Below are 72,089 nucleotides of genomic sequence, written 5' to 3' on the forward strand. Positions count from 1 at the left end.
TATCATATTGCATAATATGATAATAGAAGATGAAGGATTTGCGGCAGAGCGATGGGCGCCGGAAGAGGGTGCAAGTACAAGTCACGGTGTCGCCTCCGCGCCGATCCAGATGGGCGTACCACGGAGCAATGAATATTTGATCCAACGCTTCGCTGATATGCGCATGACCACATCACATAACACACTGCAGGCCGATTTGATTGAAGAAGTATGGGCACGTAGGGGAGGTAGTGGCGTTGTGTAAACTTGGTAGTGATTTGTACTAGATTTAATGTAGTGTGTGATTTTAATTTTAATTTAGTGTGTAATTCTAATTTTAATTTGTACTGTATTTGTATTTTTATTTTTATTTTTAATTCGTATAGTCGGCCTTTCTTAATCCACTAATTAGAGCCCGATAAATTTGTTAATAATTACTTGATATATTATAAAATGAAAGTTGATTATAAAATTTTGGGGCTATTGGAGTTGTCCACTATAGTGGCGGAAATAGAATTTTGGGGCTATGGATAAAAAATTGGGGCTATGGATAAAAAACTGGGGCGGGGCTATTGGGCGTGTCCACCTTATAGTGGACACCCTAATAAGGCCAAAATTGGTCCTGAACATATGTCCATTTTACGACTTTGGTCCTAGACATTATCTTTTGAATTTTTGCATCCCGAACTCGGATCACAATTGGTCATAAACTGACTGTTTCGTTAATTTTTAACAGTGAACATTTTTAATCCCGATTTTGACCATATTAAGCTGTTAATTGTGAATTTTTAAGCTGTTAATTTTCAACATAAGGTAAAGCAGAAGCTCCGGCGTTCGCTCTGTCGGTAGCCGGACGACGTAGATTGCTGGTGGAGGAGCCAGATTCGGTGGCAGCAGCCTCTTAATCTGGTCGGATTCAGCTTGTGGCGGTGCGGCGGTTGAAGGTGGAGGTGGAAAGTCTGCCGCGGCGGCCATTCTTCATAAATTAGCGGCGGAAAGATGGAAGAAAGTGGAATGGGAAGAGTGATGAAATAAAAGTGGGAAAAGGTGATCTGAAGATGAATAGTACTCTAGTCCAAGGATATTTGGCTTCGGCAAACGATTTCAGCCGAATTGCCGGCCGAGAGCAGTTTTCCCTGAAGAAAACCGTGTTTGGGGGATTAGGGTTGGTTCCCCATTCGACGAATCTCAGTTTGAATCGCAGAATGAAGGATCGTATTCATCATCACCGGAGGGTGAGATCTCCAAAGAAATGGATCACTCCGATGCAATTCTCAAGTACATAGGCATCATGCTCATGGAGGAGGAGGATTTGGAAAACAAACCCTGTATGTTGCACGACTGCTTGGCTCTCCAAGCCACTGAGAAATCTCTATACGATGTTCTCAACAACGACGATTCTTCTAATCAAACCGACACCACCGCCAGCGGAAGCTCATCCGATATCACCAGCTTCCTCGAGTCAAGTTGGACTGAAAATATATATTTCAATCTCAAAATAATTAAAAATTCACAATTAAGGTCAAAATCGAGATTAAAAACGTTGACTGTTAAAAATTAACGGAACAGTTAGTTTTGGACCGATTGTGATCCGAGTTGAAATGTCCATGATTCAAAAATTCAAAAGATAATGTTTATGATCAAAATCGTAAAATGAGCATATATTCAGGACTAATTTTGGCATTTACTCTTAAAAATATATATCTTCCAAGGTATTGAGGGTATTTTTTTCGGAAAAACTTTGAAATAGTAATAAAGTACTTCAATTGATATTAACTCATAGTTGACAGACTCAAATGATATTTTCAAAGTTCACGGATCTAAAATGAGAGTTTGACAAAGTTCATGGACCAAAAGAGATATTCTTTCTTTAAAATTTCGTGTCACTCAAGAACATGGACATTTTGAAAAAAAATGGAGGGAGCAGTTATTATTCTTAATCATATCAAAAGTACATGTCAAATCAAATTAACGTCGACAATTCATATTCTTCTTTAAAAAATTTTGGATGAGCCCATTAAACTAGGCCATAGCCATGCCCAACACAATGAATTTATTTGTCAATGATTATGAATTTAATATTAGAAAAGATGCAAGGTTACTAACAGAATATAATATAAAAATGATCGGTCATAGCTGAAAATATGCTACGTTAAAAGATTCTAAAATACAAGCTATGCTACGTTACTAAAAGATTCTAATATACAAAATGACCGATTTTAGTTTTACTGATTGGATGTATTTCAACGATGGGGGTTAGCTTATGGTTGAAGTTGTAAAGTATTTAGTTATGGAATGAACGATAGATGGCTGACTACAAGATATAGCATCGCAAATTCGGACTTTTTAAATTGGGGTTAAGAACTTTATGATATATAAAAATACAACATATTAAAAATAATATATTAAAATATAAATAAGATAAAATAAATTTTGTATATATATAAACTACCAAAAACAGTATACTAAAAAAAGGAAAGAACATAAAAAAGACTTCCTAAAATCTAACTATCTAATACTTCCTATGTTCCATAATAGTAGAAGCATTTCTTTCCGGCACGAAGATTAAGAAAATTTATGTTAGATGAGTTAAGTAAATGAAGAATAAAGTAGAAAAGAGTAATTAAGTGATAAGAAATATGTTGATTTTACTAAATAAAAATGACTCCACCATAGTGAATGCTCTTATAGATCACGCAAAACTTTTTATTGTAGGATTATTATTTACCATGCATCTATGAGCATTCACAATGAGTAGGGGGAGGAGCTGTCGTGCACCGTGGAAGGGAGTCGTTAGGCGGGCGATGGGAGAGGTCGATGGAGGGGTAGGGCAATCGTCGTCGATGGGGCACAGACGCTCCAGCGGAGCGTATTGTGAAGCACGGTGACACGACGTAAGACATTTTTTTTAATTTCAAAATCTATATAAATACCATATCTTCTTCATAGATTATTTTGAATTCCAAAATCTATATAAAGTTCTTTTGAATGGATTTCATCGACCACAATCCACGGAAGGAGATGGATGAGTTATTTAGAAGCCAAAATTGGCAAGCGTCGTCCAATGCAATATCTCCTAGTGGGGTCCACCGACAGTCACATCGATTCGTTGCCAGTGAACACTGATGATTATAATATCAGTGAGATAGAGACCACCGCCAGTCGTGGAAAGGGCAAGGGCAAGAAGATAGCAACAAATGTCACCCGGCCTCGAAAGTATAACCCTGAGGAGACGTTGATCTTGATGAAGGTCTTCATTGATGTCTCCGGGGACCCTGTCATCGGCAACACCCATAAATATCGAGTGTTCTTGATCGGGTCATCGAAAAGTACAATGCTGAACGACCAAATGGCACGGCCGAGCGTGTGTACGAAATGCTCCGAAAGCACTAGCGTCAAGTTCAGAAGGACGTGCAAAAGTGGAGCTGCCTCTACGCCAATGCCGAAAAGACGTACCCAGCCAGTTGGACATCTTCACTAAGGTGAATGGTGTCTTGTGGATTCGAGTGTTCTCTCCAGTTTTTAGGAATTAGGATTAGTTCAGTAAGGATCACCTATGACAATTCCTAATACATCACGTGATGCATTAGGAAGTGTCATAGGTGATCCTCAGAGGGATTAGTATGTCTTCATGTATTTAATAGTCCCCCCGTCCCCGAATAAGAGTCGCTAATTTCCATTTTGGGTCGTCCCCCATTAAGAGTCACTCTTCATTTTTACCATAAATGGTAGTAGGCCCCATATTCCACTAACTCACTCCACTCACATTTTATTATAAAACTAATATAAAAATGTGGATCCCACATTCCATTAACTTTTTCAACCAACTTTTCTCTACATTTCTTAAAACTCGTGTCCGGTCAAAGAGCAATTCCTATTAGGGGACGGAGGGAGTATTATTTTTGTTATATTATACAATTGTAATAATAATAATATTATTATTATACTATTAATACTAACAACTTAAAATAATTTTAATATAAATTTATGAATCATATTCAAAATAATAGGGGTAATAAATAGTTCTATTTATAGTAAATAATTTAATATTATTATTATTATTAATTAGTAATAAATTATTAAGACAATCTTAATGTAATTATAAAAATTATGAATTATAATAATGAATATAATATTTGTTTATTATAAGTTACTATTAATTAATAAAATCTTAAAATAATTTTAAAATTATGAATTACAGTACTTAACTACAATAATAAAAATAAGTAACTATAATCATAATAATAATATTTATTATTATAGTAGTCAACGGCGGATTCAAGTGGAGTCGGCCGACCTCCAAAGAATCGCCGGATATTACCCTTCCTCAACTGCTAAATCTCCTGCCCCAATCGCTTACTCGCTGCCGTGTGCTAATTCTCGGAGATGATGATAGAAACAATTGAGTTCTCATATAGTAATTGGGCTTCACAAAATAGGGCTTAGTTCCAACTAATTTTACCCTATTGTAATACACAAGGACACAAAATATTTCTGTAGCATAATGCCCTATTGTTTAATGCCTAATAAGCATTTAGTCTTTTGACTATTGATTTAATTGTTTTTGTTTATCCTATCCTTAACGAGCCTAGATTCAAAATGTAATAGCATATGATAAATTATTAAAGATTTAATATGAATTTAAATTTTCTAGAGGCTTGATAATTTTCATATGGCTAATTAATATTTTTCATTGGTTTATCAATTAGTTGAATTGGTCTTACTTATTATAAGTAGCGAAAACACATCGGTTAAACATGTATTTTCGACAATAAAATTTGTGAAGTCAGGCCTGTGAAATATGATTAAAGATAACTGGTTCAATAACATTTTGATGGTGTACACCGAGAAGGAGGAGGTGTTCTCAACTATTCCCAATCAAAAAAAATTGAGTCATTTTCAGAATATTAATACTCGTAAAAGCCAACTATCTCGCATAACATAAACTTGTGGCATCTATATTATTATGTATTTTTGCTAAAATATTTATTTATTATATTTATTATCATGTTTAATTCGATCATACGATTATTAATTCCTGGATCTGTCATTGATAGTTAATATTGTTATTATTTTATTATCAATCGACAATTTATCAAAAAAGTTTTAATGGAATTAATAAAATCATGAATAACAAAAGAAAAAGAATGATTACTATTATATTCTTGCGGTAATTTATTAAGCAAATCGAAATATAATTTTTAAATTATCTATTAACTTATTATATTATTATTCATTAATTAAAAAAAATCTTACTTCAATTATTACAATAATTAGTGAATTCAATTTATTTGATTAATATTAGTTCAAAATCCTTATCATTTTTATATTTTCAAACACATAAAAAAAATAATATATCAACAATCATATTTCTTGGAAAAGAATTCACGATAATTATAATACACAATACCATTATTTTTCTGACAATTGATATTATCCTTGGATTGTTATTTTAACTTTCGGCATTATTATTCATAAAAAAAAAATACAATTAGTAGTCTTTTTTTTTAAATTTTAATTATCTATAAAAATTAACCATTCTTGTATTATTGACAAATTCTTTTTCTACCTTATATCTCGCTTTATTTATTAATATTGCAATAAAAAATACCGATATCATATTGGTACACTACACTGATGAGTAAGTAAAGACCTAGTTTCTTTATATTTTTAACAAAGATCAGTTGCACTTATAAAGCATTTGCACTTTTTCAAATAAAAAATCCAACTTACAAAAAGGAAAGTAAAATAAATAAGACGACCCAATCAGCCATCGCCTCGTAGTTAAGTTAGTCTCTACTCAAAAACCCTAAATTGGTGGTGTCACCAAATTTCCAACTCAAAATCAAAAAAATTTCAATGTCATTGAACTCAAATTTCACCTGAGAAACACAAAACTGAGAAATGCTTCCGCTCCTCCTCCTCTTCCTTCTCCACCATGCGACGTCGTTTCCGACCCCCGGTCCCCACATCACCGACGTCAACATACTCCTCCCGCCCAAAATGACCTTCCCCGTCGAGTACAGGCTTCAGGCCACCGACGGCTGCTTCAAATGGTACGCCGTGCTTCGTTTGTTGTACTACCTTTTATCTATTTCATTGAAGAGCTTGATTTTGTAACTACTCACTTTTTTTGTAGGTCGTGGGATCATCACGACATACTATCGGTGTTGCCGGAGTTCAATGCGAGCAGCCGCTGCTCGACTAGTGCTCGGTTGAGGTCGATTGCACCCTACGGCGGCCGCAAGGAGACTGCGGTTTATGCCACTGACTTGAACACTGGAATGGTGATTAGGTGCAAGGTTTATGTGGATTCAATATCTAAGATTAAGATATTCCATAACTCTGTCAAGCTTGATCTGGATGGACTCGCTACTCTTCGTGTTCGAGCATTTGACTCTGAAGGTTTTTTTCTCTTTTTTTATTTTTTATTTTATATTGCTAGAGTATTTATTAATTTTTCTATTCGAATTTATCTGGTGCTCTTAAAAATTAAGAATATTGTAGCTACTGTCCACATTTGCACTAGATGCTTCGTTTAGGGATCCATTATCTGTATGAGTAGAATAGCGATACCTATAAATATAACTTTCTAGTTCATTCAGAAAAGAATGATTGTCGTCGATTATAAAAATCTGAGTTGCTGTATCAAAACGGATAGAACACTTATCTCCATTTCTATCCCAAACTGGAAAAGAATGTAAAGTCCACTTGTGGTCTTGCTGACAAGCCTGACGTAGAAATGCAGAACAAAGGAACTTAGCAGCAATATGGTAATGTATTGCTTGCTGTTAAGCAGTATTCAGTAATTACAAATTACAATGCTCTATAAGGCTATGATGAAACATAACTGCTACATGTTGGGACTGGGGCCGGAGTCATAACGTTGGATTTGTTATTTGTTACAGTTAAATATGAGTGGACTCTTTGCATGCTGTTTATCTGACTTGTGTACATATATCTGGTTCTTAAACTGATAAAAGTAAATAGACATAGATTTGAAGATTTAGAAGAGTCTTGTTGTGTGCTTCTTTTAAACCATAAAAGAAAGCCATATGCGTTACTGATAATCCTTGCATGGATTTGTCACATGAGATTAACTGAATTTGGTTTTGTTTATACTTTATATAAGCAAGTTATGAGATATAGTTGGGTTTGCGCTTTTTGGCTTGTGGTTTCCTGGAGCCTTCTTGTTATGTGTGTTTTCTCTGCTGTTCTCAGATAGTGTAAGCAACTTAAAATTAGCTGATTTGTGTTATCTCATGGGATTTTCATGTGACTAGTATTATGTTCGTGGAGGGGGTTGTTTGTGTATTTTCTACTTATTTTTATACTAATCATTTTCGTTCTTTCACCCAATTATTCTCCCTTGTGCTGTTATTGTGATGTAGACAATGTCTTCTCCTCCCTGGTGGGCCTGCAATTCATGTGGCAGTTGATGCCTGAAACCCACGAAATGCATCATAGCCTTGTCCATGTTCCTTTGAAGGAGTCTCCATTGAGTGATTGCAGTGGCTTTTGTGGTGACTTGGATATTCAAATAAACCTTGAAGAAAGTGGTGTTTTTTCAGACTTTTATGTAGTAAAGGGCACTGAAATTGGCCATGAGATTGTTTCTGTTAATCTGCTGGAATCATCAGTGGGGCACTTGGAGGATGAAATTGCAATAACTGTTGCAGAAGCAATGTCTCTAGATCCCCCATCACCCGTACATGTCCTTATTGGTGCTGTTGTTCGTTATACTCTTAAAGTCATCCGTAGCAATATTCCGCATGTTGTAAGTTTACCATCTCCGTTCCATCAATGGTCTGTTCTGAACTCCTCAGTGGCTCAAGTGGATAGAGCCGTGGGTACAGTTCATGCATTGAACTTGGGGGTTACAGCAGTTGCTGTTGAAGATACCAGGGTCGTAGGACACATGCAAATATCATCTCTTCATGTTGTCATACCTGATAATATGTTGTTATTCATGTCTCCTCTTTCTTCTTCTGGTGATCGTATTGAGGATATTGAGCCCATTCCCTCCGTGTCTCGCTGGTATGTAGTGGCTGGCCGTCTATATATAATTCTTGTTAAGGTCTTCTCTCCAGGCCGTGGAGCACATGAAGTTTATATAACAGAAAGTGATGAAATAAAGTTGAACAGTAACCAAGATGAATTCTGGAATATTCTTCCACTTTCAGAAGGTGCTACTGCTATGAGCAATTATAGAATGTTAGATGCAAAATCATATGGTCTGGGAAAGCTTACTGCAACTTTGGCTTATCACACTGGTCATGATGTAAAGAAAGAAGTTCTTAAGGTTTTTCAAGAAGTCATGGTATGCGATCAAATAAAATTTATTACTGAAGGAGGCAGTGGTGATGTGGACAAAATTCTCCTCCCATGGGTCACTGGTGTCTATCAGGAACTGGAGCTTAGAGCGAGTGGAGGTTGCTCAATGTCCTCCAGTGACTATAAGTGGTTTTCTTCAGACATGTCTATTGCTTCTGTATCTGTCTCTGGGATCGTTCAGGCAAAAAAGCCTGGGAAGGCGATTATTAGAGCAGTGTCCATCTTTGATTCATTGAATTACGATGAGGTGGTTATTGAAGTTTCCGTTCCCCATTCAATGGTCTTGCTGCCTAACTTTCCAACGGAAGCACCTGTTGGCTCACATGTTCAAGCGTCCGTTACATTGAAAGCATCAACTGGTGCATATTTCTATGCATGTGATGCTTTCCGGTCCTTCATCAGATGGAAAACCGAGAGCGACTCATTCATAATTGTCAATACAAGTACGGAAGTGTTTATTCCGGACATAAAAGAAGCTGCTGAACGACATTTCGTTCCGTATGGTCCTCCGTGTTCATGGACAAACATATATGCTGCAAGTTCTGGTCGAACTTTGGTGCATGCAACATTGACCAGGGATCATCAACTAGCAGAACATGCTGGTAGGGAATCTGTTGTCTTGAAAGCATCCTCACCTATTGCTGCATTTTTACCACTTATTATTCACCAGGCAAGTGACGGGAACCAGTTTGGTGGTTATTGGTTCAATTGGGTTCATGCTGAATCTCAAAATCAGCTGGGCAGTTTGGATTATCTGTATCTTGTGCCTGGCACTCACTTGGATGTAATGCTTCACGGGGGACCGGAAAGATGGGGCAAGGATGTTGAGTACGTTGAGAATGTTGCAGTGATGGCTGAACAGGATGGTCTTGTGAAAGATAAGATTTCGGTCCATCAAATACCAACCAGTTATGGGAATCCATACAGAATCGGGTGTGATAGCTTGGGAACCTTTAGACTTGTTTTCAGACGTGGAAACTTAATGGGAGAAGACCATCATTTACCTGTTGTATCTGAAGTGCAGTTGTTGCTTATATGCAACTTTCCATCATCAATTGTAATAATAGCTGATGAAGCTATGAACACGCCTCTAGCTATACAGTCTGCAGCTCGGGCTGAACGGTTGCCGAGCAGAATGCGCACCACCCCAATTAAAGTAGCCAATGGACGTAAAATACGAGCATCAGCTGTTGGTCTTAGTGATTCGGGAAAAGCTTTTGCAAATTCATCTTCTATCCTTTTGAGTTGGGAATTAGCTGAGTGCGAAGGACTGGCTCTCTGGGATGAGACTGAAAGTTCAACATTATATTCCAGCTGGGAAAGGTTTTTGATCTTGCAGAATACATCTGGACTCTGTACTGTGCGTTCCACCGCTGTTAGCTTTCACTCTTTGGGCCATAATTATTTTGCTGCTAAGTTTGAAACTTCTATCGATACTCTTACAGATGCAATCCAGCTGCAACTCGTTTCGTCTCTTGGAGTCACTCCAGAATTCAGCTTGTTGTTTTTCAATCCTGAAGCTAGGTTGAATATCTCTATAACTGGAGGGAGCTGTTTTCTGGACACATTGGTAAACGATACTCATATTGTCGAAGTAATACAACAGATCCCTGATTATGATTGTTCACAACTAACGTTGGCTCCTAAAAGCCTAGGCTCTGCACTTGTAACTGTTCAGGATGTTGGGCTAGTTCCTCCTCTCTCTGCATCTTCGACTGTCCAAGTTGCAGACATGGACTGGATCAAGATTTCAACCGGTGAACATATAAGCATTGAGAAGGGAAGTTTGCAGTCTATAAACTTTTTGGTTGGGGTCAGTGATGGGCGTACTTTTGACCCTTCTCAGTACATTTACATGAAAATAAATGTCCACGTTGAAGAAGATATAGTTGATGTTATGGAGAGTAATGACACTCCATTTGTTGCTAATAGATACTTATGTGGTGGGCCAACTTTCACGCTGCAAGGCACGCATCTTGGAGTGACAACAATATATCTTAGTGCTGTCCAATATTCTGGACATGAAATTGTTAGCCAGCCAATTAAGGTGGAAGTATATGCACCACCAATATTACATCCCCATGACATATTTCTTGTACCAGGTGCTTCTTATGTGCTTTCAGTCAGGGGAGGCCCTAAAATTGGTTCACAGGTTCGGTATTTCAGTTTGGATGATCAAACAGCTCAAATTCACAAGTTCTCAGGGCAACTATCGGCAATTTCACCAGGGAACAGTACTCTTGTTGCCACAATTTATGGTGTTGGTGATACCATGCTTTGTCGAGCATATGGCATAGTTAAAGTTGGAATTCCTTCATCAGCCATTTTAAATGCCCAGAGTGAACAACTTGCTGTTAACTGCAAGATGCCAATATATCCTTCACTATCGGAGGGAAATCTGTTTTCCTTCTATGAACTCTGTAACAATTTCAAGTGGACTGTGGGAGACAAAGATGTGTTGGATTTTCAAGGAGCAGAGCATGCACATGGTCGAGGCAACAGAAGTCTGAAAACATCCTTAAATGAGCTTGACCTCAACTTTGTACAAGTTCTTCGTGGAATATCAGCTGGCAAGACGAAAGTTTCAGTTTCGTTCTCATGCAATTTCAAGAATTCCAATTCGTTGTTAAAATCAATGTTCTACACTGCATCTGTGTCAGTATCAGTGGTCCCTGATCTTCCACTTGCTCTTGGATCACCAATTACCTGGATCCTTCCTTCTTACTATACCTCTTCTGATCTCTTACCTTTATCTTCACATGCCTACAGTAAAGGGGGTTCTTTGAGTGATAAAGGCATTGCTTATTCCTTGTTAGGACTGGAAAAGGGGAAAATTGATGAGTTACGTGACAATGATTTATATATTGATGGTGCTAAAATCGTAACTAAGGACTCGGACAGTGTTGCATGCATACTAGCAAAAGACAAGACAAGTGGAAGAACTGACGTTGCATCTTGTGTAAGGGTGGGGGAGTTGGATCAAATCAGAATGGCGGATGAGTTTCACGTTCACATGGTTGCTTTAGATGCTGATCTTACCCTTCCCATCAGGTATCATGACGTTCTTGGAAATCCTTTCCACGAGGCACATAACATCACGCTGTTCGAAGTGGATACCAACTATCCTCACATTGTATCAATTGGCAAATATGATGGTCATGGGACTATCAATCTTCATGCCAAAAGTGAAGGTTTAGCTCTTGTTCAAGTGTCTTTCATCAATAATCCTCGGAAAGCAGTATATGTTGTGATCTCTGTTGGTCCTCAGCTGTATCCACAGAATCCCGTCATTCACCAGGGAGCAAGTCTCAACTTTGACATAAAAGGTTTAGGTGATTCAGCATCAGGGCAGTGGTTCAGTTCCAATGAGAGCGTTGTGTCTATTGAAAGTCTATCTGGAAAAGCTGAAGCCACCGGAGAAGGTAAAGCCCTAGTTCACTTTGAGGGCACAAGTTCGAGTTTCAAGCTTCATACGACGGTCACGGTGTTGAAAGGGAACATCATCTCTGTTGATGCTCCCAACGAGGTTATCACTAATGTGCCAATTCCAGTAGAAGGATATGCTTTCTCAGTGAAGTTCAATGATGAAGTTTCTGGGAGAAAGATGCTAAGCTCATTTGATTGTGCTGTTACTCCACCAAAAATCGGGTTTGCCAGGCCTTGGAAGGATCCCTACACTGGCAGCATGCACTGCCTGTTCTTCCCTCACTCTCCTCCACATTTAGCGCGTTCAGCAGCCAACACAGGAGGAGATTCGCCACACCAGGTGCTTGTTTCTATTCGAGCTTCGCTAACGGATGATCATCAAATTTCTGGCTCTGCATCTGCTCTCTTCGTTGGAGGATTTGTCCTTGAAACTGATGGGAAGAACTCACTGCATATGAACCTGACTCCAGACTCCAACAAGCGTGTCATAACCCTAACTGGAAACACCAACGTCGAGCTCAGTTGGCGAGACAGGAACAACCTGATCGTTAGACCCATCTACGGGGGCGATCCTGCTGTAGCAAAGTATGAGATTCGCGCCCGTGGGCCCACCAGAATCCAGGATCATCTCGTTTTCTCACTGCCATCAACTGGCCAGAAAGTTGAAGTCAGTGTTAGCTACGATCCTCGTGACAGAGAAACAGCCATGAAACCAGCGAACCTCACCTTCTGGGCTGGTATATCTGCTCTCCTCTTTCTACTGATATTCACAGTGATCTTTGGCATATGTTACCTTGACAGACCCGATAGATCACCGCCGCAAGTTGCCTTCGGCAGCCCGGGCATTGCGGCTCCTGCCACCCCAAAGCGCAGCAGTCCGGCCGTGGTCAATGAGCATTCGCCTCGGACACCACCACAGCTATTCATCGACTACGTTAGGAGCACCATAGATGAAACTCCTTATTACAGGCAAGACTTTAGGAGGAGGGCTAATCCTCAACACACCTTCTAGATTGAATTTTGAATTGGATGCAAGAACAAATTGTTTTTTGAGGTGTAAGTTTGTAGACTTTCATGTAATATTATTATATTAGTGTAGTTTTTCGAGTTCTTGTTGCTAGGTGAAAATATTCTTTCATTTCATTTTTTTCCAATCTAGCTTTCAAAATTAAGCTATGATCGAGTCATTGCGAATGCCCCATTACGTTACAGGGGAACGCAACGGGGGGTTGGATGCGTTGTTAGCATTTTATACTCCCTCCGTCCCTCTAAAGTAAAATTGTTTTAGATGCATTTCTTTTTAGCATGAGATTTAAAAAAAATGTTTTAAAAAAAATTGTTTTAGAGAGAGTAAAATATTTTTTTGTCAAAAAAGAAAATGACTCAGCTATAGTGTGACAATTCAAAAAGTAATACGACTTAGCTACAGAGGGACGGATGGAGTATTTACTAAAAATACAACAATGGGGTATTATTAAGGCAAAATGAGACTTATTCATTATAGATAGGAACTTATCATAAATGAAAGGAGATTAATTTTTGTGAATGAACCAAAATGGCAAAATTGACTTTTTTTTGGACGGAGCCATATTGAATTTGGATTTGGAAAGTTTAATTCAACAATCATGTTAATTTTTTTTATACTTATGTGAATGTTGATGAGAAACTTTTGTCTTAAGTTATGGTCGTATGTAAAATTTGGAATTTATTTTATGATACACATTGGTTATCACTACGGATTCGGTTACAACAAACACTATTATATTTGGTCATTGGAAAAAAATTGATTTATACAGAAAATGATGGAAAAGAAAGCCGATTTCTGAAAAGAGAATTTTCTCTTCCATCTATAATAAATTTAGAACTAAACAAAAGGGACACACACTCTTAGATTATTCCGTCATTTTTTAACCAAGCATAATAAGATGATGTTTGGTAGATTTTATAAGTTTCTCAAAACAATTTATAAATTTAAACATTTAGAATATAAGTTCAAGGAGAGTGTTTGGGTGAGCGTATAAGCTTCTCAAAACAACTTATAGTAGCTATTAATAAACTTAATTATAAGCTCTTTAGAGATGTTTGGACTATAGTTTATAATGTAAGAAACGTGTAACATGAGAAAACTTTTGATGTGGCCAATCCTTTGCCTTTCCATCTCTTGTAACCACCTTTTGCATAATCGTTTGCTTAATGGTGAATTATTATCAAGACCTTCCATGTCCTCTTTTGTGCCTATATAAGGCATAGTGTTGTAGAGAGGAAAAACACATCAACAAATCATCATCTATTATCTCTAGTTCTCTACATCATAGTGTGCATCATAGGAGCATTGTCTAGCTCGATTCTCGGAACTCTATCAAGTTCGCCGGTGCCTAGCGGGTTTGAGGTGCTTCTACACGCTAGGAGGAAGTCGTTTTATCTTTGGGGGCAATACGCCATTCCGTGAGCACTAGCCGGGGCGTAATTTGTCTTGTAGAAAGAGGGCTTCCCTCGACTTGACTTATAGTTTGGTTTGTTTTATTATTTCCGTTGTAATTTCCATTCCTCTTATTATTATTTTTCATTCGATTGTAATAGTTAGAGTACCGTCTGTACACGGCTTGAAAATTTTATCCCATTATTTCTAACAATCGCAAGACAAATTATTGTACTCTTCTAAGACAGGGTTATATCAATCGAAGTTGGAGGAAACATAAGCTCCAAAGCGGGAATGAAGAAACGAACAGTCACAATGTTCATGAGCTACGAAATGGTTAATTCCTTGAGATCTATCCTCTTGAGAATTGTGTTTATCGTTTGTCATTTGACAAGCAAGACCAATTTAGACTTGGTAGTAGTAATTGGGATGCATATGTTGTTGAATATATCAATGCACATATGGTTCAATATAATTTTGTACTTATTGCTGGAGACAATATTGTGCAAATTATTTGAACGTGTTGTTATAAACAACAAAGATCACGAGGTGGTCGCAATGGTCTCCGACGTGTACCATGGTAATAATCCAAATGAATGGTTTGTTGATACGGGTGCCACTTGTCATGTATGCTCCGAGAGAAGCATTTTTTCTACTTACAAATCTGTTGGAGGTAGAAAAGCACGCATGAGAAACCAAGCCTCTTCTAAGGTGGTTGGTGTGAGTAATGTGTTCCTAAAACTAGGATGTGAAAGGTTCTTACCTTTAAGGATGTGCTGCATGTCCCAGACATCCGAAATTATTTGGTGTCAGGCTCACTTCTAGTAAATCATGGATTTTCACTAGAATTTGAGTGTGAAAATGTTATATTGACAAAGTATGGAAAGTTCATAGGTGAAGGTCACCTAGTGAATAGGTTTTTTGAGCTGAATGTTACGGCCATTCACCGTGGAAAAGGAATAAGCAATAAGGAAGATGATACATCCTCTTATTTGCTTGAGAGCTTTGATTTATGGCATAATAGAAAGAGACATGTAAATCTAAATGCTATAAAAAGATTAGTAAATCTTAATTTACTAAAAGTTGATAAGTTTAACTCACAAGAAAGATGTGAAGTGTGTGTTGAAGCCAAAATGACTAAGCTGCCGTTCCATTCGGTAGAGCGGAGCACAAAACCTCTTGAGTTGATCCATACAGACGTATGTGATTTGAAATTTATGCAAACAAGAGGTGGTAAAAAGTATTTCATCACGTTTATAGATGATTGCACAAGATATTGTTACCTTTACTTATTAAGAAGTAAAGATGAGGAAATTGAAGCGTTCAAAGACTTCAAAAATGAAGCTGAAAATCAACTTAATTGTCGAATTAAGTGTGTTCGAAGTGATAGAGGTGGTGAGTATGTAGCGCCGTTTGCATAATTATGTCATGCAAGTGGTATAATTCACCAAATCACAGCTCCATATTCTCCTCAGTCGAATGGTGTTGCTGAACGTAAAAATCGAACACTTAAAGAGATGATGAATGCTATGTTGATTAATTCAGGTTTACCCCAGAACATGTGGGAGAAGGCTGTGTTAATGGAAAATTATATCCCGAATAAGATTCCACTTAAAAATAAGGATGTGACTCCTTATGAACTGTGGAAAGGGAAGAAACATTCGTATTCATACCTAAAACTGTGGGGGTGCTTAGCGAAGGTAGAAGTTCCATATCCGAAACAAGTTGCTATTGGCCCTAAAATAGTTGATTGCATCTTTATTGGCCATGCACTTAATAGTAGTGCCTATCGTTTCCTAGTCCATAGGTCAGCTGTATCTGGCGTGGCTGAAGGAATAACAATTGAGTCAAGAAATGCTATATTATTTGAGAATGTGTACCCTTGTAAGAAGCAGGAGGATCGTTCTAGTGAAAGAATGATGGATGAATCCACTAGTTCTAATCCTCCAAAAAGGACGAGGTCAAGTCCCGGGGATGTAGAACCAAGACGTGGTAAAAGAGTTAAAATTGCTAAGACATTTGGTCCTGACTTCATAACTTTTATGTTGGATGACGAACCAAAGTCGTTGGCAGAAGCAATATCTGGCCCGGATGCACCATTCAGGCAAGAAGCAATCAATAGTGAAATTGAATCAATTATAAGAAATAACACATGAGTGTTAGTAGACTTGCCAGAAGGCTGTAAGACCTTAGGGTGCAAGTGAATCCTGAGAAGGAAATATAAAACTGATGATACTATTGAAAAATACAAAGCTCGCCTAGTTGTGAAAGGCTTTAAGCAGCAAGAAGGATATGACTTCTTCGACACTTATTCACCCGCTACGAGAATCGCTTCCATTCGGGTGCTTCTTGCGATTGCTATTTTGCACAATCTTGAAATTCATCAAATGGATGTGAAAACTGCATTTATGAATGGTGAATTAGAAGAATAAATTTATATGGAGCAACCTGAAGGGTTTGTAGTACCTGGCTAAGAAATGAAGGTATGCAAACTAGTGAGGTCTATATATGGTTTAAAACAAGCGCCTTTGAAATGACACTTCAAGTTTGACAATGTGATGTTGTCAAATGGGTTCACTATCAATGAGTATGATAAATGTGTATACATTAAGAACACAGACAACGGTTTTGTTATTGTGTGTCTTTATGTAGATGATATGTTGATTATGGGCAGTAATAGTGCCATTATCAACGAAACCAAAAATATGTTGAAGAGAAATTTCGACATGAAAGATATGGGTCTAGTTGATGTGATTCTTGAAATCAAGATTAAAAGGAATCATGAGGGAATTGCTTTGACACAATCTCATTATATTGAGAAAGTGCTTAAGAAATTTCACTCGTTTGACTGTGAGCCAGCTAAGACTCCATTGGAACCCAACGTGCATTTGAGTAAGCACACGAGTGAGCCTGTAGCTCAAGAAGAATATGCAAGGATCATAGGGAGTTTGATGTTTATCACAAACTGCACCCGACCAGATCTTGCGTGTACGGTGAAAAAGTTGAGCCGATTTACGAGCAACCCAAGCAAGGAACATTGGAAAGTTCTGCGTAGGGTTTTGGGATACTTGAAGTATACTCTTAACTTTGAGCTGCAGTACACAAGATATCCCAAAGTACTTGAAGGGTACTGTGATGCAAATTGGATCTCTGATTCAAAAGACTCATTTTCGACGAGTGGGTATGTGTTCAGTGTGGGGAGTGGAGCTGTTTCGTGGAAGTCAACAAAAACAGACGTGTATCGCTCGATCCACCATGGAATCTGAGTTTATTGGTTTAGACAAAGCAGGAGAAGAAGCCGAGTGGCTTAGAAACTTTTTAGAAGATATTCCATGTTGGAAGAAGCCAGCGTCGACAATAGTGATACACTGTGATAGCCAAACGGCTATAGGGAGAGCACATAGTGGCTTATACAATGGTAAGTCTCGACATATTCGTCGATGGCATAATACTGTAAGGCAATTGATCACAAGTGGTGTTATCGCAGTTGACTATGTAAGGTTAGTGGATAACCTAGTGGATCCGTTAACGAAAAGTTTAAACCGTGATCAAATGCATAAATTGCTAAAAGAAATGGGACTGAAAACCACATCTTAAAAGATGATTGTAGTGGTAACCCAACCATACGATTGGAGATCCCATGGGCTTGGTTCAATGGAAGAACAAAGCTATATGATTCTAGTTGTAACACTCGGAAGATTTTTAATCTTCACCCATTCTTTAGAAAGCATTGAGTGTTGTAACCTACATGTGGTAATAGGCTAAGTTTTGGCTTTTAATGATTCTTAGAAACCTCGAGGAGGTGGGTATTGCAGGATACTTGGAAAAGAATCACCTATGTAAGTGAAGAAGTGTGGGTCGCTTCAACATGTGAATCACTTATGAATCCAAAGTGGTGTTCCATGGCCAGTGAAGGACACAAACATGAGAACTGATGAGTTTGTAAATAATATTGTGTCAATATAATTGTCTCGGTATACACCAAGGAGGAATGGTTCAAGGCATCACGTCCACCAGGCCGCCGGTATGCCCGATAGTGTTGATTATGGAAAGTTCAAAGCCCCAAGCTACTATTCCAAATGCAATATTGTTTCTCGAGAATTGAGCAAAGGGTCTGCATGCATGCATACACGTCTTGTGTTGGTTTGAGCTTGCGGTGCTCAACCAATGTGGGGGATTGTAAGAAACGTGTTACATGGGGAAACTTTTGATGTGACCAATCCTTTGACTTTCCATCTCTTGTAACCACCTTCTGCATAATGGTTTGCTTAATGGTGAATTATTATCGAGACCTTCCATGTCCTCTTTTGTGCTTATATAAGCATAGAGTTGTAGAGAGGAAAAACACACCAAGAAATCATCATCTATTCTCTCTAGTTCTCTACATCATAGTGTGCATCATAGGAGCATTGTCTACCTCAATTCTCGGAACTCTATCAAGTTCGCCGGTGCCTAGCGGGTTTGATGTGCTTCTACACGCTAAGAGGAAGTCATTTTATCTTTGGGGGCAATACGCCATTCGGTGAGCACTAGCCGGTGCGTAATTTGTCTTGCGGAAAGATGGCTTCCATCGACTCGACTTATAGTTTGATTTGTTTTATTATTTCCGTTGTAATTTCTATTCCTTTTATTGTTGTTTTTTTTACTTTAATTGTAATAGTTAGAGTACCGCCTGTATACGGCTTGTGAAATTTATCCCATTATTTCTAACGTATAATACTTGTAAATATAACCAAAATATTGATGAGACAGACCCAGCTCCTTGAAGAAGATATATGTAATGATGGTGCTAATTTGAGAATATAGAGGTCATTATGGATGGACTAAGGATTATTTTTATATTTTAATAAAAAAGGAAATAAAGTAAAAGAAAAAGGGAGGAAATGATACCTGTCTGCACTCTGATTATGATTATTCTTAAACATGCTATGTTGATGGGTGACATTAGTGGTCCCATTTAAAACTTAATTGTCTCTTCATTATTCCACATGGATGATTTACTTAACTTAACTATTGCTATTGATAAAGGCGCCGTAACATCTATTATTCATTTACACCTATTTATCCTATTAATTTATGAGTGGTATAAGTAAATGATAAATACTAGGCTCTTTCATATTTCATCAAAAATATATTCTTCGGTCTAAAACACCTCATGTATACCGTCAATTCATAAGTCTCTGTGTGAATTTTTATTCGTTTCCTTTTTAATCTTAGATTTTCCTAATTAATTTCGTATGGATCATTTGGGATTGGGAACAAGAATTTATAAATGAAAGTAAATAATTTGGTGAGGATAATAGAAAACATGAGTCATGGCTCAAAATTTAAGCTGTTTTGTTTTGTCTCTACATTTTTCCCGGTTGGTGCCGGGATCTTAATGTACAATATTTTATTCCTTATTCTTAAATTGCAGACTTTTAAATTTAGGAATGTAATGATAAGACGATGAATAGCACCTAATTAGTACTCTATTTCTCATACTCCGTATTAAGCATTTTTTTTTCGACAAGAAAATTAAGTTAATAGGTTGAATAAAGTTAAAATATAATACTACAAAAAGTATAATATACAAGAGAATAAATTATGACATATAAGAGAAAATAAATTAGATTAAATGAGAATAAAATAAGAAATGATAGAAAATAAAGTACTAGAAAAGATAAGAGAGAAAAGTACGAGATATAAGAGAAAATAAAATATGAGAAAGAATAAAAGATAATAACTTAACTAATTTGAGATAATCTGAAATAAAATACAAATTAATTAAATTGAGACGGAGAGAGTATAAGATATGACACCCTTCTTTAACCAATAACTCATTAATTCGTTTAATTCAATATACTATGTAAAGTTGTAATTGTAACTAACAGAAAAAAAGTTAATAACAAAAAATTAGATACCCGTTCTACGAGTACCACATTAAATGGAAACACATTTTTTCAAATGGTATTTGAGACACATATTCTCTTAATCCATTTTTTATTTTATTTTAGTTATTTTCCATTAGATTTATAAACACCTTAAATGGTGAGATAACTAACCCAACAATTTATGACAGTTCTCTGTATTCAAAGACAGAGATCAATCATTGATCAATTGGTTAAGAATGGATGAGGAATTGGAAAACATTTATAGGGGTTGTATTTAGTAGTATTATTAATATATTCTCTTAAGTCTTAATTCATCTTTTATTTTATTGAGAACATATAATCAATATTCTCTTAAATCAAGAATATTTATTGGCAGACTCTGTAGTTATTTTTTGTGTAGATTTATAGAAATCTTAAATGGCGAGATAACTGACCCAATAATTTATGACAATTCCATATTCATAGACAGAGATCGATCCTAATATTTGATTAAAAATGGATAAGCGATTGAAAAACATTTATAGTTAGTAGTAGTATCAATATATAACAAAAAAGAACTTGCCGAATTGTGTCGACGAAAACAATTATTGTCGAAACCTTAACAATATTTTTGAAAAAATGTAATAATTTGATGATTGACCTTTGTGTTAATCCTAACGTAGCTGTATGATTAGGTTAATTTTATGAGCATAATTAAAATTTATTAGGACTTAGGAATTACGATTATTGTGCGTGAATAGATATAATTATTGTCAGCGGCCTGGTCCTCATTCACGTGCATGCATGTGCCATTTCCTTAATTTCGCTATACGTAAATTAATGTGCATTTACTTAAATCACACAATAATTGATAAAGCTATAATAACATAAAGAAAATGATAGTAATACATCTAAATAGGGCCAAAAATACGTGGTTTATGAGTATCCAATGTCAATTATTTGTCTTGTATTTATATGGGTTTAATTAAATCTGGAGTAGCTCCACCAGTTTTATGCACGTATACAAATAAATTAGGAGTGATTTCCCATAATAGATGTCACACTTTTCTTTTTAGTTTGTCCCATAATAGATGTCACATTTCCTCTTTTTGGAAAAAGTTTCCTCTCACATCAATTATAAAATTATATTTTTTCTCACCACTTAACACACAAAATAACATCTCCTAAAATCTCGTGCCATCTTCCAAGTGTGACATCTACATTGGGACGGAGGGAGTATTATTTATAAATGGACAATAAATATGTAGCATGCACAATATTTTCCTACATTAATAAAGTGTTTAGTGTTCACTATCCAAACGAACATATATTCATCAATATTTATACATTTGTATTAGTATACAACAAGTTGATGGTAGAAAATGCAATATCATCTAGCGATTAATGAAAACATTGAATTAATTGTATTATGTCATATAATAAAATAACGTAGTATTTGCCGTTAGTGTTTTCATTTCTATCCAAACTAACCCAAAACAGAACAAAACAAAAGGATTGACTTTCTTCTTCACGAACTCCGGTTCAATTATTTATATTTAATATATACTCCATGTTAAAGTTTACTAATACAATAATAGATAATAAATTTTTGAAAAATTCAAATTAATTATTAAAATATTTTAAATTCTAGAACATGCTTTAAAATTTCTTGAAATATACATATATTATTTTATTCATATAAATCTTGAATAAGTATTTAATCATGTTTATATTTATACATATATTTCAAAATTATCAATGTTAAATATTTTATATTCTATAAAAAATGAATAATTTTCATCATTTATATATAGAATTGATCAATAAATATTTTATTGGTAGCAGTCTGATCTGTTGGGCTAGCAAGAAACTCGAACGTATAAATTTAGAGTAAAAAGTTTCTAACTCGAAAAATTACAATCCAGTTAGCTCAGTGATCTAAGTAGATTTTGACTCAAAATCCGCTAGGTTGATCAGATGCTATGTTTTACATGTTGGAGAAAAATACGCTGATATAGAGTACAATTAGTACAACGATTGAAAAAGTCCCCACTATTACTATTATAAATATATAAAAAAGTAATATATAAAAAACTTGAAAACCTTCCTAGAAGAGTTTCCCAATAAAATCATTTAAATTAACAATAAAACACACAGAGAGCATTAACTCTCTTCATGAAAATCAAGTGCACATTTGATTTTGAACAGTTCACAGACAACGAGAAGAGCGTTACAAAATTTACAAAAACAAGAAAAGCTGAAATCAGAGAGATTTCATTTTAAAATTCGCCTCTCTTCATTTCCTGTTCCCTTTTAATCATTGCTTGTGAACTGAGCTTCAGTTCTTCTCTTTCTCCCTTTCCTTCCCATTTCTCCATTAAACGACACAAAGGGAATAAATTTCACTGGGTTTTATCGTTATTGATTGCCACAATCTTGAAGTCCCTTCTTTTTTACTAATCTATCCCCATTTCTTGTTCCGATCGGATCTGAGAGGGACTTGCGCAACAACATTTTCCGGAGAAAGAAAGGAAAAATTTTAAATAATAAAGCTGCACAAAGCTCATTTACTTTGTGGGAGTTTTCTTTTCTTTCTCAAGGGTGATGAAGGATTGTGATTAGGTAAATTCAAGAACTCCACTTTCTTTTCGTGTTATTTGATTTTTGTTTATGTATATGAAATGTTTTAAAAAAAAAGGAATCTTGGCCAATGGGACTTGAATCTGTTAATGATCAGTATGAATTCTATCTTCTGTTTGGGAATTCTTGTTTTTTTCGGTTAATGGGATTCATTTTCTAGACACATTGTTAATTTTTGAGGGGATTTCTTGTAGTTTAGTCAAATTTGAATGGAAAAAGTTATTTCTTGTAGTTTAGTCATATACATTCTGAATGCATCAAGTTTTCGTGAATTAGTATGTTGGCATTTCTTAGTTTAGCTTAAGTCCTACTTGTTGTATACTAGTAGAATTGTAATCTGAAAATTGATTTTGGTTGAGTGATTTCTGTGGGATTTGGTGAATAATGTTATATAGTAGTGTAGAAGAGCTGTTGTTGATAGAAATGTATCTGAAAATTGATCTTGGTTGAGTGATTTTTGTGTTCAACTTTTCATGAATTAGCATGTTGAGGTTGTGCTAATTTGGGCTGAATCCATCTTCATTTGGTGGCTGTCTTGCAGTGTCGATGCCTCACGACGCTAGGGAATCCCTTATCCAAGGAGTGGATTCAATAGACATGAGCTGCACTAGCAAGGTGGAATATAAGTCTTCTTCTGCACCTCCATCAAGCCGCCCGCCCCACCATCCTTCTACGAAGCACTACAGGCGCGGTAGAGGCTCATCTGGATCTCATGCAGTTCCCAAGGACTCAGTGCCTAAGGATCATATAATGAAGACAATCTACGCCCCGTCTGGCTCTATGGTCGTCTCTAAACGCTCCTACAAAACTGCTCATCTAGTCATGCGAAAAGACGAGGATATTGGTGGAATGGACGAAGGAACAGAGAAAGAGAAGGGGGAACCGGGTAGTGCAGGGAAACAGCCAGTAAGCAATGGTAAGATCGAGCAACGGGCTGAAGATGACAAGATTTCTGATTCTAATGGAGTGGAGCCAGATAAGGTTGATTCGTTGCCTGCTAAAGAGCCTAAAGTGGGAAGTGGGTTTTGCCCGAGCCCTCAAGGCAGTTTCTACTCCACGACGCAGTATGCAGAAGCTAAAGAGAGCTTCACTAACACTGAAGTGAGTGAGTGTGGGAAGTCTGAGAGTGGTGAAGTCAGCAACTCGTGTGACTTTGTTGTTGAGAGTAGGAAGACTAGCATATATAGAGGGAGCACAGGCAGTGATGTCAGTGACGAGAGCAGCTCCAGTAGCTTCAGCAGCGCTATGTACAAGCCGCATAAAGCTAATGACACGAGGTGGGAAGCGATTCTAGCTGTCAGATCTTGTAACAGTGGGGCGTTGGAGTTGAAGAATTTCAGGATTTTCAAGAGATTGGGATGTGGGGATATCGGCAGTGTCCATCTCGCTGAGCTGATAGGGACGAGGACTTTGTTCGCCATGAAAGTGATGGACAAGGAAGCTCTAGCTAGCCGGAAAAAGATCCTCAGAGCTCAGACGGAGAGAGAGATTCTTCAGTCTCTCGATCACCCCTTTCTTCCCACTTTGTACACTCACTTTGAGACGGAGAAGTTCTCGTTCCTGGTGATGGAGTTCTGCCCCGGGGGAGATTTGCACGCACTCAGGCAGAAGCAGCCCGGGAAGTTCTTCCCCGAGCACGCTGCAAGGTAGAATTCAATGAATTCCAAATTTCACATAGTTTTCTTGCTGAATCGAATCTGTCGGAAGAAAGTATCGATAAACATACCTTTTTGAACCTAGATTGATCTAATAAAACACTTTGTTCATGCTATGCATCCTAGTTTTAGAAGATTTTAAGAGTTTATTTGTGAATTTCTTGAAATCTCAATATTGGTTTCTTGAAATTTCTTCAATGGAGTCTTTCTGCATCATTTTACTTCATTTTATGCTTAACTCTTGCAGGTTTTATTTGGCTGAAGTTCTCCTTGCTCTTGAATACCTGCACATGCTTGGGATCATCTACAGAGATCTCAAACCCGAGAATGTGCTCGTGAGGGACGACGGCCACATAATGCTCTCCGATTTCGACCTCTCCTTGAGGTGTGCAGTGAGCCCGACGCTGGTCAAGTCCTCAAACATCACTGCAGAGTCCAAGAACTCGGGCTACTGCGTCCAGCCCACCTGCATGGAGCCCTCATGCGCGATCCAGCCCGCCTGCATCCAACCTACATGTTTCGGGCCGCGTTTTGGCAAATCTAAGAAAGACAAGAAGTCTAAACCTAAAACAGAGGTATTCAACCAGGTAACCCCCCTCCCAGAGCTGATAGCCGAGCCAACAAGTGCTCGCTCCATGTCATTTGTGGGCACACACGAGTATCTAGCACCGGAGATCATCAAGGGAGAAGGCCACGGCAGTGCAGTGGATTGGTGGACCTTCGGGATCTTCCTCTACGAGCTCTTGTTTGGGCGGACGCCCTTCAAAGGGGCAGGGAACCGGGCCACGTTGTTCAATGTCGTGGGGCAGCCACTGAGGTTCCCGGATTCGCCCACAGTCAGCTTTGCTGCAAGGGATCTCATCCGTGGCCTGCTCGTGAAGGAGCCACAGCATCGCCTCGCTTATAGGAGGGGTGCAACCGAGATCAAGCAGCATCCTTTCTTCCAGAGTGTGAACTGGGCTCTCATTCGTTGCGCTAGCCCACCTGATGTGCCACCCCCGTTCGTGATGAGCGAGGTGGCTGCGGTTCCAGCTCCAGCAGCTGCACCCTCGCCCTCGCCAGCCGGGGCTGAGAAGGGGCAAGGTGTGGATGTGAAGCCTTCGGGTAATTACTATGAGATAGATTTTTTTTAGCTGAAATCTTGTTTTTCTTTTCTTTTCTTTTCTTTTATGCATTGAGATGATTTCTACTATCATCTTTGTACTCAAATTTTAATTTTAGGGATATTGTTTCATTGCAAGGAAGAATATATAAAGGCTGTTGTTCCTTCAAATTTAACTGGTGTCAAAATTTTGGTTTTACTTTTGAAAGACTTGGAAAATGTAGGAGAATTTAGATTGAGTTGATCAAGATTTAGTAATGTCTTATTAATTGTTTCTTGTAGTGGAAAATCAGAAGAATATCATTTGCAATTATCACATGTGACCCACATTTTCCTTTTTACTGTAACTAAAGAAAAAAAACGAATTTTGGACTTTGAAAATTTTGCTTTGTAGCATCTCCCATGGCGGCGAGCGGACAGGCTAGCCGATTCCCAGCGCTGGCCGGTCCGCTCGCCGAACCATTGGAACCGGCGAGTGCAATTTAGGCGAAAAAATCGACGACCTGACGGCGATTTTCGGACGCTGGCCGATCCGCTCGCCGACCGGCTGGCCGCCATTGCAGGCTCCCAATAGACGAGCGATCGGCCAGCTCAATTTTTTTTTAAAATTTTTCGAAACACTATATATACGCGATTTGCACGTCATTTTCATTCACACCACTTGTTTTAACTAGTTTTCTCTCCATCTTAATTTCTGTACAAGAGCAACAACATGAAATGACTAACGCGGGTGGTAGTAGTGGTGGTAGTGGTGGGGATGCTGAGGAGTACGAACGGAAATTAAACGAAGAGTTGGAGGCCTATACGTCTCGCGAGATAAACCGGTTGATACAAAGGGCCTTGCAACCGGCGGTACCTCGACCTCCACCCGTTGTCCACTGACGAGCAGTGATTGATCGGGATCACGTAGCTGCTCACCAACGGCTATATGAAGACTACTTTGCGGAGGAGCCGCAGTTTGGGGCGCCTCTTTTCAGGCGGCGTTTTAGGATGCGTAGGGCAGTGTTTATGCGTATCGTTGATGCTTTGGAGCGTCGATATTTGTGTTTCCGGTTCAGGTATGATGCGGCTGGCAAACCCGGCCGCACACCTATACAAAAGTGCACTGCGGCAATTAGGCAGTTGGCCTACGGAGGCGCGGCAGGCATGTGGGATGAGTACCTCCACATCGGTGAGACGACTGCCCTGGATTGTCTGAAGTATTTCTGTCAGGGCGTCATTGAAATATTCCGTGATAAGTATCTTTGAAGCCCTACCCCTGAAGAGTGCCAGGATCTGATGCAGATGCACGGGGAGAAGCATGGGTTCCCCGGGATGTTGGGCAGCATAGATTGTATGCATTGGGAGTGGAAGAACTGCCCCGCTGCCTGGAAATGGTTCTACACGACCGGCTACAAGGGAAAGAATCCCACGATGATCCTCGAGGCCGTAGCTGATTACTGGCTGTGGATTTGACATGCATATTTTGGGGTTGCCGGGTCGAACAACGACCTCAACTCGTTGCCCTTTTTCAACGAGCAGTGCCAGGGCGTCGTTCCGGCCATCAGTTTTATCGCCAACGGGAACCAGCATGATATGAGCTACTACTTGGCGGATGAGATATACCCTAGGTGGCCCGTCTTTGTGAAGACGATCAGATGCGCATCAGATGAGAGGAAGACCTACTTTACGGAACGACAGGAGTCGGCGCGCAAGGACGTGGAGCGCGCATTTGGTGTGTTCCAGTCTCGATGGGCGGCAATTAGGGGTCCAACGCGTTTGTGGCATGTCGACTGCATTGCTGATATAATGTATGCCTGTATTATCTTGCACAACATGATTGTCGAAGAAGAAGGTGTGACATGCGCCAAGTGGAAGCTCATATTCGACTCCAAAAGGATTTAATTGAAGAGTTGTGGGCGCGGAGAACTGCACGTGGTTAGTTTTTTTTAATTAATGTAATTTTTTTTAATTAATGTACTTTTTTTAATTTAAATATTATTATTGAATTTTCTCGTATCTGTGTCGTAAATTTAATTCCGTATTTTGTGTGATTGTTAATTATTTATTTTTTATATTTTTGTTTATTGTGGCTAGCCTATTGCTTGTCCTGATGATGTGTCAGGAGGAGTTTTAATCCTGATAATATGGCCGGAGGAGTTTGTGGCTAGCCTATTGCTGGCCTATGACTATTGTGGATGCTCTAAGATTTCAAATCAGTATAGCGTGTTAAGAAATAAATTTATTTGTGGAAAGTAATCATGTTTTGGCTTATTGTCTTATGGGTCTAAACTCTATATGATTGAAATTTACTAATGTACATAACTTAATTTTGATTGCGAAAATTTGAACCTAAGTCTATTGAATTTCTCATGAAAAATTCTGTGTAATGCTTTTTTTTCTTAATAAAAAACGTCCATTGTGAGCGGGAGGTTTAGGCAGACCTCCAACCCGTAAATAAGATCAAAATGTAATATTCCAAAAACATGATCTTACCCCGAAAGTGACTAAGATCTAAACAAGAACATAAGGATGCAAAGTAGAGGTCCCACAAGTTGAGATCCTCTGTACTATCAAGTGGAAAAAGGATGACTAGATACATAACAGGAAGAAACGAAAAATTATCAAAACCAACCACCAAAGAGGTTAGATCAACCCACATCTCTACGTCGGAAACGGAAGTTAGGATATCCCAGCTGGTCCATCCTTACCAACGCCTTCAGATACCGAGGCGCAGAGATTGGATCATAGTAAGTAAGGGTTGGGGTCTGAACCCCCTACCTGCAAGAAAGTCGGCAGCCCAGTGTGTAATGCTTAAAGTCATGCTTGATGTTGGGATACATATGTGTTTCAGTGGAAAACGTCAAAATATTAAATGATATTTATCCTTCTATTTTTGGATTAATACAATTATAAGAATTTTTGTTCTTATATACTCCATTTGTTATTTAGAAATAAAAACGTTTTCTTTTTTTTTTCATCTTTAAAAATGAAAATATTTTTGAGCCACAAAATTTTTGAGCTACACATTACTCATACACATCAATTTATTTACAATTTATACCACTAATAATATGAACCCCATAATTCATTAAAACTAATTCAACTATCTTTTCTCTTTTATTTTACTCATATTTTTTCTTCCTCTCTTACTTTACCAATTTTACATTAATACTCATGTTACTTGACTCGACTACTTTTACCAATCAAAATGACACTCGCAAGTGTACGGGGTTTTGTAGGTCGTGGCAAGTTAAAATTATTGATCCTCGATGACCAAAAGCCAGTTTGAGTACTACGATGCAACTTTGAACACTATCTAGACGAATGAAAGGTGTTTTTGAGTTTTTTTTAACTAAGAACAAAGAGCAAATAAGCAAATAAAGACAATTAACTAAGCAAAACAAGTAAAAGATGGTTTTCACACAAATTGGGAAAGGATAGAGAAATGGATCCGTTAGAATGGATCAAGGATGTCACCTACGGGTCATGCTCATCTATTAGGCCTCAAGTGTGATTAGGAAAGTTGGGATGGTTGGTTAGACCCTCTCTTGAGTGCATCTAACGCGTTGCTCGGCCTCTAATGTCGGAGTCTCCTCCCTACAAGTCAAAGCCGACTCCTAAGACCTACGGTGATACGAGATATCTCCATATCTCTATTAATTTGTCTATCAATTATTTTTCATATCTTTCCATATATGCTTACGATTATTTTCTTGGTCACTAAGTTAAGGTATTAGGGAATTAATATTATAAATATGAGTCTTTGTTATCTTTTGAAGGAATCATTGAAAAAATATAATTATCTTATTTTATTTCCATTCTGCATTGTTCTTTGTTTGATCGACGGGCAAAGCTCCCACGACTACCTTTTATCCTTTTTATCCCTCAGCCAATCGCAATCGCGACGCCCATGGCTCATACCAACGAGGAAATCATTTCCCTATGTGACCGTATAACGGTTTTCTGCGTCAAATTAAACAAGAGATTGGATGCGGCTCACCCAAGGCACCAGGACCGCGCTTCCATCTACCAGCCACACTGGTACCATCCCCCACCGGATCCAGACCCGCCTTATGCCCTTCCGGCATATGCCAACCACGCCGTTGATAATCCGTTCTACATGACCTTTGATGCAGCAGCGCCGTCGCTGCAAGAGCCTGACCGAAGGATGGGGTGTTTGCCGAGATGGAGTCTCATCTCTCCGTTACCCATCGTCACGTGGACAGCCTCCGTCCGCCTGATTTGCCTGAGCCGGAACCACCGAATGCTCACCCGGATTGGCAGCAGCCCACCTCAAGACCGTTGTCAGGGTTCAACCTACCGTCGCAGGCTCAACCGCTTTACCTCCGGTTGTTCAGCTGTCGCCTCTTGGAAGTCAGCCACAACCCTACTTCCACAACACTGACCCCTAAAGGCAGCCGACGTCCCAGACCTACACCGATCCATGGCAGCAGGAGCAGCTCGTCTACAGACCGCCGCCACCACCGCAACACTACTTCCACAATCAGCTGCCACCGTCACACGACTACCACTAGCCGCCACCGCTAACAACAGCCCTACCCCGCCAAAATTACCTACAGATGCCTCCAAAAACCTACCAGCCACCGCCGCCGTCGATTCTTGATTGTGATCGAGTTGAGGAAGGCTTTGCTGATTCTACCAAGAAGATTCACGATTCTTCTACTGGTTTTGATGGTGTTGAAAAGGCTGAGAAGGTGGAAAAGCCCAGTCAGGATTCCGTGCACAAAGAAAAACCAGTTCAAGGTAGCGAAGAGATTGAGTGTTCGCGACAAAGCTCGCACCATGACCACCTGCAGCCGCCCTCATGCTGACACCGCTGTTCTGCAACAACGCCTCTTTCTGTTGCTGCTGCCCCGAACTCAACCCCGACATGTACAACCTCGGCAAGTCCCCCGACAGCGATAACTCAAAGCCGATCCTGCCCCGAACATTCCGTTGTTGTTGTTGTTCCGCCGCCTCCACAAGCTGCAATCACTTCGACGTGCAGCCCTGATAGGATTGATACATTATCACCGGAGCCGCTGCCTATTGTCCTATCTCCACGGGTTGTACTCTCTACACCATGCAGCCTCGACATGATTAATATCGCCGTGCAGCGTAGAGGAAAGTCTTCCATCCTCGATGGAGAGATCGAGTCTATTTTGACCAACCAATGGACTATTGGGAGAATTGCTTCAAGAAATCCGCCGATGATCACGGGTGTTGACTGTCTTAAAGATATAAATATGGGGCGAGTAAAGATATTTTTGAAGGACACTTGTGCATTTGATCCAGGAGGGATAACTCGTGAAGCTTGTTATTGGCGTTCTTCATTACTTCTTGATTCTCACATTGAGGACAAGCATTCTCCGCAGTATTAAATTCTGATGGTTGGACGCAATTTAGGTGGTACTGCCACGTCTTTCTTGTTTTCTCCATTTGAGTCATGGCTTGTGGCAGAGCACTTGAGGAAAAGCTTTGAACAACAATGGCTCTCACTAGCTTTCTCCAAGGCAATATTCCTAGGAAATAGTCTTGTGGCTATGGAAGCAGGTTTCCTCAGAAATATGTGGGTCAATTTGGGGCATGTACCTACTTTTAATGCTTCTGCTATATTTCTTGCTAGTGGAGTGGTTGTGGTATTATCACCATGGACTGAGGATTATGGCAACCCTTTCGAGAGCAAGGACTTGCTCATTCAAATTAAAAGTTATTAGGGTACAAAATAACAATCTTGTGTATTTGATCCAGGAGGAGACACCTCGCAAAGCTTCTTCTATCAACACTCTTCGTTGCTTCTTGGTTCCCATCTTGAGGACAAGGTGGATTTTAACCGTGGGGGAGTTGATACGAGATATCTCCATATCTCTATTAATTTGTCTATCAATTATTTTCCATATATTTCCATATATGCTTATGATTATTTTCTTGGTCACTAAGTTAGGGTATTAGGGAATTAGTATTATAAATATGAGTCTTTGTTATCTTTTGAAGGAATCATTGAAGAAATACAATTATCTTATTTTATTTTCACGCTTTATTTCCATTCTGCATTGTTCTTGGTTTGATCGACGGGCAAAGCTCTCGCGACTACCTTTTATCCTTTTTATCCCTCCGCCGATAGCAATCGCGACGCTGGAATCTTGTTAAGGGAATTTATCTCTTAACATACGGACTCAAGCCCTCTCTCTAGCACATGCATCTCTCGATCACATGGGTTGCACGAAGTTGTTGACTACACATCAATCCTAATCATGCATTTCTCAATGACAACAATTAAGCAATAAGATGTATCTAATTGGTAGCTAAGCAATTAGATAATGAAAACTCAATAATCAACAAAACCAACAAAATGAGATTGATAAGTATTCAACGATAGGTTTAATCCATACAATCCATCCAAACTTCACCAATTCCCTACTAGAAACTTAGCTATTCATGATCAAAGTCAAAATAAAAAGGACCAAAGAAAACAAAGCAAAACATGGATGTAAATGGAACTATAACTCCCTATAGGTTGAATTGATGATGGGGAGTCTTCTCCTTCAATCTATTGAGAGGGGGAGCTCCTTGCCTTCAAATCACCTTCAATCTCTTGATCTCTTGCTTAATTTGGTAGTGTGGGAGTGAAGCTGCTTGTTTTCATTACGCTGTGTGTGTGCCTAATTCTTAAGTCCAGAGGATTCACTAGAGCACAGGGTCTAGGTGATCGTGAACCTTCAGAATACAGTAGTTGTTGTAACAACCTTGCCTCAAAACCTCAACCCTCTACACTATTGGTTAGTATAGGGAAGTCGGGATCGAATCCACGAGGACGGAAGGGTTGGAATACATAGAGAGAACTTTTGGAGGGGTTTGGCTGCTGCCACGCAACATGAGGGTCGAGTTTTAAACTATTAGGCCTGGGAAATAAAATCTAGTCTATGCTAACTACCAGATCTGGAGAATTGAAAGTACGTAAAACGTAAATGCATGCATGATTTGTATCAAACAGTAATTTGAGAGTATTCGCAAAATTCCTGGGTCAAGTAAAAGAGATTCCTAAATAAACCAAACACAAGGCAAGCAAAAGTAAACAGCAAAATAGATTACTCGAATTAGCTACTGACAGAAAGCTGCGATTAACAAACTAAAGCAGTACGATTACAACTACCGATCGACTTTATCTTCTCCAACAAATGAGCACTGAATGAACAGAGCAGACATGAAAAAAACAGAGCATACCTCAAATCAAACACCGAACATTTCAATTAAACTGAAAGCTATCAGATCTAAACTACTGGACTAAGTAAACAAGCGGTAACAGAGTTTTCCATGCAGATCCGAACACACGTATTCCAGATTCGAACGATTATCAGAAATCTAAGTTAGATCTACCAGAATCAACACCAAACAAATTAGATCCACCATTCTCAACATCATCCCAACTCCGATTCAACCTCAATTCAAAAATCCAACTCCGATCAACACCAATCTCAACTCCGATCAACAAAACAATTACGAAAGCATCCAAATCAGTAATCAAAGCAGTAAACATTAAGATCAACCGAAAACATAAATTTAAACTAGATTAAACATAGACCGAAATGAGTCACAAAGCAATCGCCGAATTTCCGGCAAGAAAATCGGCGAGGAAAGAGTACGCGCAGAAAGTAAATTGTTTCTTCACTCCTTCTCGGAGTGGTGTTACACCTTCAGCTGAACAAAAATAACCACCACTAACTACCCCAAAAACTCCATGGAACCAAGTGCGCGAGTGAATGTGTGAAGAGTGAGCCCAAAAATACTAAGGAAAATTCTCTAACTTCATGTCCTCCTTTCTTTTTAAGCTTCCTGGTATTTATAGGCGTGGCTCAAATCCCTAGGGCAACGGTCATCTTGATTTGACGATTGTACCCTCACGGAATTCGCTCATTTTCTTCACTTTTCTTCTCTATTCTATCTGCCCTGGTAATCGTCTTTCATTCCTGGGTTTGACAAATTTTTCACGCACCCGGACTTATAAATGCATGTTAGCACCTTAGAAATCACAGAATTCATACGTAAAATAGATGCATGAAACGAGCCTTATCAGGGAGTTAGGGTTCGAAATATGAGAATGTCCCTTTTATACTTGCAGTGAAAAAATGGGCATCCGTCGCCATCGTTCGGCCTAGCGACTCATAAGTGTGAAAATGCCCGTCCGGGCGTTTCCTCAGCATCGCGATCTCAGCTTCAAACTCCTGACCGGGCGTTTTGTCGTATGAAGAATGCCCGGCAGGGCGAACTTTATGGAATCCTCGCCGGTACGCCGGGGTCAGGCATTATGTGTCTGAAAAATGCCCGGCCGAGTGAACTCTCTGGAATCAGCCCGTTCGCTCCCGTTTTGCCCGTATCAGCCTGTTTTCACTTCAAAACTCCGACAAGCTCATTACTTCATCTAAACAGTGACTAAATGGGTGAAAAACTATAATAAACACCTTAATTCAACAAGAACATGGGTTAATCACCTCTAAAACCATTCTAAACTATGAGTTTGTCATTGTTTCAAAAGTTCTTATTTTTTAAAAAAGGAGGGAGTATTTTTCTAATAATCTCATTCTTAAATACTCCTCTGTCCTATAATAAGAGTCGCATTTTTCCATTTTGATCCGCCTCACAATAAGAGTCACATTTCACTTTTACCATAAATGATAAGTAGGTCTCACATTCCACTAACTCACTAACTTTTTCATGTTCCACAAACTTTTAGTGGACCTCATGTTCTACTAACTTTTTCAACCCACTCTTCTTTACATTTTTTAAAACTAATGCCCACATCAAATGTGACTCTTATTATAAGATGGAGAGAGTATTTAACATCTTTAAAAGTTCAATATTTTATGTTAATACATTTACACAAAATATATCTAGCCGTATGTTTTTGCGTTAATTTCCGCACCAACCATACGACACTAATTGAAATACAAAGCACACATGACCAACTAACACTACAAAGTACAAACACAAAAAAAGACGCAATTACTTGTAATAGATAATTTTGGAAAATAACTACATTTTAGAACGCAAAAGAAAGCGCCTCTAAGTTGAGAACAAATTACCACAACTTTTTGTTTTTCTGGGACAATTCCATTTGCATCCCCTAACAGTGAAGATGCATTTTGACTCGTCAGTGGTATATATCTACAAACACATTCGTAATTGCAATAAAAATATCTTATAGTCATTTTTTATAGTGATGTTTATGCACACAAGATGGAACTCTATACTTAAAAGTTAAAACATATTACATGGCCTAAATTTAAATAAGCAAACACTTAATTTGTTAGGTGTTTAATATCTTATCTCATCCTACAATACATGGCCTACCTAGGTTCGACAATGACCTCCTCCACTGTGTGAATGGATGTCCCAACCTTATCATGTAGCTTTGAATCTGTTGTGGCATAATAGAGTAATTGTGTAATCGACAAACAAAAAGAACGTAAAGAAGACAGTTACAAATTGTAGTTATGACTGCAGTTACAGATTGGATCTAAGATCATGATCTAAGAACACAGAATTATGTGCTCTACTCACATATATATAGGCACACATGAGATCCTATTCTAATTAGGGAACCTAATCATATCCCAATTAGGAAACAAATTCAAGGCATACTAACAAATCTCCACCTTGACTTGAATCCTCCTTCCAAATGTATCATCATAATACCAAACAAATAAACTTCTTCATCCTTGCCTCAAATTTGCCCTCCACGGGCAACTAACAACTCATGACATTAAGAAAGTCCAAACAATGTTGAAACTTGCTCTGCGGGACCGGCTTGGTGAACATATCAGTAGGATTATCAGCAGTGCCAACTTTCTTCACCTCAATTCTTTTCTCATTCTTCAGAAAATGATACCTCACATTAATATGTTTAGTCCTCTCATGGTGGACTTGATCTTTGGCTAAACAAATAGCACTCTGACAATCGCAGAACACAACAGCTTGATCTTGATTTAAACCAAGATCACCAACTAGCCCTTTCAACCATATTCCCTCTTTAGTAGCTTTTGTCAACGCTATATACTCTGCTTCAGTCGTAGACAAAGTAACAACAGCCTGCAAAGTTGCTTTCCAACTAACAACAGAACCGCCAAGAGTGAAAACATAACCGGTCATAGATCTTCTACTATCAACATCTCCAGCATAGTCTGAATCAGAATAACCAGTCACTGAACAATGAGTATCACCTCCATAAATGAGACCAACATCAGACACACCTCTCAAGTAGCGAAAAATTCTCTTCACGGCTTGCCAGTGCTCCTTTCCCGGATGTCCCATGGGTTTGCTGACAACACTAACAACATGTGCTATGTCTGGTCTAGTACAGACCATAGCGTACATCTAACTCCCTACTGCATTAGAGTACGGGACTCGAGACATGTACTCCTCCTCAACTTCAGATTTCAGTGCATTATCCGATGACAGATGAATATTTGTCGCACTTGGAGTATCAATAGGTTTAGCTCCAGACATGCCAAATCTTGACAGAATCTTCTCAATGTAGCTCTTCTGTGACAAACAGAGCTTCTTCTTTGCTCTTTCCCTAGATATCTCCATGCCCAGAATTTTATTCGCAGCACCCAAATCCTTCATATCAAATTCAGCACTGAGATGAGCTTTTAACTTCTGAATTTTGGACTTCGACTTTGCAGCTATAAGCATATCATCTACATACAGAACGAGATAGATCTCGGAACCATCATCAGTTTTGTTGTGATACACACAACAATCATACGGACTCGTGTTGTATCCCAGTTGGATCATGTAGCTGTCAAATCTCTTATACCATTGCCTCGGAGACTGCTTTAGTCCATACAAGGACTTCTTCAGCTTGCAAACATAATCCTCCTTGCCAGGAACCACAAATCCCTCTAGCTGGGTCATGTAGATATCTTCTTCAAGCAATCCGTGTAGGAAAGCCGTCTTCACGTCTAGTTGCTCAAGCTCCAGATCATAATGTGCAACTATTGCTAGTAACACTCTGATGGAAGTGTGTCTGATACCCTCATCTACTGTGGTCCCTTCCTTCTGCGTGAAAATCTCATTGTAGTCAACCCCCTCATTCTGCGTGAACCCTCTTGCAACTAGCCGAGCTTTGTATCTAATACCCTCATCTACTGTGGTCCCTTCCTTCTTCTTGAAGATCCATTTGCCAGTAACAATCTTTCTCCCCTTAGGCCGTTTGACTAGCTCCCATGTCAGATTCTTCCATAGTGATTCCATCTCTTATTCTATTGCAGCGAGCCATTTAGCACGCTCACTGCTCGAAACAACTTCCTTATAGGTGGATGGTTCTTCAGTAGATGGTTCATCTTCCACCTCACTGGCAACTTGTAGTGCATATGTCATCACGTCCTCAAAGCCGTACTTCAACGGAGGCTTCACACGTGTCCTCCTAGCTCTGTCAATAGCAATGCTTCTCTGACGAGCTTCTAGATGAACATTAGAACTAGTAGTATCAATAGTAGCTTCAGCAGTAGTGTGTTGATCTTCTCCACCTTGGAGTTGTGATTCACTCTCATCGTGAGTGACTTGCAGCTCCACCTGTTTATCAACACCTTCCAAATCCTCTCCAGCAATTGACTTCACAGTAGAGTTAAGCATAGAATTTTCATCAAACACCACATTCCGACTGAGAATAATTCTATCCTCTGAAGGCGACCAGATTCTGTATCCCTTAACTCCATTCCCATAACCAACAAATATACCCTTCTTAGCTCTCGATTCTAGTTTACCCTCACTGACATGATATTAAACAGTACAATGAAAGAGCATGCATCTTTCTCTCTCCAATAATGTCTTATTCATGCGTTCTGCCACACCATTCTGTTGTGGTGTATGTCTAACGGTGTGATGTCGAACGATCCCTTCACTCCTGCAGAACTCATTGAACTCAGACGAACAAAATTCGACCGTTATCTGTTCTCAATCGCTTGATCTTCCTCCCTGTCTGGTTTTCAATCAGAGTCTTCCACTATTTGAACTTATTGAATGTTTCACCTTTACGTTTCATCATAATCACCCAAGTCATCCTCGAGTAGTCATCAATCATCGACACAAAATACTTGTGTCCTCCAAGATTCAACACGTGAGGGACCCCAACAATCCATATGAATGTAGTCAAGTGTCCCTTTCATTCGATGAACACCCTTCTTTGGAAACTTGATGCGATGAAGCTTCCAAAATACACAGTGTTCGCAGAAATCAAGTTTCTGCACTTTATGCCCAGAAAGAAAATCACGATTTGACATGATTCTCAAGCCACGTTCTCCCATATGACCGAGCCTCATATGCCACAGCTTGGTCATATCCTTGGTTGCAACCTCGGATGATACAATATCAGCAGAATTTGCCACGATGGGAACCTCTCAGAATATACAAGGTACCTCGTTTCAGAGCTGTTAGAACCACCTTCGAACCTTTCAGAATACGCATTACTCCACCTTCACCTTTGAAGCTGAGACCCTTACTGTCAAAAGTACTCAGCGATATCAGATTCTTCGTCATTTGTGGAACATGCCTAACATCGTTCAAGGTGCAGAAGACCCCATCATGCGTCCTAATCTTGATTGAGCCGATGCCAACCACCTTGCAGACAACACTGTTGGCCATGGTAACATTACCTCCATCTATATGCTCATAAGTGGTGAAATACTCCCTGTGAGGATAGAGATGATACGATGCTCCAGAATCCAAAATCCACACATCATTATAGTATGGCTGTTCATTCGCAACCAAGGCCAGTTCTTCTTCCGAGTTTGCGTCATCAGCTTCTGCCACAGTCGCAGAACCATTAGCATCTTCTTTCTTGCCCAATTTCTTTTTTTATCTTTGGACAATCAACCTTCCAATGCCTTGGTTCTTTACAATATCTGCAAATGTAATCTGACTTAGGGGCTTTAGGACCTTTTGAACTTTTGGAGTTCTGCTTCTTCTGTCCGAATTTCTTCTGTCCCTTACCCGTAATAGATAATCCCGATGCCAGATTTTCTGTGGTTGAACTCGTTGCCTGTTAACGATCCTCTCTGATGTGCAGAGTAGATCGAACATCCTCCAAAGACATAGTTTCTTTCCCAGTCATAAAAGACTCAACTAAATTCTCGTACGACTCATGCAGAGAAACTAGCAGAATTAAAGCAGCATCCTCGTCTTCTACTTTAACATCAACATTACGCAAATCCAGCAAAATTTTGTTTAAATTTTCCAGATGATCCCGAAGGGGCATACCTTCCTGCATGCATAATCGAAACAAACGTTGCTTCTGGAGCAACTTGTTGGTTAGGGACTTCGTCATGTATAGACTCTCCAACTTCGTCCAAAAGGCAGCAGCAGTCTCCTGATCAGCAACTTCGATGATAACATCGTCAGACAGACACAACATGATGGTTGAGTGGGCCTTTTCGTCTTAGGTTGTCCACTTCTCATCATCCTCCATTGCCTTCTTTGCTTTGAGCGGCACCCACAAACCCTGCTGCTTCAGCAGAGATCGCATCTTGATCTGCAATAAGCCAAAACTATTTCTCCCGGTGAATTTGTCGGCCTTCACGTTCATAGCAGACATCTTGATCGATTAACACAGAAAACCCTAACAGATGTGGAATTCAAAACCCTAGTCCGAAAACTAGGCTCTAGATACCAGTTTGTTGTGACAGAATAGAGTAATTGTGTAATCGACAAACGAAAAGAACGTAAAGAAGACACATAATTTACGTGGTTCGCCAATTGGCTACATCCACGGGTAAGAACGGAGAACAAATTGTATTATGACTGCAGTTATAGATTGGATCTAAGATCACGATCTAAGAACACAGAATTATGTGCTCTACTCACATATAAATAGGCACACATGAGATCCTATTCTAAATAGGAAACATAATCCTATCCTAATTAGGAAACAAATTCAAGGCATAGTAACTGAATCCCTAAGCAGCAATAGCAATGCGTTCTTGGATGCGGCTCATGCCATCGACACTCAGCCACAGGAGTCGCCCCTACGCACAAAATCATCGCCTTGCACCTCTCCTTGTTACTCATACAAATCAGAACAAGGATACCGATCGTATATTCTTTGTAGGGGTGGAGCCAGAAATAAAATTTAGGAGTAAAAATTAGTATAGTTGCAAATAAATGTGGGGTCATTTAAGAAGAATTGAGAATGGATATTTAAAAACAAATTCAAATAATTGTATAAATTTGAAGAAAATATAGTATAGATGCAAAGTTATAGGGGGGAGGGGGGTCTTTGCCCCACCTAAGAGCCATGTAGGTTGTGGCTCCCCACCTTGGTTCCTTGCACGGCCGGCCCAGTGAACTCCTCCACCGCCTCCACCAACATTCCGATTGCACCTTCGGTAACAAGAGTAATTAGATGATTATCATAAAGTAATTAGATGATCTCATAATGAATTATTTCAAGGAATTATATCTAAATACACAGATTTTCATTTAATCAAACTTGTACTATATATTTAAAATTCTATATCTGAAGTGGTAAATTATTAATATTAGTATCAACCTCCTGCGTTGCGTGGCTCATTGATTTTTTTTATATAAAAAAGTTATTTAAATAAATAAAATGATAAAAGGTTAAACTATACAGAGTTTATAAATCACAAATAAAATTGTATAAAACTTAATATTTATAAACTACAAAAATTTAATTTTAGATGAATATTTAAATTAAATAAAATTTCATGTTAAATACTACTAACATTTAATTTTTTTATATTTGATTTAATCATAAATTAAAATAAAAATTAAATACATAAAAAGAACTAAAAACTATAAAATGCTACAAACTAACAAAAGCACAAATTTAATCAATTAAAATAACTTAAAAATACTAATTACTACAATTACCATGCATGATAAAAAAAAGTTATAATAAATACATTCATAAATTTTATAAACACTGACTACTCTCATTCAAAAGGGATGATTGATTATCATAAGGTGCATAAAGTGCAAAATAAATGATAATATTACTAAAGAGTCAGAATTATACCAAGCAAAAAAAATACTTTATAAAAGTTGATCTACATTCACTCACCTAAAATGAAAAGAATGAAAAAAAAATATTTTGTAAAATATTTTCTATGATATAAAGTACTAGATGGTAATGATTGACACTAGGGGTGGGTCGATACGATATATCGTATCGAAAACGTTGTATCGTATATCGTATCGAAAATATCGATATGAAAGAATTTCATATCGTTATCGTATCGAAAGTTTCGATATATCGAATTTTGATATATCGAACTTTCGATATGGAGGATATCTATATCGTTATCGTATCGATATTTCGATATATCGTACCGAAATTTGATATATCGAAAATATCGATATATATCGTATATTCGATATAAACGATATATCGTACCGAAATTCGATATATCGTACCGAAATTCGATTTATCGAAAATATCTATATATATCGTATATTCGATATAAAACGATATATCGAAAATATCGATATATATCGTATATTCGATATATATCGTATATTCGATATAAAACGATATATCGCGATATAAGGAAATTCATATCGTTATCGTATCGAAAACTTACGATACGGTATCGTTTCGTATCGAAAATCCGATAATTTTTCGATATTTTTCGATACGATACGAGCGATATATAATTTTTTTGATATTTTTCCCCAGCCCTAATTGACACTACCTTTGAAATTGTAGCTGTAGATGAGTAGGGGAGGTTAGAGCATGAATAACGCGATGAGCCGGGCCGCAAATCGCGAGTCCCGGCCCGTCCTGCGCGTTGGAGGAGGAGGCATCACGGCCCAGGCCGGTCCCGGGGCCGCGTTCCCGGCCTGGTGACCGTCCCGCAGCCCGGCCTGGGCGCGCGTTGGAGCTTCCGGGGTGACCAGCCGGGCCGCTACTGTTCATTAATTTTAAATTTTTTTTTTTGCATTTTTAAGTAAAAGAAGGGGGAGAGGGGGAAGAAGGAGGAAGAGGAAGAAGAAGGAGATGGAGAGGGGCGACGTTTTTTTCATCAATTTTAATTTTTTTTTAATTTTTTTTTGCATTTTTAAGAAGAAGAAGAAGGGGGAGAGGGGGAAGGAAGAGGAAGAAGAATAGGGGTGAGCAAAAAAACCAGAAACCGAATATCCGAACCGAACCAAACCAAAATTTTGAAATTCGGTTCGGTTTTTTCGGTTTTTCGGTTCGGTTCGGTTCGGTTTTAAAAATAAAAAAAAATTCGGTTTTTCGGTTCGGTTCGGTTTTAAAAAAAAAAAAATTCGGTTTTTCGGTTCGGTTCGGTTCGGGCGAAGAAAAAAACCGAAAAACCGAAAAACCGAATTTTATATATATTCTATTAATTTAATATATTATATTATATATAATATATATTCTTTTAATATATTCTACCATATAATATATATTATATGTATTATTAATTTTATAGTATTTATAAATATTCTATTAGTATATATAAAATAAAATAAAATACACACATATAAATATATATTTATATTATATTTATTTTTTTCGGTTTTTCGGTTTTTTTCAGGTTTTTCGGTTTTGTTCGGATTTTTCGGTTTTTTAAGTTCGGTTTTCGGTTTTTCGGTTTCGGTTTTTCGGTTTTTCGGGTTCGGTTCGGTTTGGATTTTGAACTAAATTCGGTTTTTCGGTTTTGGTTCGGTTTTGGCAAAAAACCGAACCGAAACCCGAATGCACACCCCTAAAGAAGAAGGAGATGGAGAGGGGGAACGTGTTTTGCATAATTTTAATATTTTTATATTTTTTTTGCATTTTTTTTAATACTCTAATTTTTTTGTATATTTTTTAGTTTATAATTTATTATTTTTGTATTAAAAATAAATTTCTCGTGTTATAATTGTTCAACGTATTCTATTTTATGAGGAAAATAAGTTGGAGTTGTGAATAGTGTCATTTATTAGTTGCGGCCTGCAGGGTTAGAGCAGTTGGGGCCTGGGCCGCAACTGTAGGGGAATGATGACGTGGATGGGACTTGGGGCCAGAAATGGGGACGTGGTTATTCATGCTCTTATTATCTCTTGGTCACTTTCAGTCTTTTACCATATGATGAAATAACTTCATTAATTCTAAAAAAACTGATCTACATTCACTCGCCTAAAATGAAAAGAGATACTCTAGTTTGCATAGGAAAAAAAGTAAGCAACCAGACAATTTGACATACTATCGCATCTGCCTTATCTCATTTTGCATTCTTCATCCATCAAATGTTTCATTCAAAATAGTAATAATAAGTGATTCACAACCAGAAAAAGAGGCATTTACTAATGTATAAATATATATCAAAAGACATAAGATCAAAATCCTCAACAACCACAAATATATTAACACAATCATGAAAAAAATAGAATGCATAAACGGATGAGAGCGAATTTTGGATGCAAAACAAACTTTAATAATAGACAAAAGGGAAGAAACACCATGCAAAATGACTTCATATTAAAACCATATTGTTGGAGAATAATGGGAAAAGGCAGTAAGTGAAGAATATAATGGAAAAAAAGAAGTCAGTGGATATTTATAGTCCAAAAAATAGAATAATAGGAGCCTCTTCCAAAACTTTTCATTTTGTCCACTAATGATTAGAATTAAATAAAATTTTTTAATTTCCTCAATATTAAAACCCCACAAATTGGCAATTTTAAATTTTATATCAACATGTTATTAACTACGGTTAAATTTCAACATTGGCCATTGTACTTCAAGTATCGCTCCAAATCTTACTATTTACTTTACACAAATCTTGGATATTAAACGTATAATAAAGTTGGACGTTCCATTATTTACACTATTATATTTATTATAAATTTTGAAAATTAAGTAGGAGCAATTTCGGCCACTGAAGCACCATCTCACAAATTTTCAGTTACTTTACTACATTAAATATTGATATAAAATTTACTCTTAAAAAGAATATGCATTAAAATAGTTATGCCTAAAAGTTATAAATATTCAAAATTTAATCCAAAACTTGTAAATATTTAAATTCATGCGCATAATTTATAAAATTCAAATTACGGCCAAAACTCGTCTTTTATATATGTATAGATTAGCACTACCACATACTTAGTAGTACAATATAGGTTGCTTAAACCATATAATTATATAAACATTTTAAGCGTTTTCAATATTAAAGTGGGATGTAATTAAATGGAAAAGTCAAAAGCAATTTAAGATTCTAAATAGGATTTTTGGAATCCTGTATGTGACGCAATAAGTTTTTTTAAAATCATACTTCCTCCGTTCCATTCTAAGTGAACTATTTTCCATTTTAAGATGTCTCACTCTAAATACATATTTCTAAAAATAAAAATATCATTTTTTCTACTTTTTTCCTCTCTCTTGATTTATTCTCTTCATTTAACTCATAAAACTAGGGGTGGGAAATTATACCGAAATACCGGACTTACCGTACCGAAAAAATATCGAAAATACCGATTTTTCGGTATACCGCAGTTTCTGGTACGGTATGATACCGTACCGCAGTGTTTCGGTACAGTAACAGTATCAATTTTTCTATACCGCGGTATACCGAATCTTCGGTATATATCAAAAATTCGGTATACCGCGGTATACCGATAGATTATTATTATATATATATATATTAATATTAAATATGTTATAATATATATATTACATTTATATATATTATATTAAAAAAAATTTAAAATAGAATTCTCTAAAATTTTAAAAAATTTAAATGTAATATTTTGGATATATATTATATTAAATTTTAAAAAATGTATATTACATTTATATATATATTATATTAAATAAAATTTTAAAAAATTTAAATATAATATATATATTACATATATATATATATTACATTTATAAATATTTTGGATACAATAGGTTTTTTCGGTATACCGTTACCATACCACATACCGTTATTACGGTATGGTAACGGTATCAAAAATTATCATACCGAATTTTCGGTATACCGGAATTCCGATATACCGGAAATTCGGTACGGTATCGGTATGGAATTTTGACATGCCGTAATTTCCGGTACGGTATGCGGTATGGCACGGTCGGTACGGTATACCGTACCGACCCACTCCTACATAAAACTACACTATATAAAATTCCGTGCCAGAATAGATATGCTCTACTTAGAGTAGGACGGAGAGAGTATATATTTTATGCGAGATATTTATTTTAAATAATATGATTCTTGAGTGTTCGAATCATGTATGTACATATTAAATTAGAGCATCCACATCCAATGCTCTTGTCAAAGAGCATGGATGTGGGCTCAGACTCATTTTTATTTATTTTTTATTCCCCGCTCTTTCACAAGAGCACAATACCACATCCATGCTCTTCCACAAGAGCATGCTCAAGGGTCCCACCATTCTATTATTCAATTTAAATACTTCAATTACTAAAAACATTTTCACAATATTAAAATGCATTAAAAATTCCCGAAACACAATTACAAATTACTAAAAAAAATTACATAATTAAAATCCTAAAAATTAAAAATTACATAATTAAATTCATAAAATTAAAAAAACCACTACTTGTGGCTGAATTTCGCTCAAATGTGTTGGATTAGGTCTTCTTGTAGCTCAATGTGGGTTTTGGTATCGCGCATTGTGTGTCTTCTTTCAATCCTCTCACGCACCGTCGTATGCACACCTCGGCGTGGGGGAGACTTTGCAGTTAAGATTCCGGCTTCATCCTCGTCGGAAAAGTTAGCCGCCCTCGGTCCTTCGTCAGCTATAATCATGTTGTGCAAGATAATACACGTGTACATGATGTCAACAATATTCTTTGTGTACCATAGCCGAGCCGGGGTCTTCACAATGTTGAATCGGGCTTGAAAGACCCCAAAAACTCTTTCGACGTCTTTCCGAGCAGCCTCTTAACACTGAGCATAAGAACCCGTTTCGGGTCTTGCGGCATGTTGAGCGTATTCACGAAAGTCGGCCACCTTGGGTAGATACCATCAGCGAGATAGTACCCCATGTGGTAAGGATTTCCGTTGACGGTGAAGTCGATCACCGGTGCTACATCATTCAAAACATCATTTAAGAGGGGTAAAGAATAGAGCACGTTCAAGTCGTTGTTGGATCCGGCCACACCGAAATATGCAAGCCAAAAGCGGTAGTCGGCGACTACTTCAAGGATAAGTGTTGGGCCGCCGCCTTTGTGGCCGCTTAATTGTTACCCCCTCCAAGCATTCGAGCAATTCTTCCACCTCCAATGCATGCAATCAATGCTGCCAAGTATACCGGAAAATCCGTGGACTGTTTCATGAAGATGAAGCAACCGTTGACAATCTTCGGTGGTGGTGCCCAAATGAATTAATCACCGAAAGCAGAACGAACGTCGGCGCAAAAATTTTTGAGGCATAGGATTCCAATTGACTCACCCACATGCAAATACTCGTTGAACATATCAGTCGTTGCCCGGTAGCAAGTTGTCGGAGGGCACAAGTACACTTCTGCAACGCCGAGAGACTTTGTCGATCGGTTGCGTTTGTACGTGATTGGAAGTATTCAACACGAGCGGACAATGTGTTGACAATACGCATTAACAAGCGTTTTGACATGTGGAAACGACGTAGGAAGCAATCTGCCAGAAATCGCGGCTCGTCAGAAAAATAGTCGTCAACGAGCCTTTCGTGGGCTCCCGGTCACGAGGGATGTAGCGGCGATTTGATTCGTTGGTCGAGGAGGAGGGGCCAGGACGGCGGCGACATAGGCTTCATATGAGGCAGAATAATGTTGATAGTATCCTTGTTCTTTGCGCTCCGCTTCCGCAACGATATCGTTCATATCCATTTTTGAATTTAGAGAGTGTTTGAGTGGGAGAGGAAGATGTAGGTGAGTTGTATGAAAAAATATGAGAGATAATTTGATGTGAAAAATGGATGATGAATGTGTGTATTTATAGATGATTTTGGGATTAAATTTTTTTAAAAAAAAATTAAAAGAAAATTGAAAAAAGGGTAATAAAACGGCTATATTTTTGGGAAACCGAAAATATATATTTTTTAATTTTTGGCATTATTTTCAATTTTTTTTAAAAAAATAGAAATTTCAACGGAAATGTCGTTGGCCAATCAGTGAACGCCACGTTGCCCTGCTCTTCGGCACGACGGTGCACGATGCTAAGAGCAGGGTCGTGCCGTCGGCATGAGCACAGCGGCGAGCAGGGTGTTGGCCACGCCGTCGGCATGGCGGCTGCTCTTAGCTAAGAGCACTGATGCAGATGCTCTTATTTGAGTAAAACCCATATACATATGATCCAAAAATCTTATGCTCTGTTTTGGTATCTTATAAGATGAAAATGAAAGCATTATTATCCAATGAATGTAACTTTAATTATTCAAATTATAATAAGATGCGTAAGCGTAATGAAATATGAATTATGGACTATAAAATTGTGCCTCGACATATTATAATCGCTTCATAAACCGAATCAAATCGGTGAATAAAAATGAGTCTATGAATTTGAGGAAAATCTGCGACTCCAGGAATTTTTCTATATATTGGGCATGGCACGAATTTCATGCATTGTTGTCTCAGAAGTATTTTTCAAATAAGAGAACTTTTTTCTTCAAATTAAGGTCATGATTTATTTTAGGATAGCTTAAAATGTATTTTCATCGAGGAAAAGCTAATTAATTCAGTTAAATTAGAAGCTAAAAGCAACCCTTCATTACTTTTATTTTATCTTTAATGACTTTTTTTTTCTATTAGTATTGCATGGGTTACATATACTCCTATTAATTAACGTATTGTACTGCACAATTACACCACCACAAAATATCAATATTTGAGTATACTAGCTACTTATGTTGTGTCAACTGTATTTTATAGAATTATTCTTTGAAGAAGTAATACTACGATTCATGAATTTTAAATTTTTGTGTTTATTTTATTGTTCAATTACTAAGAAAACTTCTTCAACTTCTTCTTCTAAGTTAATAACTAACTAAGCAATTTGTAATAGTATAATTTTAAAAGCATGAATTATATTTATGTTGTAATCTTATAATATTATTTCTCAATTAATAATTTAATAAAATATATATATATATATATATATATTCAAAATTTTAATAATGTTTCTTGTTATTATTAAATATATGATAATAATTTATTATATTTTATATTTTTATAATATAAATAATTGAGGCCTAAGTGCATTTTATGACAATTCTAGAAACATATACTTTCTCAATATATTACTATGAATTCCTTTTGATGCACGATCTTTTCAAAATATATTTATGAACTTAAATGAAAATATAATAAAATATATATGTAAAAAGAGAATAAAATAAAAGAGTAAATAAGTAATTTTTTGCTAAAAATAAAAATTGATCACTTATAGTAATTTTAAAATACCAAAAAATTGAACATTAAAGTTAAAAAGCTTAATACATTTTGAGACAATATATTAAAATCTCATTTCATAAATATTGATTATAGAAAAATATCTGTTGATATAAAAGATAATCATGAATAGCAAAAAAAGGATAGATAAACATGTTTAAATTAGATTACATCCCCAAAAGTTTATAGCAATAGTGATTGTCGTAATCTCATTGGGCCAAGTGTTGACATCTGGTGACGTGGCGTAGAGCCCAAAATTCACTGGAAAATTCATAATCCCATTCGCTAACAGAATGAATATTATACAAGTAAGTAGTTATCATATATTAAGTGAATGAATCATTACAAAATCAGATAATTATTCCCAATATTTAATGCTAACTCATCATTTATGCTCTACTAGTGTCTCCCCTGCGATGCACGGATCAATTTAATTTCATTATAGTAAATTCTTATTTTGAATTAATTACTTAAAGTTAAATATAACTCTATTATCAAAAGGTTAAATCACAATTCATTAATAAATCAAAATTTTAATTATCATCAAGATGAATGCACACAAAACAAGCAAAATTAAGCAATTAAGACAACACAAACAATAACCAATTTGAAACTGAACCCAATAACGAATTTGAAACTAATACATTTAATGAAAATATGAATTAACCATTTTGCATTTAAAATTGAAAAATGAATCATTTAAACTCTCTATATATTACTCTATTTTTTTTTCAGAAAAACTTTTGTTTAGTTTATTTTAATATGGCTCGCTTAGTAAAAGCAAACGAAGGAAGTTAAGATTCAGCTAAAATATAAACACGTGGAAAATAATACTGTACATTATTTTTATAAAATGGAAAAATGACGCTGATCGTGAGACTAAAAAATAAAGCAAATTTACATCACACAAAACAAAAAAACCTAAAAATGTATAATTACCACTTCTCCAAATGAGTTCTAAGATATTGTTTATCAAAAGCTATAATTTAAGATTGCACTGGTGATACACTTCCTAGTTGAGCTTCATTTCATTGCAATATAGTGACCCTATACAGTAAAAACTCAAACCTTAAAACCTAAATCCTAAACCCTTAACTTTAAAATAAATATTAATAAAACTTAACATTAGTAAAATAATACTAATTCGTAAGTTATAAAAAATGTATTGTAAACAACCCCAAAAGTAAAATAATAAGAATAGCAAAATAAAGAAATTAAAATAATGCATTGTCAATTAACGTCAATATTATATTCAAAAATAAATTAGTTCAAGTAATTATTGTAGAATTAATTTCAAATCTTAACAGAATCAACGAATACAATTTTGTAATATATAATTAAACTTTAAATGAATAGAATTTTGTTGGAAAATTCAAAACCTAACACTAATTTAATTCCATAATTTTAGGGATAGATGCATAATTATAGTGATAGATTGCAACTAATTTAGATCTATAATACAGATAAATATAATTCAAAATATAAAAGTAATATGATATATAGATATTATACCGAACAATTATATTTCACATGGAAAATATCCCTACCGTTTTCAATATTAGTACTACAATTTTGCATACAAATGTTTATATCCTAAATTCATTAGTTATTTTAAATTATCTTACCCTAATTAAATCCTTAAATTATGATACTCAATGAAATAAAATAAACATTGCTAAGCTTGCAGCCCTCCCTCATCTGTTTATGCAGTCCTCCCTCTTCTCTCTATGTTATACCGTTGTCTCCTCTTTATTTTGCCAGCAGAATATTCACCATCAAATCCTTTGGAAGTGCTTCTGTCGTTCTTCTGTATCGGTTTCTTTTTCTTCCCCTTCCTCTTGCCTTCCGTTCTTAATCTATATTGTTTCCTGAGATAAATGATAAACACTTTTTATATTTATAAAATAAAACAAAATATTGACATTCGAATACAATTTCAGAAAATAAAATGCATTCGTAACAGTGTAACCCCCCCCCCCCAAAATGAAATTTCGAATAAAACAATTGACATAGCAAACAATAGGAGTTAAATCCATTAAATTCATAGAACCATGGAATAATATAACTCTATATATATATATATATATATATATATACACAAAATCTTCTCAATTTTGGAAATGAAAGATTAAATAGAGATACAACGTAATCATGGGATTTTAACAAATCTCATTAATCTTAACTAAAGGGAATAAACAGTTTTACATACAAAATATAAAATATTAAATAATAAAATATAATATAAAATCAATATTTGTTCAATCATATATAATAATGAATACAACTCAATAACATAGATGGAATACAATTTTATTCTAGGGTTTGAAGAAATGATAGATTAGCGGCTACTTCTTCCCCAAATCTCTCTTCCTCCCTCATCTTCCTTCCACTCTCTTCCTACTTAATATATTCCCAGCGCTGCTCATTATCTTCATTCTCGACCGCCATATCCTCGCTGTGCATGCTGCGGAGGCGGCAAAGGCTCTCGTGGTGGCGCCGACACCTTCCTCGTTAGTCCTCAGCCATGTGGGTCCCGGTGAGATGGAAAACTAAGAATGCTCTGTAGAGGTTCCTGATGCGGCGGAGCTCAAATCAGTCAAAATTCGGTAGAGAGTAATCAAGCAATGTATATTGCTCATCTACGCAAGCTCACCGATTATGGTAGCGAGCACAATCACATTGGAATTTATAGTAGATTTGAAACCTTTTGCTATTCTTCGTAACTTTTAGTAATCCCATTAGTATTTATTTAATTAATGGAAGACAATTTATTTTTTTACGTTTCATGAAGGTAATTTAGATGCTAATTATAAGTAATTTAATATTTAAACATGACAATTATCGAAATTAAATGGATTCAAAGAGAAAGGTAGTTTAATATTTTAAATTGCATTTACATCCCTGGCTTAAAATGACTATTCAAAACATCCCAAAACTCCCCTTTTATATTAGTATAGAAACGGTTGGACCAGTGGTTCAACCGATCGGACCGGTTGAACCATGAACCAGTAGCCTCGCGGGTTCATTCACCAGTCCGATTTTTAAAATATTGCTTTCTAGTCATCCCAAATTCACAACTTCTTCCCCTATCTGCTTGTCCACCATACGCCACCTATTGAATTAAAAATTGATCAATCTAGAGTGTATATTATCAATAATATTAATTAAATTCATAAGAAATATGGTTTTCATAAATCAAATAAATTGAATTCATAAATATCTTATCATTTTTCAAATCTAAAATGGTAAAAATATATAAGTGGAATAAAGGATGAGAGAAACAAACATCCTGCAAACAGAACAATCTACGCGATAAAGATGATTATAAAAATAAAATATGTGGATATATCTCTCCATTGAAGTTATTCTGTATTTTTTGAGTAGTGGTTTATTTTGTTGGAAATTATTTATCATAATATATTCAAGAATAGATAATTGAATATGAATAAAGCAAGATCTTTGAACATCATGTATTTCACGCATTAACCATAAACATAATGGATCGGAAACTTACCTTTATGATCCATAGCGGAAGCGATTGGGGAAGACAGGGAGAACTTCCTCGGACTTTGGTGTAGTGGCGCAACTCCAAGGATTTGTTTCTCTCTCTTTCCCTCGTTTATGTGTTCTCTGTAATGTGTGTGTTTTGATGGGATCACCACACTTATATTTATAGGCAGAGAGATGACAAACCATAATTATTAAACATTAATGCCCTTTCCATCAAAATGGCTAATATGAACGTTTCTTATTGATCAAGAATATAAATTGATACTACTAATTGATCACAATCAATTCTAATCAAATCATAAATATATGTACATACGTTCCTTTCCTTAATAACCAAGGGAATGAAATATTCATTCCAATTAATGGCAATCAACGACATACATATATATTCACATATATTCTCTTTAGGTATTAGTCAATTTTATAATGACTAATCAAAATTGACAACGTCCCTTATTGATTAATGGCTAATTTCCATTCCAATTAATACAATAATTAATTGATAGTCAATTAATTAGGGTAAAATGTGTCTTATACCAAGTTAATATATTATATCAAAAATCCAATTCTATTTGGGATTCTATCACATGTCACATATGTGAGACATAAAACTTACATTCTCCCACTTGGCGAACATGTGGGACACAAAGTTTTCGAGTCTTCCACTTGTCACACTTGACAGAGCCACAGTAAAATAGACATAATAAACATAAGGCGCGCATAATATTGGACTTTATAAATACTTTCATCATTGGCAAACATAAATATTATATTAGAGAGACTACTAATGTGGGTTATGGTGGGCGTACATCATTCAGTCGACATAGTTCCTTCCATGTACCACATCACCAATAACCGCACAAATATAATCTATAAGTGACACAACGTCCATAATTGTCTTATTTCAAGACCTCCTGCATTAATACTAAAAACGTATATATGCATATCAATAATAAGTTTATGCAGGAAAAATAGAAACAACTTTATTGAATTCAAAATATCCATAATTTAAGTGTCCATAAAGATTAGACGTTTCCATACCCAAGACCCATTCTGTTAACTTATTCCATAAATGTCTTAGGCGGTAACGCCTTAGTCAATGGATCAGCTACTATAAGTTGTGTGCTTATATATTTTATAGATATTCTTTGTTCCCAAAACTTCATCTTTCACGACAAGAAACTTTAATTCCATATGATTAACTCCTTTGAATACTTGTCATTCTTACAGAAAGATACAATTGCACTATTATCACAATACGATTTCAAGGACGTGGATATTGAGGAGACAATACCAAGGCCTGAAATAAAATTTTGCAATCACTAATTCTTCAAAGCAAGCCATAAATTCAGCTTTAATGGTGGATGTTAAATTAGAACTTTGCTTTACACTTTTCCATGATATGGCTCTTCCGGCCATAAGAGAAATGTAACCAAAAGTTGATTTTCTAAAGTCAAAACATAAATCATAATCTGAATCGAAATATCTAATCACTTCTAATTGATTAGATTTCCTAATTGTAAGCATATAATCTTTTGCCCCCTTTAAGTATGTCATTATCATCTTTGCAGCTCTCCAATGTTCAACATCAGGGTTACTTTGGTAACGGCCTAGCATTCCAACTGCAAAGCTGATGTCTGGTCTAGTATAGACTTGAGCATACATCAAACTTCCCACAATAGATGCATAAGGAGTATTTTCCATCTCTTTACGTTCCAATTCAGTTTTTGGACATTGATCCAAACTGAATTTGTCGCCTTTATGAATTGGAACAACACTTGGAGAACATGCACTCATCCCATATCTCTCTAAAATTCGATCTATGTAGCTTTTCTGAGACAATCCTAACATTCCACGTGATCGATCACGTGATATTTCTATCCCAATCACGTAGGATGCCTCACCCATATCTTTCATGTCGAGGTTTTTTGAGAGATAATTCTTAGTGTCATGTAGTAATCCAAGGTCACTACTAGCAAGCAATATGTCATCGACATACAAAACCAAAAATATGAACTTGCTCCCACTAACCTTGAGGTATATACACCGATCAACGGTGTTTTCTTTAAAACCAAAAGCAGTAATAGTGTCATGGAATTTAAAATACCATTGTCGAGAAGCTTGTTTCAGTCCATAAATTGATTTCTTAAGTTTGCAGACTAAATGTTCATTCCCTTTCTTAATGAAGCCTTCAGGTTGTTCCATGTAGACTTCTTCTTCCAAATCACCATTCAGAAAAGCAGTTTTCACATCCATTTGATGTAGTTCCAAGTCAAAAATGGGCTACAAGTGCCAAAATAATTCTAAGTGAGTCCTTCTTTGATACAGGAGAGAAGGTCTCTTTATAATCAACACCATCTTTCTGAGTGTAACCTTTGGCAACAAGTCTGGCTTTAAATCGTTCGATTAAACCGTTCATGTCGAATTTGGTCTTGAAGACCCATTTACACCCAATGCACTTGTGTCCATCAGGCAATGCGACAAGGTCCCAAACTTCATTAAAATCCATAGATATCAACTCTTCTATCATGGCATCAACCCATTCATTAGAATTATGACTTTTAATGGCTAGTGAATATGAAACTGGATCGTTGCGTATTCCCATATCACATTCAGATTCTTGGAGATAAACCAAATAGTCATCAGAAATGGCCGATCTTCTTTCTCGTTGAGAACGCCTTAGTGACACTTCTGGAGGTGGCTCTACCACATCTGTTTCAATGACTTCGGCATCATCATTAAGTGGTTGGTCATTCAAGTGTTCAGTATTGTTAGGTTGTTCAACAATATTTGGCACACTTGATTCTTGAGGAATTAAGGGAAGAGGGAATTCTACCCTTATTTCACTAATGACCGCATTACGAGTGTTAGTACTCCCACTGATCTCACCATTCTCAAAGATCTTGCATTTCCAGTTTCAACAATTCTCTTGCTATGATCAGGACAATAAAACCTATACCCTTTAGATTTTTCTAGTAACCCATAAAATAACCACTAATTATCTAAAATCCATTTTTCTTTTCTTGCGAAGAGTATACTCTAGTTTTCGCTGGACAGCCCCAAACATGAAGATACTGCAAACTGGGTTTTCTACCTGTCCAAAGTTCATAAGAAAGTCTTTGGTACAACCTTACTAAAAACTCAGTTTAATACATAAATAGCGGTTCTAAGAGCATAAATTCACAACGTTATGGGTAAGGTAGAATTATCATAATTCTAACCATTTTCATGAGAGTTCGGTTTCGTCTCTCAGCAACATCATTCTGCTGAGGCGTACTTGGCATAGTATATTAAGCATAAATGCCATGCTTTTCTAAGTATTTGGCAAAAGGTTCATGTAATTGACTTATTTTAGTGGTACGACCATAAAATTCACCACCTCTATCAGATCGAATAATTTTCACCTTTCTATTTAATTGCCTTTCAACCTCAGTCATAAAATGTTCAACTGTGCCTGAGAGTTTTCTTGCAATAAATAAATCCATAACGTGAAAAAATCGTCAATAAAGGTGATAAAATATTTTTCTCCACCAAAAGTCGAAACACCAAAAGGTCTGCAAATATCTGTATGTATAATTTTAAGGAGCTCATTGCTTCTTGTGGCATTTATAGTATTGTGTTTGGTTTGTTTACATGTAATACAATCCTCACAAACGGTAATGCTTGTAAAGTCTAAATTCGAATGAATATTATCCTTTATAAGCCTCTTAATTCTTTCACTAGAAATATGATCCAGTTCCTTTATGCCATAAGAATGATAAATTCGAATGAATATTATCCTTTAGATGCTTCTTCGGTTGCAATGTGAGCATGAGATGCACGCTCAAAGAAGTTAGTTCCATTAAGTTGGGGAACGATTGAGGTAAACATACTAGTAGAAAAAATATGTTTTTACATTATAGGAGCAATTAAGAGATGAATGCTCACATATAAAAGCTTTGAATAATAACACGAACATTAATTTGAAAACCTTTATCATGAGGCAATTATGAAAACTCATTTGGGTAGTCTTCATACAATAATAAAAATCATGCTTTTAATATCCATATCTTAGTTCAACAATTGAGTAATAATAAATTGGCGTTACCTTTGGGTAATCGACACCAATTTAAATTATTAACTCCATTAGTGTTCATTATGTCGCAAAGACTATTTCCTTTGGGAATCTAGACCTTTTATGACAAACAAACTATTTAGATAATGAATAGCCACACCAAGCATGATGATTAATTGCATACATAGATTTTCATATTAACTTGATTATAAACTCTTCTTATTTTACCTCACTTTGGTGATTGTAAAATAAACATTATATAATCAATAATGTATAATGATTAATTGTTTAAGCAGATTTTCACTTAATTTGATTATAAACTTCTATTATTTTACCTCACTTTGGTGATTGTAAAATAAACATAATATAATCATAAATGTATAGTGATTAATTGCTTAAACAAATTTTCATATGAATTTAATTATAGACTTTACTTATTTTGCCTCACTTTGGTGATTGCAAAATAAACATAATATAATCATGATTGTATACATTAAAACATAAATTGAATTATGTAATCATTTATTCCACCGTCTCGATAGATTCATAATCATGAAACATTTAATTGAAATCTCAATTCACCCATACATACATTCAAACTTAATTTACATACAGTATACACAATCAATATACCCAAATCAATTCCATATAGATAAATAGAATCAATTTGGGAACAAATATTTCAAACATGGAAACCATTGATTCTCGGTAGTGAGCATACAAATATGAATTGACAATTCATCAATTAAAAATATCCAAAACCTATGATGCCATGCACAACAAGATTCAAAACTTACACTTAATGTATAACATATTCTCTCGAATCTATGGCATCAAATAACCATCATTCAGTTTAATAGCCATTTTTAATTGTAAGTATACACTACTACATACGCATATTTCATGTAATTTCATAATCACACAAAATAAACAACCTTTAATTAATAAAGTAATTAACTAGTTCAATTCACAAATATATTATGCGAACAAAATCAAATAAACTGAATTACCAATCGTTTCACCCACTGTCTCGATACTTGCATAAACAAATTTTCCATAAAGAGACAATCAAAACATAATTATTTAATTTGATAAGTGTGCGTAATTAGTCAAAAGAATTAAATCCATAAAGTCTTAAATAATTAATACTCCCGTAATATTAGGCATATGAATTCATTAGTCACGTTACACATGAATAATTGAATCAACTAATCTTGAATTTATAATATGCTGATCATATTAAAATGATCGATTCAATCCATAATAATTTATCAAAAAATAAATTCAAAAAAATGGTTTCAATAATACGAAAATACATGAGTTCTCCACCTCGCTCTGATACCAATTGTTGGAAATTATTTTTCATAATATATTCAAGAATACATAATTGAATATGAATTAAGCAAGATCTTTGAACATCATGTATTTCACGCATTAACCATAAATATAATGGATCGGAAACTTACCTTTATGATCCATAGCGGAAGCGATTGGGGAAGCCGGAGAGAACTTCCTCGGACTTTAGTGTAGTGGCGCAACTCCAATGATTTGTTTCCCTCTCTTTCCCTCGTTTATGTGTTCTCTGTAATGTGTGTGTTTTGATAGGATCACCACACTTATATTTATAGGCAGAGAGAGGACAAACCCTAATTATCAAACATTAATGCCCTTTCCATCAAAGTGGCTAATATGAACGTTTCTTATTGATCAAGAATATAAATTGATACTACTAATTGATCACAATCAATTCTAATCAAATCATATGCATTTAAATGAATAATAATTGTGAGAATTAATGTACGGGCCACAATTTTCTTATTATTAGCGTGTGGCTGTTTTTTTTCAAAACGTTTGAGTTGATTGAATAGCAAGAGTTGAACAAATATTTAATGCAAATTCTAAAGCGGAGATAATTATATTTATAGTACTACTTATTTGCACAGAGTAGCCATAGTTATTATTCATATAAAGTAACGACGATTGCGGTTATTTTTTAAAACGCCAGGTTAGTATATAATGATGTTGATGCTTTGAAAACCAATACAATTATCATATTGATGCTTTGAAAACGCCGGTTTATTATCGGTTACTTCCAATCCAAATTTCATACCCTATATTCTTAATTATTCAAATTTATACCCAGAATTCATAAATATTAAAAAAATGGTCAAAACTCACCTTTTATATGTATAGATTATTACGTGATTATTCATCAAATTCGAAACCGATTTTATTTTTTTATTTTGTGTATTTTTAATTATTACTATCGTGATATATTTAAGACAAATGTGTGATTTCGATTCACTATCATTCTCTTTTCCTTTTTTAGTTTATTTGGTTGATCATTCACAAATTTGGCATTTCCGATTGTAATTCTGCACAATAATTTTATTTGCAGGTGTGATTCTGTAGGCTCCGCATTATCACTCTCTATATTTTGAATAGCTTTTTTTTAGAATTTGGTGTTTGATTTTGTCGATTTCTTGTTTTCCCTTTCTCTGCGGGCAGCTGGAATGGATGAAGGGAAAGTTCACCCAATTGCGAGTAATTCAGGGGAGAAATTGGGGGCAATTGCGATGCCGGCTAATGTAATTCGCGACGCAGATGGATCGTCTAGGGTTATATTATCGGAGCCCACCGGTTGTACGGCTGAGGTTTGTAATTTTTTTTTGAAGCAGAAATGCTTTTGTTGATGAATTTCTTATATCTCATGAAGATTTATTGATCTCTCTCTAAATAGTTATTTTTTCATGGAATGCAACGTTTTCCCCCTTTCTGCTTGTTATTGCTCTTTGTATATGTCATGTGTATGTGTGGGATAAATTACGTTTAGCCTACTTAGAGTAGTTAATTATTAATAAATGTTTAATTGTGAAATTTTGTATGTTGCTGCCTAGGTGCTTTTGCACGGCGGGCAGATTGTATCTTGGAAGAATGAAAGAAGAGAGGAGTTGCTATTTTTGACCAACAAGGTGAAGTTTTCAGATTATGTATATGTGTTAATAACTTAATATAACTCAATTATCACGAAAAAAGGTGGTAAAGAATTTTATACATAATACATCTCTTTGAAGGGATGATTGAGTATTATGGTAGTAGTTGATAAGGTTACTGTTTTGGGGGTTTGGCAGGCTCTTTGGAAGGCTGGTAAAGTCATCAAGGGCGGGATTTCCATTTGCTTCCCGCAGGTGAGTCACTAATTTAACTATAAAATATCTAAACTTAAACCGATTCTCATTGAATTTTATGTGCATACCAGTGTATCAATTTTGGGTCACCGGAGCAACCTGGATTTGTGAGGAATAGACTGTGGTCGGTAGATGACTCTCCTGCGCCTCTGCCCCCTGCCAATAGTCGCTCAACGGTGGATCTTCTGCTTAAATCCACAGATGATGATCTGAAGAATTGGCCGCATAGGTTAGTAGTCATTAGAATGGCCATCATCCCAATAACTGTAGTATTTAACACATTCTTATGTTGTTTCGGTTTTGATGGTTTGTTTAGATTTGAGTTACGTCTACGAATTTCTGTGACTGCTGGCAAGCTCACCGTGATCCCACGTGTGCGGAACGTCGATAGCAAGCCATTCTCGTTCGCAGTTGCTTTATGCAGTTACTTATCCGTCTCTGATATCAGGTTCTTAGCATCACTTACATATTTTCTTCTCATTTGCATGGTTGAAATGTTATCGTTCCCATGCTTTAGTATTGCTAAATTCATTTTTATTGAGTGTATTACACATTTAGATAATAGTTTGATTAACACGGATGAGGAACTCTGCTATGCATTTTAGGAATAGATTGCTTGATGCTATTTGATTTGCAGTGAAGTGCGTGTTGAGGGCTTGGAGACGTTGGACTACTTTGATAATTTGTTACAGAGGGAAAGGTATACTGAGCAGGCTGATGCAATTACTTTTGATGGTGAGGTGGGTAATGCTTTTCTTTCAATTTATACGTGAGATGTGAGTATCTGCATACACATTAGTGTGGTTGGTTATCGTCTCTTTTGTGGGTTGATAGGTTGAGCGGGTGTATTTAAGCACCCCACCGAAGATAGCAGTAATAGACCATGAGAAGAAGAGAACCTATGTACTTCGCAAAGACGGGATGCCTGATGCAGGTTCCTTGTTTTGTTGTTAAAATGTTCTTTATCTTTGTGTTCATTTTTTCTAAAAGCAGTAACCACGTTGTGCAGCTTTATGGAATCCCTGGGACAAGAAAGCAAAGGCTATGCCAGATTTTGGTGATGAGGATTACAGGATATCGTTATGCATCGATTCTTCTTCAATTGAAACCCCAATAGTCTTGAAGCCCTGTGAAGAGTGGAAGGGCCGCCAAGAGCTGACAGCCGTCTCTTCAAGTTATTGCAGCGGACAGTTGGATCCTCGAAAAGTACTTCAGGGGTACCAGTATTGAATTTGTAGTGCATATATATCGTATCGGGATCACTCGTCATCATTTTCCGTTGTGCATACATAAGCCGCTTCTTTTCTTTGTGGAAGTACTAATCCAGCTTCATGTTGTTTGATGAGCTTTATAGTATCTTCTTTTATATGAGGTTCAACATTTTACCTTGATATAGGAGAATTAGAATTACTTTTACACTAGATTCTATGATGATGGTGCCAATTATGGAACCTGGTTTTAGCTTTTAATATCATCTGATGCTTCTCCCATTATTCCTATAATTGATTGAAGAAGCTGGTTTTGAATCATCTACTTTTCATCATATATTTTTACACTCTTGAGAAGTGAGGAGGAATCATACATTTTTGCGAACTCTTCATCCTTCTTGATGGAAGCACCTAAACCTTCACCAAAGCTAGGTTAGAAAACACGATCTCCAGCCAGACCATCATCCGATATCGATTCCATTACCGTCATTTCCCTTGGTTGTTTAGATTCTGCTTTTCCAGTTTTCGCCCGATCCTTAACTTTCTCATTTTTTGTTGACTCGACTTACTTTCACATGAGCAATACATACAAGTGTATGGAGCTAGTGTAGCAATCAATAAGCAAGAGTATCGTATACATAAGGACTATAGATGATAGGCAATGTTGATCACTATTTAGATAAGTCATAAGAAGAGGCTTTTGTTTATATTCTAGTGAAAACATATGTTAAACAATAATTAAAATAAGGAAAGATGAAAAGCTACGTAGAAAAGTAGTCGAATTCTATGGACTTGATAACAAATCGCCTATGCTTAATTAATTATGATCCTATGCGTACTATTTAACGGGTTGATAGGTTATACACTCTTTAAAGATGTACGCACAACTTATGGATTATACAATTATAATTCAAGTTTTTTTTTTTTTTTTGCAATTACGATTATAATATTCTCATTCAACATCTAATTATCGGTTTAATACTTTACATATAATCTTAAATTTCTTAACTCCTATCGATCAATATGATAATTATTTATATTTCAAGCATAGACTACTAATATGTAGAAAAGCTTTAGACTATTTAAAGTAAGACCAATCAAATAAATAGCAAGCAGCCAAAAACCATTAAATCACCTACATGAGAAACATAGTAATTTAAACCATAGGAAATAAGTATTTACACCACCGAAATTTATGAGTGTATTAAGAAGTGAAAAATGGGTTAGAGTGAAATCTGCGTCTCAGCCTTCTCATACTCGACCTTGTGGATAAAGAAGCTAAATCCTACCTAGTTGGGAAGAATTCTATAGACAATGCCCCTTTGGACTTGATTGGGTGGAAGTTATGAAGTTATTATTCCTACTCGGCCGGGAACAACTCTCAGGAGTCTTACACTGGTTGACTTGACCGGGTGGAGTGTAATACATAACTCATACCCGGTCGCTCCTTCTCCTCCCGAGCGGGTGGAGTTTCAAGCACAACTCCTAGTCGGATGGGTAAGAGCTTGTGACTTTCACCTAAAAACTTAGTTATTCATAATCCTAACAAAAGTGATAAAACAGTTGCAAGAAAACATGAACAAGACTAAATAGAAAACGCCCTTGGTGATAAAATCTTGATTGGAAAGTCCGTTTTCTCCGTTGGGATGAATACATCATTTCATGTCAAATGATATACAAGCATTCATAATCATTCATCAACTATATCTCCCCCCCTTTTTGTTTTATCTTTATCTACTAATTCAACTAATATATATTTTATATAAACTAATTTTCAAATTATTTTTTTGTTTGCTAACATTAAAACTGTTATAAATTATGACGCAACGTAACACTATTTTTTAATCCAAACAAAGCTAACTTACCAAAAATTACTCCCATTATTCTGAATTTAATTATACATTTAAATGCCAAATCTTACTATTTAAATTCAAAACACTTTTAAGTTCCGAAGTGTTACACATTCTAGGAAGAAAATAAAGTAAGAAAAATGAATTTTGAATAATGCTGATTATAGTCGAGTGATAGGAATTTCCTATTTTTTATATGGAATATTATGGTTTTATAGTTAATTAATTAAAACTCTTTGATTGATACTCCCTCCGTCTTATGTTACTTGTACTTTTTATTTTCGGTCGTAAATTAGGGATTGATTGTTTAGTGCTAATAAATTAATATTTTAAGTGTAACGAGAGATCATTTAATAAAAGAACACTTAATTAACTCTAATATATTAATTTAATATCCTAATTGTTACTTAAAATAGATATAGTGTAACTAATTCGGAACAGGTCAGAAATAAAAAAAGGTGCAAGTAATATGAAACAGAGGGATGATATGTTAAATATTTTTATGACTATTGTCAAATTAGTTTACTCTTATTCAACAAAACAAACAAACATTTAGAACATAACAATTTATCATCCATAATTTAGATTTACGACTACCTAGGGACGTAATCAAATGCAAACTATATATAATGTAGAAACTTCAAACTATGACCTGGACTGTTAGAGCATCCGCAGCGGTGCTCTTGACTAAGAGCACCCGCCGTGCCTTCGGCGCGACGAGTACCCTGCTCGCCGCTGTGTTCTTGCCGACAGCACGGCCCTGCTCGATAGCAAGAGTACCGCCGTGCCGAAGAGCACGCCTACGTGGCTCCTCCTGATTCGCCAACGTAATTTCCGTTGAATTTTATTTTTTTTAAATTGAAAATAATCCTTCAAATTAAAAAAATATATTTTCGTATTACCAAAATTATAGCCGTTTTATTACTATTTTTTGAATTTTTTTTTTATTTTTTAAAATCTTTTTAATCCCAAAAACAATCTATAAATACACACATTCATCATCTATTTTTTACATCAAACTATCTCTCAATCATACTTCTCTCATATTTTTTCATACAACTCACCTACATCTTCCCTCTCACTCAAACATTCTCTAAATTCAAAAATGGATCTGAACGAGATCATTGCGGAAGCGGAGCGCGAAGAACAAGAATACTATCAACAATGTTGTACTTCCTATGAAGCCTATGTCGCTGCTGCTGCCCCCGCCCCTCCTCCTCGACCAACGAGATCAAATTGCCGCTACATCCCTCGTGACCGGGAGGGAGCCCACGAAAGGCTCGTTCGCAACTATTTTTCTGACGAGCTGCGATTTCTGGCAGATTACTTCCGGTGCCGTTTTCGCATGTCAAAATGCTTGTTTTTACGTATTGTCAACACATTGCCCGCCCGTGTTGAATACTTCCAATCACGTACAGACGCAACTGGTCGACAAAGTCTCTCGGCGTTGCAGAAGTGTACTTGTGCCCTCCGACAACTTACCATCTGGCAAACGGCTGATATGTTTGACGAGTATTTGCATGTGGGGGAGTCAACTGGAATCCTATGCCTCAAAAAGTTTTGCGTCGGCGTTCGTTCTACTTTCGGTGAGGAATTTCTACGGGCACCCACCACCGAAGATTGTCAACGGTTGCTTCATCTTCACGAAACAGTCCACAGATTTCCCGGTATACTTGGCAGCATTAACTGGATGCATTGGAGGTGGAAGAATTGCCCGAATGCTTGGAGGGGGCAACACTTAAGCGGCCACAAAGGCGGCGGCTCAACGCTCTCATTGAAACGGTTGCCGACTACCGCATATGGATTTGACATGCATATTTCGGTACGGCCGGATCCAACAACGACTTGAACGTGCTCTATTCTTCATCCCTCTTCAATGATCTTTTGAATGGTGTAGCACTGATGATCGACTTCACCGTCAACGGAAATCCACACCACATGGGGTACTATCTCGTCGATAGTATCTACCCAAGGTGGCCGACTTTCGTGATGACGCTCAAAATGCCGCAAGATCCGAAATGGGTTCTTTATGCGCAACGTCAAGAGGCCGCTCGGAAAGACGTCGAAAGAGCTTTTGGGGTCCTCCAAGCCTGATTCAACATTGAAGACTCCGTCTCAACTGTGGTACACAAAGAAAATTTCCGACATCATGTACATGTGTATTATCTTTCACAACATGATTATAGCTGACAAAGGACCGAGGGTGGCTAACATTTCCGACGAGGATGAAGCCGGAAGCTTAATCGCAAGGTCTCCCCCACGTCGAGGTGTGCATACAACGGTATGCGAGAGGATCGAAAGAAGATTGACAATGCGCGATACCAAACCCCACGTTGAGCTACAAGAAGACCTAATCAAACACATTTGGGTGAAATTTGGCCACGAGTAGTGATTTTTTTAATTTTATGAATTTAATTATGTAATTTTTAATTTTTAGGATTTTAATTATGTAATTTTTAATTTTTTAGTAATTTGTATAGTATTTCGGGTATTTTTAATGCATTTTAATATTGTGGAAATATTTTTAGTAATTGGAGTATTTAAATTGAATAACAGAATGGTGGGACCCTTGAGCATGCTCTTGCGAAAGAGCATGGATGTGGGTGTTGTGCTCTTGAGCAGGAGTAAAAAATGAATAAAAATGGGTTCGAGCCCACATCCATGCTCTTGCCAAAGAACATGGATGTGGATGCTCTTAGATTTCAAGATTTGATGTCAAAATGACTATAATAATGTTGTACTATAATTTTGTTAAAATCTAAAATATGTAGAAAGAAGAACGAAATGAAATGACTAGAGCTGTCAAAATGGATTTTCAGGTATCGGATTACCCGATACCCGATTGGGTATAGCCAAATTTAACGATTTTTTTTAATTTTATAAATTATTTATATATTTAAATTTTTAAAAATTTAAATGACTATTTTGATTTTTGAGAATGTTGACTCTTGACTAAGTCACTTAGGTTTAGGGTACCCCAAATTCAAACGTGAAAACTGAAACGCAACCCCTTCAACCCTCTCCGCTCAGCTCTCCCTCTTTGTTTGTCGCCCCTTCCTCCACATTATCCACCGCTACGCCGCCGCCTCTCTCTTTGTCTCTCGCCTTTTCCTCAGTCCCTCGGACTCTCGGCAGTCAGCCCTCTCCCAGCTAGCTAGCCCCCTCTTGGCAGTCGACCCTCTAGTCGTCTTACGCCCACCATCGTCGTCCTCTATAGCGAACTGTAGGCAGTAGTGAAGCTGAGGTAAAATTTTTAAAATAACAATAATAATATAAAAAATCGGGACTGGATCGGGTATCTATGTACCCGATTTTAGTTTTAGGTCGGGTATCGGGTGTAAGAATACTAAATTGCACAAGATGATATTGAATATGAAGGAATGAACTACTTTATTGAAGAAGCAAAGCAACTATTTTATAATAGATTTACAAAGAAGAACTAAATTGAAAACAATTCACGTCTAGCTAAATAAGTGGTAACAACTAACAATAAAATCAAATCTACTGTCTATCCTAAAGAATAGGACTTTTATTAACGAAATAAAAAATCAAAATCCTAACATTCCTTTCCTTAAACTAGATTGTTGATGGTGCATTGCATACTCCCAACTGATCCCTCACTAGTTTAAGTGGCTTAGTTAACACTTCAGCCATATGCTCTTGTGTTCCACAATGCTTCAACTGCACGACTCCTTCTCTAGACAACTCTCGTAGGAAGTGAAAACGAACATTTATGTGTTTGCTTCTACAATGCATCACCGGGTTCTTGGACTGCTTGATCATTGAACAATTGTCGTAGAAAATGGTAGTTCCTTCACTGCCTTCATAGCCAAGTTCCTTCAAAATTCTCTTCATCCACATAGCTTGACATGAACACGCTGCAGCAGCTACAAATTCAGCCTCTGTTGTACTAAGAATAACAATCGGCTGCTTACGCGAAGACCAAGCAACTACTCCAGAGCTAAGAACAAAGGCGTGTTCTTTCTATCCTCCGAACAACATGCATGATCACTGTCAGTAAAGCCAATTAACTCCTTATTCCTCCCTTCCTATAAAGGATCCCAAATTCAGTTGTTCTTTGTATATAACGCAAAATCCTCTTGGCTGCCATGAGATGAAGTTCTGTTGGCTTTGATATGTACCTACTGATCAGGCTAACAACAAACATTTTGTTTGGTCTAGTGGCTCTTAGATTCATCTTTAAATATCCCTGGAGTGATCGGATTCTAAACTTCATTGATGCTCTCCATCCCAAATCTTTTCAAAATCTCCATAACATACTTCATTTGGCTTATAAAGATCCCTTCACCAAACTGCACCACTTCAATACCGAGGAAATACCTCATTTTTCCCAAATCCGACATATCGGATTCATTCATCATCGAATCTATGAACTCACTGATCATAGCCTCATCATCTCCGGTATAAATTAAATCAACATACAAGCTAATAATCAAACGTTTACCTTGCTTGTTAGTTTTGATGAAAAGTGTCTGTTCACTATCACATTTTCTGAAACATTCTCTTAGGAAATATCACTCAATCCGGTTGAACCAAACTCTAGGTGCTTGTTTGAGCCGGTAAGTCGGTACAGTGCCTTGTACAGCTTATAAACTTCATGAGTTTCATCTTTTACTTCATAGCCCCTTGGTTGTTCGACATAGACATCCTCTGCCAACTCTCCATGGAGGAATGATGACTTAACATCAAATTGATAAATGTTGCAGCCCTTTTGTGCAGCAAAGGCAAGAATCATTCGGACCGTATCCATTCTAGCAACTGGTGCAAACACCTCCTCATAGTCAACTCCATATTCTTGTGCATACTCCTTTGCAACTAATCGAGCTTTATACTTCTCAACCTCTCCATGCTCGTTCAACTTCATTTTGTATATCCATTTTAGCCCAATGCTTTTAGCTCCTATTGGTAACTCTGTTAGAGACCACGTTCCATTCTTCTCAATTAATTCCATATCTAAATCTCTGGCTTCTCTCCATTTATCAGCTTTCACTACTTCGTCATAAATGATTGGATCTGCACTAACAAAGAAAGCCATATTGACATTAATATCTTCATCAGAGAGGCCAAGGTTGCCACCATTTTCTTAGTCCCTCATCCATGGCGGAACTCTTCGATTTCTGCCTACTTCTGATTTAGATAATTCTAGTGAAGTTTCTGCACATAATTCTGGGGAACCTTCTGTACTTATAGGACTTGGAAGTACATCATCATCAGTTGTTGTATCAGAACTAAAAGATACATTTTTCTCCTCCTCATTTCCACATTCCAAGTCTAGTAGAATCTAATATTCGTAACTCTTATCCAAATCCCTCTTCTTCTCTTCCTCGAATACAACATCACGACTTATCACAACCTTTATTGATATTGTGTCATGGAGCTTATACCCTTTTGATTCGTCACTTAATCCCAATAGAACACAATTATAAATTTTGTATTCAAGTTTTGTCCTTCGAGCTTCAGGAACATGGACATGTGCAATACTTTCAATAATCCTGAAATGTTCTACAAATGTTTTAACTCCACTTCAAGCTTCCTCATCACATCTTTCACTAATAGTGTGAGACTCCTATTCAACACATAGATGGTCAAATTCACAGTCTTCGGAACACCTTTTTCAGATAATAAACATCTCACCATGTTCATTACTGATTCCTCTCTACAACGGTATTCTGTTGCGGGGTATATGCATTGGTTAATTGCTCTTTATTCCATTCATTTTGCAATAGTCATTGAATTCTCTTGAAGTGAATTCCCCACCATGATTTGTCCTAAAACATTTAATGGCCAATCCAGTCTCTTTCTTTGCAGAATTTTTAAAAAATTTGAAAGCACCAAATGCATCTGACTTTTCAACTAAAAGTTTCACCCATGCTTTTTTTACTAAAATCATCTATAAAGCAAATCAGATACATTTTATGGCTATTGGAGATTGGAGAGATTGGTCCACATAAGTCTGCGTGAACAAGTTCCAGTTTTTGGGATGTCTCCATGGGCTCTGTTTGGGAATTAAATCTCGATGATGTTTTCTCTTCAAGCAATAAAGTTCAAACATCGCTAAACTCATAGAACTTAGGCAAACCCCTCACCATTTCTTTGAGCTGCAAATTCTTGAGGCCTTTATAGCTGAGATGACCATATCTACGATGCCATAACTGAGATAGATCTTTTATTGTTGCTTCAAGACACACTTCCTCTATTGTTTGTTTATTAGTGACTTCAGATATCAAAATAAACATTCTATTTGTTGTCATGTTGGTTTGAATGATCAAACCTCTTGATGGATGGTATATTTTGCATTGATTTGATTGAATCAGAATGGCTAACCCTTTTTCTTGCAGCTTCCCAACACTTAGAAGATGATTCTTCAACCCCGACAAATAGAACACTCCACTTATTATATGAGTGACACATTGGGACACAATCTTACATAACCCTTTCCAGCAACACACATCTTCATATTGTTTCCCATTTGCTTGAAATCTTCATCCAGATCATAAAACATTGATCGATCTCCACATATATGATTGCTACAGCCAGAGTCGAGAAACCATACATCATTTCGATAGCTTTATGCAACTCTACATAAGCCATGAGAAATATTTCTTTTGTGTCATTCATCTCCGCATAATTGGCCTACTTTTACCATAATGGACACTTATATTGATAGTGCCCAAGTTGATGGCATTTGTAACACTCGATAGTGTCTTTGTTATAGGATTGGGGACATCTTCCTCTGCCTCTTCCTCCTTTGAACACAGCTCTTCCACGACCTCTTCCACCATTCCTCTCTTCATGTGTTACTTTGAGTGTCTGCTCTTCTCCCTGACTCCTGTGAAACTTTTGTTCATGCACAATCAGTGAACTTTGCAGTTCATCAATTGTGAGTGAATCAATATCCTTAGATTCTTTGATCAAGACTACTATATACTCCTTCCGTCCCATATAAATAGGTCATATTTCTTTTTTTCTCCGTCACATAGAAATGGTCCATATCCATTTATGGCAACCTTTTTCTCATTCTCTTTTACTTTATCACTTATGGGTCACACCATCCACTACACAATTTCAACTACTTTTTCCCCTTCTCTCTTATTTTACCAATTATACATTAAAACACCTGTCAACCCTAAATGGCCTATTTCTATGGGAAGGGGGGAATAGTTGAATTTCTCAGTCAAAGTCCTAAGAATCTTCTCGACAATGGTACTTTCGTTCATTTGCTCACCATAACTCCTCATCTGATTAGCAACAAGCCAACAATCATAACCCGTGCAAAATAGTTGGTTATGGTTTCACCTACTTTCATCTCCAGAATCTCGAAGTCTCTTCTCAACGCTTATAAGGCTGAACGTTTCACCCTAGCATTTCCTTCGAATTTTTTTTTCATGGAATCACATATCTGCTTCGAGCTTCCTTTATCCAGAATTTGCTCAAGAATTGTCTTGTATATCGCCTGGAACAGGTAATTCTTTACTTTGAATATGTAGTCCTCAATTCCTCCAGTTTCTTTCGATCGGCATCGCTCAATGATGCTCCTGCTTTTGGTTCTTCATAACCTATTGTTGTAATTTTTAGGGTACAATTTAAGTACACAAAACAAGTAATAATTCCCTAAAAATACTACCTCTGCAAGTATACGGACGTGCAATGCAGTATAAAAGGTGTCGAACCCACAGGGAGGAGATTAATTGCTAAAACTAGTAAACTTAACTAAAAAGCAGTAAAATAGTTTAATTTTGGGTTTTTAATCAAGAGGCGATTGAAGGACGAAACGAGAAGGAAAAATGCAATGGAATCACGATAAAGAGGGAAGACTACTCCTAGCTTGTTTCGGGTTGCTTGTTAACATGAATCCTAAAGTCTAATTACTTTCCATTATTTATCGGGATCCTGTTGATTTTACGCTCTCACGCTACTGATCACTGATCGTGGAATTTTACACCTCGGATAAGTTGATCACGTCTCCTAGATTCTACTCACCAACCCCTCACTCCTACAGCCGCATAGTAAGCTCGGGATTGACTTCTACGAACGTTCAACACCCAAGATCCACCCCGGACTATCCCCTTATCAGTTTTAGCCCTAGGATTTCTTATCTATGTTAGCTCACTACTCCAAGTTAAAGAGACATAGAAGTTAAGGCCATTACTGGATTAAGTTTGCTAGCAAAACCCAACACAGATTGAAATAAACACATAGAAAAGAACCAAAATACGGAAATCTATCAAAACACAATCATGGATTTATATTTACAAGCATCCCTAACTAACTAGGAGTAATCCTTAAAATCTAGCCACTCATAGTGGGCAACAATACAAGAGAACAAGTAAATGCTACCATATGGGTGATGTATTTTTTATTAGCACTAAATAAACCTGCAAGTATACAGAGTATATATAGTATAGCTAAAGGTCAGTACCGGATATCGAACACAGGGAAAACAATCACAAATTGGTTATCTTCTACTAAGCTTCTTTCACTATTTGGAAAACCGAAAGGTTCTGGAATTTTTTAAAGTAAAAAACTTAAAAAGGGCAATAAACAACTAATTGCAATTACATCACAGATATAAAGTATGAGAGATAAGGGAATTCTAGGGATGTGCGTTCACAGTTATGGTTATACAAATTCCTACTACAATACCCTAGCACAGTTTTTATTTCGATAGAACGAGTCACATAAGTTTTGCCCATGCGGCACAAGCGTAGATTACCAACACTAGGGTTGTCAATCCTAGATCCGTAACTCCCAAAAGCTCCTAAGACCCTTGAAAAGTCATCACTCTCTATTAACAGTGTCGTTTTAAGGGAAGCTAATTGTAATGTCTACTAAGTGGACCTAACTCGCCAACCTCCTCTCACGATTATGTAGCAAGTTGTATTAAATTATCACAGAATGTGTCACTCAAACGTGAAGCATTATTTAACAATTTAGGGAAGAAACGAAGTAAAAACAAAACGGATATTAAATAGAAAACGGAATTGTATAACCAAAGTCGTTACTGACACATCCCTAGAATCCTATGAGTTTAGTTAAATATGATAGAATAAGCTAAAAACATTGATTGTAGGGAAAACAAAAAGAACATAAGAACTAAAGCAAATAAAACTCAAATGTTGAATCCTTGTAGCTCTTGATCTTCTATTGATTCCTTCTTAACCCCTTGCACTATAAAGAACTCTCAAATTTATGCTCTGGAATTAATTGGCAAAAAGAGGATCCTTAATGAAGAGGTTTGAAGGCGTATATATAGTGGTATTTTCAGGCATCGATAAATAAGGCAAAAAGTGACTAAGTTTGGTAAATCTTGGGAAGAAAGTAGGTTAATTCTGTGTGTCGGGTTTTCCCAGCGGGCCGCTGCACCTCGGCCAGCGGTCGCTGTGGGTTGATCTGTAGCCTCTGCCTCTCAAACAACGGTCGCTACACTTCATCCCAGCGGTCGCTTGAAATCATCCCGTAGCTTCTGGATCTTTTGGAGCGGTCGTTGCGCACTACCCAGCGGTCGCTGGGCGTGTTCTTCGTTTCACCACAACTTTCTCCGGAGCGGACCGCTACTGGCTCATCGGTCGTTGGGCACCAGCGGCCGCTGTATGGGTTGCAGTTGAGCGCTGGGCGTCTCGAATGCTCAAGATTTCCAACTTCGACTTTTAGCTGTCTTTTTAGGCTCAAATATGCACATTTCTCACAAAACACGTCAAAATACCAAAATAGATAAAATATGCAAAATATGGACATGAATTGTGATTTTGACATTAAAAACGGACCATATAAAGGCCTTAAAACAGTGCAAAATCCGAGAGTATCAATGGGAAAGATTAGAGAATAATTAGCCTCAAGCTTCTTCTTCTTCCTCCCAAAAATGGACTCGAAGCCTCTTTCTCTCTCTAAAAATCACCTCCAGCCGCGAAAAGACGGTTTGGAAGTCGCGCCCTAGCTATTTAAATAGTTAGGGCTAGAAAACAGGCCCAGTAAAATTTGCCCGGTCGGCCTTTTTTTGCATAGAAATCACCCGATCAGGCGTTTTTTCCGTATCGCGATATGCACGCAAAACGCCCAGTCGGGCAATTTACACCCGGCCCACGCATTTTTCACTGCAATGCGCCGTCTTCGTAAAACAGCCGTATATTCTTCTACCGGACTCCGATTGAGGCGTGCGAGGTATCCACGCGAAGCTCTTTCGAAGGTGAATGCAATAGTGGCCTTGTAGAAGCTTTTCAAATTAATCTTGAAGGGCTGATTACTGTTCAGATTCGGACCTTTTTTTCTTTTTTCCTCTTTCTCTTAGAGCAAGGTCTTTTGTCCTATAATATATTAAAATGAGTCCATTTTTCACCTTTAAAAATGTGTTAAGATAATGCAATAAAGGACTACAATTTGATTCACATCACCAATCTCAACTTGACTCCAATAACCTTTAGATCTAAAAAGGTTTTCCATCAGCATGCTCCAATGGTGGTAATGACCATCGAAA

The 72,089-nt window shown here is 36.8% G+C and overlaps 3 protein-coding genes across 4 annotated transcripts; all 3 read left to right on the forward strand.

The window, feature by feature from the left end:
• The first annotated feature begins 5,773 nt into the window (after positions 1-5,773).
• Positions 5,774-12,859, forward strand: LOC121805451 (nuclear pore complex protein GP210-like). The gene is made up of 3 exons (XM_042205300.1): positions 5,774-6,035; positions 6,119-6,384; positions 7,371-12,859. The coding sequence occupies exons 1-3, from the start codon at positions 5,884-5,886 to the stop codon at positions 12,749-12,751; spliced, it is 5,799 nt and encodes a 1,932-aa protein (XP_042061234.1). The 5' UTR covers positions 5,774-5,883; the 3' UTR covers positions 12,752-12,859.
• A 9,350-nt stretch (positions 12,860-22,209) lies between these two features.
• On the forward strand, positions 22,210-25,578 carry LOC121802111 (serine/threonine-protein kinase D6PK-like). The gene is made up of 3 exons (XM_042201686.1): positions 22,210-22,632; positions 23,192-24,296; positions 24,553-25,578. Exons 2-3 carry the CDS (start codon positions 23,197-23,199, stop codon positions 25,436-25,438), a joined length of 1,986 nt encoding a protein of 661 aa, XP_042057620.1. The 5' UTR covers positions 22,210-22,632; positions 23,192-23,196; the 3' UTR covers positions 25,439-25,578.
• Positions 25,579-57,513: 31,935 nt separating this feature from the next.
• Positions 57,514-60,008, forward strand: LOC121805603 (putative glucose-6-phosphate 1-epimerase). Of its 2 annotated transcripts, XM_042205521.1 has the most exons (9): positions 57,534-57,749; positions 57,860-58,005; positions 58,249-58,323; positions 58,483-58,539; positions 58,611-58,768; positions 58,856-58,987; positions 59,177-59,279; positions 59,374-59,473; positions 59,549-60,008. In XM_042205521.1, exons 2-9 carry the CDS (start codon positions 57,865-57,867, stop codon positions 59,767-59,769), a joined length of 987 nt encoding a protein of 328 aa, XP_042061455.1. In that variant the 5' UTR covers positions 57,534-57,749; positions 57,860-57,864; the 3' UTR covers positions 59,770-60,008. The 2 variants fall into 2 exon arrangements, with proteins under 2 accessions (XP_042061454.1, XP_042061455.1); XM_042205520.1 differs by having other exon boundaries at positions 57,514-57,749; positions 58,611-58,987.
• Positions 60,009-72,089: the final 12,081 nt, after the last annotated feature.

Source organism: Salvia splendens, chromosome 5, assembly GCF_004379255.2.
Source record: "Salvia splendens isolate huo1 chromosome 5, SspV2, whole genome shotgun sequence".
Classification (NCBI taxonomy): Eukaryota; Viridiplantae; Streptophyta; class Magnoliopsida; order Lamiales; family Lamiaceae; genus Salvia; species Salvia splendens.

What these genes read in the sequence shown, in the direction of transcription:
- LOC121802111 (XM_042201686.1), top strand. Translation starts at nt 23,197, where the DNA reads ATGCCTCACGACGCTAGGGAATCCCTTATCCAAGGAGTGGATTCAATA. An exon ending in TTCCCCGAGCACGCTGCAAG is followed by an intron (nt 24,297 to 24,552) that starts GTAGAATTCAAT and finishes TAACTCTTGCAG; the next exon opens with GTTTTATTTGGCTGAAGTTC.
- LOC121805603 (XM_042205520.1), top strand. Translation starts at nt 57,865, where the DNA reads ATGGATGAAGGGAAAGTTCACCCAATTGCGAGTAATTCAGGGGAGAAA. An exon ending in TTTCCATTTGCTTCCCGCAG is followed by an intron (nt 58,540 to 58,610) that starts GTGAGTCACTAA and finishes TGTGCATACCAG; the next exon opens with TGTATCAATTTTGGGTCACC. An exon ending in CAATTACTTTTGATGGTGAG is followed by an intron (nt 59,280 to 59,373) that starts GTGGGTAATGCT and finishes GTGGGTTGATAG; the next exon opens with GTTGAGCGGGTGTATTTAAG.
- LOC121805451 (XM_042205300.1), top strand. Translation starts at nt 5,884, where the DNA reads ATGCTTCCGCTCCTCCTCCTCTTCCTTCTCCACCATGCGACGTCGTTT. An exon ending in ACCGACGGCTGCTTCAAATG is followed by an intron (nt 6,036 to 6,118) that starts GTACGCCGTGCT and finishes CTTTTTTTGTAG; the next exon opens with GTCGTGGGATCATCACGACA. An exon ending in TCGAGCATTTGACTCTGAAG is followed by an intron (nt 6,385 to 7,370) that starts GTTTTTTTCTCT and finishes ATTGTGATGTAG; the next exon opens with ACAATGTCTTCTCCTCCCTG.